Source organism: Mytilus trossulus, chromosome 3 (genome assembly GCF_036588685.1).
Source record: "Mytilus trossulus isolate FHL-02 chromosome 3, PNRI_Mtr1.1.1.hap1, whole genome shotgun sequence".
Taxonomy (NCBI): domain Eukaryota; kingdom Metazoa; phylum Mollusca; class Bivalvia; order Mytilida; family Mytilidae; genus Mytilus; species Mytilus trossulus.
This window is the reverse complement of record NC_086375.1, coordinates 46,005,093-46,077,181: the sequence shown is the minus strand read 5'-3', so window position 1 is coordinate 46,077,181 and position 72,089 is coordinate 46,005,093. Positions and strand designations below refer to the sequence as shown.

Below are 72,089 nucleotides of genomic sequence, written 5' to 3'. Positions count from 1 at the left end.
CAAACTAAATCTGAGAGAAAAGCATCAAATATAAGAGGAGAACAACGACACAATAGAAACACGACATTGAAATGTAACACACAGTGAAACGAACTATAATGTAACAATGGGAATTTTCCTGACTTCTTACAGGATATTTTTAAAACAAAATGGTGGATTGAAACTGGTTTTGTGGCTTGCTAAACCTCCCGCTTTAATGGCAATATTAAATATAATATTAAAATGACAACATAACATGACAGGACTACAATACAAATATATAGGAAAGAGAAGCACACGAATGATAGCTAACAAAAGGCATCAGGTTTAAAATTTAATAAGCCAAACGTGCGTTTCGTCCACACAAGACTAACCAGTGAAGCTCAGATGAAGAAAGTTCGAAAGCCAAAACAAGTTCAAATTAGAACAGCACTGAGGACCATAAGTTCAAAAATGCTGTGCCCAAAACATAATGATGTGTCTGTCTCTTAAGAACCCATGACAAACACATCTACCGACACTAGAGTGTAGGACGGTGTGATTATTTGTTTGTTTTTGTAACGCTCCTTTCATTGCTTTTGTGAAATCGCTATCTTTAATAGGTAGCTAAACCTCTCCTTTGACAACGATGTCCAATCATGATCAACAAAAACAATCTTATTCATTTAGAACCCCAAGTTGAAAATTAAAGTGACAACGTGAAGGCAAGAGACAAATAACAGTGCAAAAAACACAACATAGAACACTTAAGACTAAGCAACACGACTACTGAGTTGTGAAGGATCATTAAGTATAAATAGGATGAAACTTCGTAACAGGGTCAAACTAATTGACATATATAATGACTTACGTCGCTAACACGGTTTTTTAAAAACGAAACGCGCGTCTGGCATATTAAAATATAATCCTGATACCTTTCATAACTATTTACACCACTGGGTCAATGCTACTGCGTTTCGTTCCCCAGGGTATCACCAGCCCAGCTGTCAGCACTTTGGTGTTGACATAGATATCAATTGTATGGTTGAAGTCCAATCAACTTGAAACTTAGTATACATGTTCCCTAGGATATTATCTTTTTAATTTTAATGCCAGATTAGAGTTCTTATTCCAATTTTACAGTCAACTAAACATATAAAGTAGAAGTGCGAGTAAGGCATCCGTGTACTATGGACACATTCTTGTTTTTATTTGTAATTCATAATCCATACGGCTCTGTTGTAATTAATGGATTCCTTGTACCTTTCAACGATAAATGTAACAAAAAATAAATAAATTTGGTATATTTACTGTCTTCTGATTGGTTAAAATTATTAGTTTTATTTTCAATGTTATCAATTTTAATGGCGACACGCCCACTCTGACGTTGTGTATTCATACGCCAACGTGTGTGTATGTTGTTATTGTCAAGATAAATAATATAAAAAGTTTCTTGAGCCTGAATTTTGATAGAAATTTATTTATAATGAATGGTAATAATTTATTTTGATTTTATTGAACCATAAAACTAATTTTTGACTCTTCACATTTTACATAATCCACTTCGCGGATTATTCAATGTGAAGAGTCAAAAATTAGTTTTATGGTTCAATAAAATCAAAATAAATTATTGTCACTCATTAAATAAAAGAATGAGTTACGCAATGCAATGGAGTAAAATAGTCTTCTTGTTTGATTATTTTATGAAAAACTCGAATATAACAACAAAACCAAGGAAATGCTTTATATGCAAAGATAAGATTGAATTTAAAAATATTTTACTGACCCATCTCATTTTCATTGTACTTCGCTCTAGAATTTATGTTTAAATAAATATTCTTTATGTTTAGTGAAAACTGTATGGACATGATTTTCTCAGCACGGTTTGGTTTAATTGTTACCCCTTTGTGCACTCATTAAAATAAAAGCATGTTTTAACGATGTTTGCTATTTGGACAATTTTGTTTGTCATCTGTTTATTTTAATCTTCAGCAGAATTAAAACACAATTAATCGCGTACCTCTTCCGTGTAGTTATTTGATCTTAATTCCTTAATTCTTAGTCTTCTTTTAATTGCTTTATCTCTTATTTAAATTTAATATTGAAGATGAATGTCAGTGATCTTTGTGATCTTTTGACTTTTTCCTACTGTCAAACTTCCTACGTTTGTTTTTGTTACACAAAGACATGCACTGCGGAACAGTCCGGATTATCTATTTTTTTATTATTATTATTTTGGCGGTATGATTTCCTAACGAGCTTACGAGCTTTCCATCAATGTGGAAAACCGGATTGATGTTTTCGTATTGAAGTTATAAAACTCGGAAAGAATACAAAGAAAGCGTCTTTTGATTTTTCATTGAATTTAATTATTTGAGTTAACTTATGTTTTTGACTTTTCTTTGTTCAATATACAGATTTACAAAATGCATGTTGCACAAAAAATGTGCGTAAATTTGCATACGTAATAAAATTAGGATATTTAACTTTGTGAATTAGTCATCTTTTTCATGTTCTGAAATAACCATCATCAAGTAAACTCGTAACCAAACATTTTGAAATAAGTTAGGGGATTCAATATATCTTTTCAATTTACTGGTTAAATGTTACTCTACTGGCAGAGTTACTAAAAAATCGTTAAAAGTATGCCAGGTACGGTAAATCAACACATAGATACCAGGATTAAAATTTGACATATACGCCACACGCGCGTTTCGTCTACAAAGACATCAGTGACGCTCGAATCAAAAAATGTTTAATAGGCCAAATATAGTACGATATTGAAGAGCATTGAAATTACCCCTTTCAACGTAAACATTTTCCTCTCGTTTAAATTTTGCTGTCTCTTGTATCACACAAAGCTATGGCTTTCATATCCAGATTTATCATCTTGATTTTCTTTATTGGAAAGGATAATGACAATAAGATTAAAATTACTTTGATCATTTTTCAATAATCATTGGACACTAGTCATAATAAGAGGGACATAATTGTCTCAATCGTTGATCTAGAAAAATGAATATAAACATTTTACTTATTAATATCAGGATAAATAAATAATAATTGGTAAAAACAGATTTTCATTTAAAGGGTAATAACTCTAGAAATCTTACAGATTTAGTCATATCATGGTATATACATATTTTGACATGATGATCTCTCTTGCTGTTAATATTCTCTAAATATTTTTGCATGTATGTTCATTATAATTCATATAATAATAAGTAGAATGATATATTTTTTTAAATAATAATTTAAGAGCAATAAATCACATAATTGCTGCTTGCTGGCTTGGATCATTTAAATATTATTATGTTAGATATTGTATTAATAATAATTTTTATTATTTAAATTGAAAATTGAAATGGGGATTCAATGTGTCAAAAAGAGGAGTAAAAAGCAGTCAACGGGTGGGTCTTCAATACCGCAAGAAAATTCCGCACCCAGAGGCGGACTTCAGCTGGCCCTAAACAAAATTGTGTTTTTAATTTTCTACACTCTACAGGCGTCAGGTTGATATTTATTGATATTATAAGCATTTTCATTTTTTTTTATTTTAAATATAAAAAGGTTTCTTTTCATTGTTTGCAAAGAAATTCCTCTACAACATCTTTAGCAAATCAGTATCATTAAAGGCGTTCAACTATTTTTAAAAGATTAATATGATATAAAACACATGTAAACAGTGAGTAAAATGAGCCCGTAGATACTAAACACACACACTAAAAGTATGAAAAAAGGGAAACTGTCTCGAATTTTCAGTGATCATAAAACTTAAAGTCTAAAAACTATATCTTAATTATAGATTTTCAGTTATTCTGAATGTTCAAATCGCGCACCAGTTTTAACAGTTGTAAAATAATTTTCCTTGTGGGAGTAGGCGTTATGGTCCTACGAGTACTCGACCTTGATGTGTCAGAATAATTAATTTATATTAGAAGATAAAAAGTAAATGAAATGTTATTATGATTACATCATACATATTTTTGTGTTAGAATACAGATTTTTAAATTCCACGTGTGGGCTATTCAAACGAATGTATGTAAGTGTTATCGGGTGTTTCTAAAAACAGGTCTAATGAGTCAACTTGACAAATAAAATCAGTAACTAAGAAAAAGACTTTCACAAATGTATAACCCTCTTATTTGTCAATTATCACATTTTCCTACAAAAAGACTTATTTTGTATGTGCCAAAAAACTGAAGTATTAAAAAAATTGATAACTTTAACTTTAGTGACTAGATTGACTAGTGTTACATATAAAGAACCTGTAGGGTCGTAAACTAAAACAAGGATTCAGGGAATATGTTAATCTGAACAAATTCTTTAATTTAGAGAAATAAATCTAGTCTCTTTAACACATATTTGTCATGCATTACAGTAATATCATTAAATACTGAAAATAACCGGTGTTATTATTATTCCCATAACGGTTTGAAAGCAAATGTCAGCCATTAATCATGGATTTTGGCGAACTCAGTAGTTTTACTAAAATTTATGGTAATAGAACCTCTAAAACCCCATTCCCTTCGGTGAATTAAATTTATTTGGTCATCAGTAGCTTAGTGTGATGGAATTTATAATCTTTGTGTTACATTATGACCACTCTGTATTTAAAGTTTAGACCCACGGATTATGTTATTAATTTGGGGGAAATTTTTGTTGGCTCTTTTCTTGTGTTTTTTTTAATTAACAAATTGTTTTCTTCCAAATGAAAACCAAGAGCCTTCGCATAAAAGTATAAATAATTAAACACCTGTTTACAAAATAGTGTGCAATCGTCCTCTGTGAAAGATTCTAACATTTCACGGCAAGTTTGTTACCTTCTCGAAGCTTATTCGTGGTGTTAAGAAAATTATAACTACACACAACATAAAACTATGATAGATTCAAAGGATATGTTTGATACACATTAATTAAATAAAGGCAATTGTAGTATTCCGCTGTCCGAGAGTAATAGAATAAGCGAAAATAAATCCGGGTTACAAACAAATCGAGGAAACCACTTTAACAAAAATAAACACCAATATATGAAGAAACGATAAAATTTGGAATGAAAATAGGGAATGTGTCTAAGATACAACAACTCGAGCAAAGAGCAAACAACAGCCAAAGGCCACCCTAGTCAATAAATAAAATGTGCACTGGTTCAATCAAAATGAACATATAAATGAATTAAAAAATACCCTAGACTAACAAAGGTCAGAGGCTACTTGTTGATATTTGCCATTTTCCCTGACTTGGTAAAAAGTAAAATTACAAAAATACTGAACACCGAGGGAAATTCAACACGTAAGGTCCATAATCAAATGGCAAAATCAAATGATAAAACACATCAAACGAACGGACAACAACTGCCATATTACGGACTTGAAACTGGCATTTTCAAATGTAGAAAATAGTGGATAGAACCTGGCTTCATAGCGCTAAAAAGAATAAGTGGGTTGAACAGCGTGTATCAAGTCAGAAATATGACAGTTGTTATCAAATAGTCTTTTTAAAAAGTCTGATTCAGACAAATATAAAAAAGAAGAGGTGGTATGATTGCCAATGAGACAACTATCAACAAAAGACCAAAATGACACAAACATCATTAACAACTATAGGTCACTGTTAGGCCTTCAACAATGAGCAAAGCCCATACTGCATAGTCAGCTATAAAAGGCCCCGATAAGACAATGTAAAACAATTCAAACGAGAAAACTAACGGCCTTATTTATGTAAAAAAATGAACGAAAAACAAATAAATAACACATAAACAAACGACAACCACTGAATTGCAGGCTCCTGACTTGGGACAGGCACATACATAATGTGGCGGGGTTAAACATGTTAGCGGGATCCCAACCCTCCCCCTAACCTGGGACAGTGGTATAACAGTACCACATAAGAAACGAACTATAAAAATCAGTTGAAAAAGGCTTAACTCATCACATAGACAACAAATAAAAGTGGACGTGGCCGGGTACTTATACATCCCAACACAAAAAGACACAGTGAACAGATCTGAGAGTATTCGCAGTTATCTGACAGCTAGTTCAAAGCCACAAACAACTTATAAAAAAAATCATGCCTCTAAGACTAAAAATTCTCTGAAACAGACATTATCAAGATGCATGATTTCTTGCTTGACAACATATTTACTACCTTTGGGGACGTGTTTTCTTTCTACAAACAGCCGGTATTCCATTGCAAACCAACTTTACCACTCTAACTGACAATAACTTTTGATTCTAATGAGACTGTCATCATACTAAAACTTTTTAGTAAGAATTAAAATAAGTTAGCAATATCCTTTACGATTAATTTCCGCTATATAGATGATGTTCTCTTACTAAATAATTCAAAGTTTGATGGCTATGTTGAACTCCTATACCATCGAACTAGAAAAAGATAAGTTAAGTCTGCCTCATATGTTGACTTTCATCTAGAAATTGACAATGAGGGTCGGTTGAATACAAAACTGTAGTTGATATATCATAATAGATATCAAAGGTACCAAGATTATATTTTAGTACGCCAGACGCGCGTTTCGTCTACATAAGACTCATCAGTGACGCTCATATCAAAATAAAGCTTTCCAAATATGGACTTTCCATTTCTATGTTGCAACATTCCAGCAGCACCTGAATACGGGATGTATATCTTCCAATTGATACGATATTCCCGAGCTTGTTATTCCTATCATGCTTTCATTGGTAGAGGATTGCTACTCACAAGGAAGCTTTTAAACCAAGAGTTTCAAATGGTGAAGTTGAAATCATTCTTTCGTAAATTTTTCGGACGTCCTCACGAGTTGATTGACTGTAATGGAATATCCGCTTCACAGACGATACCGGACATGTTCCTAAAGTCGTAACTGCAATCCCGTTCCTTTTCCATGTGTGTAACCTACTGAATTTATATTATTTACCGTATTTCAAATAAACACGATGGTTACTACATGTGGGGCAGGATCTGTTCACTCTTCGTGAGCAATTGAGATCACCACATGTTTTTGGTGGGGCTCGTGTAACTTAGTCTCTATTTTTCTATGTTGTGGCTAGTGTACTATTGTTTTTCTATTTGTCTTTTTCTTTTTAGCCATGGCATTGTCATTTTATTTTTTTATCTATGAGTATCTTTCGCCTCATTTATAGTTAAGCTTATTGCAAAAATTGTTCACAGTTTGTTTTATGTTATGCTGTTACACAATTGGGCAAGGTTAAGGAAGGATTTAGCTCTCTGAAAAATGTTTAACAGCGCCACATTCTTTATCATCCTGAACCAAGGGTGGAGCCAGCTTTCATGGGTGGTGGTTGTTTCATATGTCATATTTTTATCGTAAACTGCTTTGTTATATATTGCCTTTTGTTTTTTAGTTTTGATGAAAAAAAATATTGGGCCCATAATTGGGTGTCTCAAATAATTTGAAAAGTTATCAAAGGTACCATGATTATAATTTAATACGCCAGACGTGCGTTTCGTCTACATAAGACTCGTTAGTTTCGCTCACATCAAAATAGTTATAAAGCCAAACAAGAACAAAGTTGAAAAGTTGAACACTGTTATATCGTTGGCAATGTCTCGTTGGCAATCATACGACATATCCTTATCTAGTATTATATAAATGAATCCAAAACAGCAACCGTAATGTACTAATTCAACTACACTTTGAAAATGTAATACATTAGAATTTAATATGTTAGGTTTGAACAAACATGTCGATAAACAAGATTAAAATCATATAAAACGGGTTTAATTTTAAAGACAATTTATTTAAGAAGTACTATACTACTACATAATAGTATTTGATATTAAATATCAATGGGATCATGATTTTTTTTCTAATAGCAGTTTTTGTGATCTTTTCTGTTCAAGCTACCGGTTTCATAACCATCTACATCTTTTGATGTTGAATTATTTAATCAGATGCGAAATGCAACTTCTAGTCGATATGACATTCACAATTTTGATTATACATGTGTATGTTTGGACAGAGCAGTTTTTATACAAAACAAAATTCTTTTTCATATCTCCTTTCAAAAGAAAGTTGTTGACCTCTTAAAAATATATCAACTCTATCCAACATAGTATAACTCTCTTTTTCGAGTGACAGTCCAATCTACTCACTTTGCAGATAAACTAAACAATTAATAAAGGTCGTGCGTTCGAAGCGATCAGGAGCACTGAAACCTGAACTCAAGGTCTGTAATTTTACTTTTATACATATTGACGATGTCTAGATTGCAGGGAGTGCATGCATCTAATATACCTGTATCCCAATAAACTTCAATTCAAAACTAAGTACTCTTTCATATTTGTATCGTTTTCGCGATACCGATACAGATGGCCGACATCAAACAAAATATTTGGCGACAGTGATAGGATTTCAGATGCGTGGATTGCTAGACTCGGCTTAGCTGGAGTATGACGAGGGTTTGTGAATGTCAACATTTTCAGTACTTTGACCGGTCCACCGTGAATGGTGCTCTTATGCTGAGATTTTAAGAGCAGGTTGCTTGCATAGAAATGGAAGATGAACCCTTTCTGTTTGCCAATTATTATTTGAACAGAATGGCAATACTACCAGGTAGAAAATGAAGATAATAATCAAGACCTAAATGCACATAATGTAATAGCTCAGTATGACAGTATGACAAGTTGATGAGAAATCTAAGAGAAGAAAACCCAGAAGCTTTCATTAACTACACTAGGCTGCCCATAGTACTTAACGATGAAGTCTGCATCACCAAACAAGATACAAGATGGAGACCAACCCTTGATTCAGGACTAGAAATTGCCTGGACCATGAGACATTTGGTATCCGGTGACAGCTAATGAATTTCTCCGCAGATGGAACATCACACATGCGTGCCGTCATTGAACGAAAAGCTCGTTGGGTGTAAGTGTCCTCAAAATACCGGATCTACTAATCATAACTACGAGGGATAATTCTCCAAAGTCATGATGGCCTTAGTAGATGCGGACTATTAACTTACCACGCTAGATGTTGGGCCAGATGCAGCAGCTTCAGACACACAGGTGTACAACGAGTGCGAGCTGAAAAAAGTAGTACGGAACAAGGACATTGGGTTTCCTGATCCTGAACCACTTCCTAAAGATGACAAAAATATGCAATTTATTTTGTTGCTAAAAATGCATTTCAACTGAGAACTGACATGATGAAGCCTTTTCCTTTCCGTAAATGACAGTAGAAAAAAAATTCTTCATCTACAGGCTGTCAAAAGCACGCAGAGTTGTGGAAAATGTGTTCGGCATATTGAGACAGAGATTTCAGATTCCTGACAATGTGAAAATCATCGTACAGGCTTGTGTCAGTCTCCAAACCTGAAAATGAAATCTCCAAAAATACTGAGAATACGCTTCTCAAACATTAACACCAACCAAGTTGACCGTGAAGAAGTCGAATGGTAACTTCGCCGAAACATGCTGGACATTGATTGCCAATGTTCATTGTGCTAACCGTGCACCAACACGGTGTAGAATGGTAACGGACTTATCGGGGTTTTGGCGGCGTTTCGCCACTTTTCGTGTTCGGCAACGGACTTATCTGTGATTATATCAATACAAACGACTTCTTTTCGTCTACTGTGGATTCATTAATATTCGTTGGATACCAATTTTCGTGGGAACAGGAGAACCACGAATTCAAATGTTCAACGAAATACAAATTTTATAAAGGAATGAGTGTAGACTTTACCAAAACCACGAAATTAAATATCCACGAATATGTAAGTTTTCCTCAAACCACGAAAATTGGTACCCACGAAAATAAATGAATCCACAGTATTTGGCTCTGTCTGACAACCAAACGCGATATGTCCGTTTCCGAACAGTATCAGTGCGGAAACGCCGACAAAAACAAGATAAGTCCGTTACCATTCTACACCGTGAAAAATGCATGGAAAGAAACAGATACAATATATCAATCAATAGCTTGACTATGTCAATGAAGCTGTACATAATCAACCTTCACCGCAAATGAAGTCCATATAATAATATGAAAGAAATATATATCTTGCTTCACATCTAGCATCGTGTTTATATCACTATCCTTTTGAATTAATAGACAAAAGTAAAATATAAAAAATACTAAACTCCGAGGTAAAGTCCCTACGCAAATTGAAAAATCAAAATTTCAAACCGATCACACGAATGGATAGCAACTGGAATATACCTGACTTGGTATATTCATTTTCTAATGATTCAAAGAATCTTGATCAGACTTTTGACAAATTTTAATCGAGAATGGTCCTTAAAAGGACTACAGGAATTTAATTTGCATTTCAGCTGCAGCTTGCATTAACAGGAACCAACTCGTTTAAACGCTATACTCAAACATGAAGTTTAAGTCGAGTAGCAGTTTACTGCATGCATTGCAGGAGATGCTTCAACACCCTGTCGAGACACCTGGGGTTGAAGTCATTAAACTTTGCTCGGAGCATAAAAATCGTGCTCGAAACATGATGTCCAGGCTTTTGATTGATTGATTTTTTAGTATGAGTATAAAAAAACTCGAAAGTGTTATGACTTTTTGAGTAAATGCGACGTACAGTATTATTGGTCCTTGATTTGTATCTTCTTCATAGATTTTTGAGAGTAGACTTTTGTTTCGTAGTATACGTATCCTTATATGGGGTTATTGTTAACTCTTAATATGCATGACATATTTGTCACTAGAAGCTAAACAAAGTCTACCTGACTTTTAAAACATATTATCGCCTCACATTGCGGAAGTTGGAATGTAAGAGTCGTTTAAACACATGCCTCGTGTTTTGGATCAAGTTTTATTCGAGTTTTTTTTAAATCTTATAGCGATTTTTAGTTGGTCCGTAGGTAGATATACCCATCATTTACAAGGCTCAATGCTAACTCCTGTCCAATATACAATCTGTTTTCTAGAAACAGTCCTTAGTGCCTTTCATTGATATATGCCTACATTGCGAACAGGTTTGTTTATATTGCTTTAAATTGAATGCAAATACTAACCGTACAAACACTTGTATTGAATAACAAAAAACAAAATTCTGAACTAAAGATGTACAAAATTGCTTGACAATATACCAGTAAATAAAGTATTGATCTATTCAATTTTAGTTTTGTCACTTGAAAAAAAATTACAACATTCTGTGTACATTTGAATTAACCCGTCAGATTATTTTTTTAACCGCAATTCACAAAACCAATACTTTAAAAAAAAGAATCTGGTTATAAAATGTCAATATGGTGAATCATCACTTAAATAGTTATAAATAATAAATTTTGAAGGAATTTATGAAATAAACCCCTTGATATTAATATGGTGTTTATTATCCCACTTCTATAAATTGGTTATACAAATTTTGATTTACTTCAAGTCCTTTCACAGTCATTGTTAAAGATAAATTCTTAAATAATATCTCAAGCGACTTCATTCATTACGTTGGTTACTTTCCTACTCTTTTTTTTCAAAATTTCTAGAATAATCTTTGAACTAGGTAAACATGTTCTTTGTTTAGAAATAAGAAATGGAATGTATTGAACCAGCACCATTTGAAATGATACAATTAAAACCAAAGGACGAGACAGATTTATAAAAAAAATAATACGGAACTAAAAACAAAACTGAGACTAAAATTTGAACACTGAAAAAATTCAAACAACCAAAAACTGCAATACTTTTAAGTAGCCTGAAAGTAAATGATATCATTGTCTTTTTGTATTGGACATCTGTCGTGTTAACTTTGTCATATGAAATAATAAGTCAAATAATGACATTCAAACAGATTCTGTTGGCGACCTTATGTAAATTGAATTACCCCCCTTACGGTATAAACTTCTGCATGAACATTCAAAATACCTGATTTCCTTATGAAATGACAATTGCATAAATAAGTTGGTTTTTTTTTCCAATATTCCATATAGGTAATTACCACAGTGACATTTAGACGGTGTTTTTAATACAAGACCTATATATATACTATGAAATAGTCAGTTGGTTTTATATAATATAGTATATAATAAACAAATAAAGAATTATGTATATAAATCAAACTGACTATTTCAGAGACATGCCATCATCATCAGGTCCTCTATTATATGTTTCCAGAAAGGTATCAATATTTTTCTAACTGGTAATCTATTTCAATTTATTTCTTTTGTATGTATCTTTTTAATAACAAAAAAACAAAACTCATGTTCCGATTCACTCAGGCATACGGCCAAATCGTTTTGGTTTTTAAATTAACTTTTAAATAAGTTAATTGATAAGTGAGAAAAAATAATCAAATAATTCGAAATTATGTCTATTGCATATTATACGTTAACATTGTGTCCTCTGTTTTAAGAATGGTTTTGACTTATTTACAAATGTCCATTTTCGTATAAATCTTGCTCTGATATTTCGTCATACCTTCATGTAGTCAAACCAAGAAAAGGTTAATTAATCGTCAATACTATAAGTGTGTGTGACTAATTTCGTATTATTTGTTTCCCTTCATTTAACTTACTTGCACAATTTGTTAACTACATGATAATACTTATTGCGTAAGCTTTGACCGAATCACCCAAAGGCCTGTGTTTTTAAGCTGTTCTATAATATATAAATAAGTACATTGACGCATGAATTTACAAATATAAGAGTATAAATAATTTGAGAATATTCAAATGTTTTTATTTAAAATATAATTATTATGAATGACTCTATCAGGTAACAAGCTTTTAAAGTAATATTTATGAATTGTGCTTTCCAATTTGATTATGAATGCATAACAGGTTATGTCCCTAGTGGACTTTGTTTGAAAGAACTAATTATTTACTCTGAGACGAGTTAAGACCTTTTGCTGGGGATTTCATGTCGCATTAGTATATGTTACGGTTGGAAAATTGTCCAGCATCAATTTTCAGAAATGATTCTATTTGAAAAAAAGAAATTATATAATTTTTAAACAGCACCTGATGAAAGCTGGACGCATCAATTATAACAAGTGTGTTAAACGATCATAGTTGAGTTCGCTTCATACTTTGACTTAAACGAAGTCACCAGTGTCTGAGTTAAAGTTGAGGAACCAAAGTTAAGTCAAAGAGAGTCGCGTTCTTTTCCTAACAGTTATTGATAGATATCAAGGTAGTCTTGTAGTATAGATTATGAGTACTGAAGTTGTTGATCATCTTAATTACCTGTTACAATTTTCTTTCATTTGTCTTTGTAATTCATTAATCTTGTTTTGGTAATATCCATTTGACGTGGCTCGGTACTTATACATCCAGTTATTGTGGAATGGTAAATATTTGTTTTGTTTTTTTTTTGCTTATGTGCTTTGTCTATGTTTCTTAAAAATATATCGTTGAATGCTATATAAAATTTGTTTATAAAGAGTAACATGAAGGATACCATTAGAAGAGCAGAAACTGCTTACACCTCCGGAGCACTTGTGTTCACGCTCGGTTTCGTTGGTTTTAGTGTTGTACTGTTTTAAGTTGTAATGTGCACCGATTTTACGGCTTTATTACTGTCTCTTCGGGTGGTTTTTTTTTGGGGGGGGGAGAGAGTTTCACTCTTCCGTCTTTCCGTTTTGCATAATAGTAAACACTTTAGCTTGAAGAGAAGTCACTACACGAATGTCCTCGAATTTCAAATCATCTATTCGAGCTAAGTGGATGTATTTATACATCCCGCACAACCAAACGGATACCCTGTTTACTGGTTTCGAGAAGTCAAGGAATTGTCATATATCAAAAAAAAAAAGTAGAGACCCAGCTCTTTCTAACATCATTTGTAATAGACTCGTCGTTATGCTGTACTTTATTTATTGGTCAGTTGATGCTTAGTGTCCAGCTTGAACCATATATCAATACTTTTGAACATTTGAAAGGTCAGTTTGAAGGACATAATATCTTCAAATAAACCTTTGTAGGTTACTATATTTTCAAATATAGATTTTTGTCATATGACGCCTGACTAATAGCTCTTTTTCTATTTTTATAAAACTTGTTTTCTTCTTTTATATATTTCATTGCCTTAAATTGACCAATTAGGTGTGGTGTTTGAAATTCAAAGGATGACATCATGAAATAAAAGTTTCATTTAAGGATTAAGTTACTCTTTTTTTAATAAATTTATATTACTTTTGCAAGGTATACAGCCACTTTTCTAGACTTGTTTTTTGGTGTTCTTACAATATTTGTTCATACTTTAATCCTTTGTACTTAGACCTTGAACAGGGTCAAGTAGTATAATGTCGTATTATAGAACGTCTATAGTAACACTTAAAATTAACAGCAATATTGAGTTTCAATTCGAAAATATTTATTCATTTCATCAAATTTGTGTAGTTTTGGTCCTCAAACTTAAAAATACGTAATGATAATCCATATGTTTGATGTTTTTTATCATTTTTTTAGAGACTTCCCGTTTTGAATGTCACTCGGAGTTCAGTATTTTTGTGATTTTACTTTTTTTCTTGAGAATCTACAACAAAAGTTTTTTTATCTGATAGTTCTTGAAATAAATTTATATATTTTACTCAAGATTTACTACGATATGCCATCATTTGCACCGGTTCGTGTAACGACGTTTACAAAACAGACACTGTTTTGGCTGAGGTTTTAAAGGTTTTGAATTAGTTCCTTTTTGACATCTGCAATATTGTAAATAGCCCGAAAGTCGGGAACTGTGTTAATTTTTTATCATCACAATGGTTTCTTTCTCAACGTATTGTGTGTAATTGCTTTTTTTCTCAATAAATCGGTGGCAGACAGTAGCGTATCGGTACATACACTTGAAATTTCCGTACAAATATCGACCCACTTAAACTTAATGATTGTTAGCTAATTTCCGATGATAAATAGATAGATATTCAGAACGAATCATTCAAAAGTGTGTCAAGTGTAAATGTCAAAGAATTTGCGCTACAAATCTATAAATCCCCCAATTTTACAAGGATGTCCTTAGGGGGATTCATGGCCCATATTTAAGCTACGGGACAATTTTTAAGGCTGTTATGATAACCCAAACAAATTTTCCAAAATGTAGGTCATTTCTGAAATAGATAATTAAAATATTTACACTGTGTAAGTTTTAACTGAAGGGGTAAAAAGAAAGGCAGCAGTCCTTTTGCGCCAATTACTGAATTTCAGGGGAATCATTTGCGCCAAATTTTGTTTTCCAAACGTATCAATTGCGCCAATATTCGAAACCCTGTACACATATTTATTCTTAAGTTATAAGGGATTGACCCTTTCGAGATCCGGGAATTCTTTTTTCGAATTTCATGATGTCGGAATTTTATTCAATTTAGTTAAATTCTGGACCTTAGGATTTCGTGTTTTAAGCCCGAGATTTCGGGATCAGGCCCCCCTCTTCAATTATGTATGTTTTTGTTCACGCATCGTTGTAAAATAACGGAATTTGATGCGACGGTCATAAAAGTGAGAGGTTTAGCGCTATAAAACCAGGTTCAATCCACCATTTTCTACATTTGAAAATGCCTGTACTAAGTCAGGAATATCAAAGTTGTTGTCCATTCGTTTGATGTCTTGTTGATTTTTCCATTGATTAGGGACCCCTCGTTTTGAATTTTCCTCGGAATTTAGTTGGGGTTTTTTGTTGTGATTTTACTTTTTATCTGAACAATTCTTTTTTTTTTACGATGTTTGTGTTTCTAGAGATAACATGAACAATTAATCGGATAACAAAAATTCTCGTAGCGCACCAACTCAAATACATTTTTGTTTTCCAGCAAGATATTTTTTTTTACTTTAATCTCAAGTCAGCTTTAAAAGGCCCCGATAAGACAATGTAAAACAATTCAAACGAGAAAACTAACGGTCATATTTATATTAAAAAATGATGTTTGTTTTCGTAATTCAGTGTTTCTGCTGTTCCGTTGTGTTGCTATTATTATAATTGATGCTTTTCCCTCGGGTTTAGTTTATTTTCCTGATTTTATTTTGCACAATTGTTCTTTGACTATCGAGCAGCGGTATACTTCTAATGCATTTAGTTGTCGACTCTCCCCTATCCCTTGGAGTATTTTTGTTAATACTTTTTGCCTTGAACTTCAAACCACCATATTATTAGCTTAGGAATGGTGATTTTCATGTCCGATCTTGCCGTCTTTGTCGTTCCAGATACATGGTACTACGGAACCCAACAGAGTTGTTTCAAGTGTTCTTAATTCATGTACATCGAGCGTGGCACTCTCTTTACACAACGCAACAGATTTAACGTTATAACCGATATGGCTGCGTACTTTTACATCCCTCACAGCCAAACAGACGCTCCACATTTACAAGGGTTTACTTTCGGTTGAAAAAAAAACAAAAAATGACGATATCTCTATTATCCAGTCACCCTCATGACATATCAATTAGTATCTATACTGCAAACGTCAATTGAAGTCTCCTTTACGGCAGAGAGCTTTACAAACCGAGATTTCGATAATCTTAGGTTGTCATACTTCAAGAACTCTTTGGAATTAAGATATGCATCTTCAATTTATCGAATTAAGCACGAATTTTATAACGACAATCGCCTCATTTTAATTATAATCCTGGTACCTTTAATAACTGTTTAACAATGATCTTACTCTATGGATTGATCATCCCATCGTCCTCTTCACAGTGATTAAACTCTTTGGAATCTGTATAACTTACCGTGTCGTATGTTCAATATTGACTCAATCCGTAGAAGGCGACTAGAAAAGGGCAAGTGTGTATAATCATTTAATGTCAAAATCTCTATTATTGCAGAGAAAACTTTAAACTTGTGTTTACGGAAGCCTACGTTTTTATGCTGGGTTAACATAAAAATAAAAGTCATATTGGTTATTAAAGAAGAGCTTTTGTGCATTTCAGAAGGATATTTATCATTTTGTTTCTGAAAAAGATCGACACATTGAATACCAGTTTGTAAGTTTAAAAAAAATCAATGGTATACTAACACATGATAACAAAACTTGTTTAATTTGAGGGAAAAAAATAGTTATTTCAACATAACACTATTTTAGATAATTTTCTTTTTTAATATTTCTGTTTCTTCACTTCACTAGAAATTTTTTAGCAACTGTTTCCATTTCCCATTGCTATATCAGCTATATATCAATCTTTTTTTTTATCTTGTATAGATGATTCTTGACTTTATGTAATTCTTCCTGGTGATACGAAGGATGCATCCACTTACTGTTTAGTCTATTTTTGGTCATATTCATTAGGAGTGGCTAGCTAATTCTACATCCCGTCATTGTTTTATTGTGCTGGGATAAAATTGTGTATTCTTGTATTTCGTTTATGCAAGATTTATATATAATAATTATGTAGTTTGTCTATATACCTATTTGTTTTTTTCGTTTCCATTTTTTTTTTTGTTTTATAGTGATTAAGATTATAACTCAATGTTGACTGATGTAACTTATTTTACATTTTTACCTATTAGTAGTATGTCTGTTTCTTTTGTTCACACAATGGAATTTTATGCGACTGCCATACAAGTGAGAGGTTTAGATAGCTATAAACCAGTTTCAATCGAACATTTTCTACAAACGAAATGCCTGTACCAAGTCAGAAAAATGATAATTGTTATCCATTCGTTTTATGTGTTGGAGCTTTTGGTTTTGTCATTAGCTAGGGATAAAATAGGTTTTTTTTTCTCTTTTTTTTAATATTAATTTGTAGTTTTAGGGGAATTAAATACTCATATTTGATTAATAACATACTATAAAGTATATCCAAATTATACTATTGAAAGAAAAAGTATGAAATAAACAATTTGCGATGCATGGACTAGAGAGTATGTATCTTCATTTCGTGTGTATTTAGTTTAGACGCTACCTAATTAACCATAAACTGACCTCCGAACCTGATATAATCATAACTTAGAATATTAATATTTAGCAACAAGTGAAGTTGGATTTTATTATGTCTGTTTGATTTTCTATTGTTATAGGTTAAAACAATGTTAATCATCGTGTTTACCCGATCAAATATGAGTTTTTGTGGATCGAATAATTTAAAAGGTTTGTTTTATTTCTGCTGTAAGAAAGCAAACAAGTATTATATCAAGAGTTATTTAAAGAAGATCTTTACAAATTAACATAGTAAACATAAGCTCTGTAGAGGAGTTGTAACCGTAGTGCGTATGAGTTGTACTATACAATCAATTTATTTGAAAACAATACATTTAAGAGAGAATACTCGGGGCCCATGTGTTGTGCAAAGTTTTTCCACTGAGTGTCAAGTTGAGTCCGCATTAGTGTCTGATGTATCAAATACAGTTGTAGCATCCCGTAATGGCAACGTTAAATTGTATACTCTATGTTGAGAGAATGTATCGCTCTTTGCACTCAGAGAGCCATTGTGAGTAATTTAGTATGTCCGTAAATTGCACGTTGCATGTCTAAATGTCTGCAAATTTTTAGCATTCCCTCTTATTCCGTAGGCAGTCTTATTTTCACGACCTCTACAAGTGCGATCCACTTATTTGTTTTATTACATAATTTGTTCTCGTCTTGAAAATATACAAAAAGATATGTCACTTTGCGTTAAGCAAACAACAAGCAATCGTTTAATTACACACATAATATGTCATTTAAATCATGCAATTACTGAAGCACTGTCTACTGAGAGGGTGGTATCATACGGACTGGTAGTGAAACTGCAGAGTTACCGAACTAGTATTAGTAAACAAATATAAGATTCCGATGTCATGCGCATTGAAGTGTTTCTCTAAATCTGTTTCATCAAGTACGCTGGTGACTAAATTCTTGAAAGCCAAAAATAGAAAAATGAACGCGATACCATAAAACAAAAAATGTGTTATTTATTCGGGTTTAGTTTCCTGTAATTAGTTAATACTTCAGTTTCTTTATGTTAACTCTTTCATATTCATTTGATAAAATTTACTGTTTGCAATAACATGAATTGTTCTATATAATAAGAATGTTCTTATCCCGGGCATAAAAACAATGCCGTATTTGGCGAAACCTTTTCAACTTTTGATCTTCAGTGCTGTACAACTTTGTACTTTTTTCACTTTCGATCTTTTATATCTGGGCGTCACTGGTGAGTCTTGTGTGGACAAGGCACGTTTTTGGCGTATTGAATTTTAAACCTGATGCTTTTTGTTATCTACTAATCATGTTTTTCTTTGTCTAATATGTTCTCCTATTTATTTGTATTGTAGTCCTGTAATATTATGTTGTCATTTCAATGTTATATTTAACTTTGCCATTAAAGTGCGAGGTTTGGCATGCCACAAAACCAGGTTCAACCCACCACTTTTATTCCCCTTTAAAAGTGTCCTGTACCAAGTCAGGAAGATGGCCATTGTTATAATATTGTTCGTTTCTGTGTGTGTGTGTTGCATTTTAACGTTGAGTCGTTTCTGTTTTCTCTTATTTTTGAGATAAGACGTGGCACGGTACTTGTCTATCCCATATTCATGTATTTGGTTTTGATGTTATAATTTTTATTCTCGTGGTGTATTGTCTGTTGCTTGGTCCGTTTCTGTGTGCTGTTGCGTTTCGGTGTTGTGTCGTTGTTCTCCTCTTATATTTAATGCGTTTCCCTCGGTTTTGGTTTGTTGCCCCGATTTTGTTTTTTGTCCATGGATTTATGAGTTTTGAACAGCGGTATACTACTGTTGCCTTTATTTATGATTGCCAATGAGACAACTCTCCGCAAGAGATCTAAATGACACAGAAATTAACAATTATAGGTCATCGTACGGCCTTCGTCAATGAACAAAGCCCATATACCGCATAGTCGGCTATAAAAGACAACCACTGAAAGACAAGCTTGTTTTGAAGCTATAATGCTGTCAATCTTTAACTTAATTGTCGGCTCTGGCTCTCCCTTGACACCATCTGCGAGTATGGTCTTGAGGAAACGATGATAGTCCGTCGGAAAGGGACGATAAATGGCTGACCTGTGTTAAGAGAGAGCCACATCTCTTGCACGTTAAAGACACCCTTGTAGATTTCGAAAAAGAGTCTTGGCTAATGCCGCTACAAGGCAGCACTCGCACCCGCAAAGTGGAAAGGGATTAATATAAGTTGCAAAACTTGTTTCCCAATCCACTATAAATAAATATGTTTAAACTAAAATCTTTAACTAATTCTCTGGCATGCAACCTCTGTAAAAGGTGGGTTTTTAAATGAGAACATAGCTTTATAAAGTGCATGCGTACGAAGGACTTCTCTGGATAACCTTCCGCAGGAACGCTGAAAATCGAAAATTTTAGAGAGAGCCAGGAATGTATAAGAACCGAAACAGTTGAAGAGCTATACAACCAAAAGAACCTAAAAATGATAGTAAAAACTATCAAAGGTCAATTTTACCTGAGGGAGTTGAAATTCAGTTTCTTAAAAATTTCTTTAATTCGTAAACAGACATTTTGGGAAGGTTTACTAAATATCATGTTAGTACCGACGTACTAAATATTGAGCTGGTGATACTCTCAGGGACTGACAGCCACCACCATCAGTGGTACCAACCAGGTGCTGCAAAAAACTTAATAAATTTCATGGCTTATTGAATATGCGTGTTGTGATTATTATACTGATGCAGGGTGGAACCGGAATAGAAATAGTGACGTCATAAGTATGAGAAATATGCAAGCTGTCTCGTTGGCGAGGGAACGATTTATTTAAGTGTACAAATTAATAGACATCTGGCATTCTTTTAACGAGGAGAGCTTTTTTATTACTTTTTATATTAGTAAAAGATACTATGTATACAATAACATAATTTGGTTTCCTTCTTTTAGATTATTTGCCTTTGGCAACTTAACATTACCTGAATGTTGTATAAGATAAATTATTCGTAAAATGAATGTCTTTTCATGTATGAGTAATGCAACATTTAATATTTATGGATTTCTCGTGTATAAACACTAAAGGAAATTAACTGTGGATAAATTAACTTGTTCTTAGAGTTGTTTTCCTGTTTCGTGTAGTGTTTATGAAATTTGTGTCATAATCAATACTTTCCGATATCTAAAATTATATTTGTATATTTAAAACTTTTAAATATAACGTCATAATACCATAAGAGGTGTGCACAAGTGCTCGAGTCTGGTTAATAGACCATTCACAAACCGTGATCTTTCAACCGCAATATTTTACTACACAGTGTTAAAACCATAAATATTTAGTATATGAACAGCATGGGAGTTTCACCAAGAGTGTAAGTATCTCTTTTTTCTACTAATTATTTTCATTTTTTGTTTTAAAGGTTTGATTTATTTGTTATCGATTATTAGCATCTGTAGTATCAGGATATTTTTTACTACATTAACCATTAACGGATTTGCGTACGATCTCTTGGTTTAACGAAGATACCACCGCAATTTTTCTATATATAGACTAGAATATACCCTAGATCTCTTTTCATTCATAGAAATATTCAAGTTTTAAAATGACTAACGTTTTGATTTCGCTTTTTTCAAAAATCGTTGAGAACAGTTTTAGTGTAATTTTTTTTTCAATAATAAACTTTTGTTTGACCATCTATCGTGTGTTGGGCTGTTAGTCCAAGATTGCCACTCTCATGGGGTGGGGCTGAATGTCTGTACCATACTGACATCGTTCACGACAGACATAATCAACTGGTAGTTTAAATTATTTTGTCTTGTATAAATTATGTATGCAATTGTTTTCTCTTGGATGTGCATATTAGTTTTGTATAATTCACATGTTTTGCTGTAGATTTTTTACTGAATGGACTTAAAAATTATAGCAATAAAACAATTCTTGATTTTATAAAAAAAACAAAAAAAAACACATCTGTTTTGTCATGATATTCAAGACGCATTAACATTTTGGTTAATAAAACCAGTTTCCATTGAAACAGAAACTGGTGGATTTTTGTTAATTTACCGTCCAGATGCAAATATTTCATGGCAACAATGAAACAATACATTGGGTCGACCAGGATGATAGATTTGATGTCCGGGCTGTCATTTAGAACACAATGGAAATTAATTCTTTTGATAATCAATATAGACAGCCTGCAACTTTTACTAACTTTAAGATGGAAGTTTCTTCAGTAAATGTTTGAAGATAGTATCACCTATTTATTAAGTGTATATAGTGTTTATAATTTAGATATAACGCGACGTCATTTAGGTTTGGTGAGAAATGCTAATTTTTATCTAATAAAGATATAAAACGTTCTACTATCAACAAACATGTGTCTTTGTATATACTTATATCGATATGGGTTGGATTCGTTTGGTTGTCCATAACAGCACACGTATCTTACATAGATTCTAAATATTTACCTTCAAACATTACTTTGAATAAGTTTGCAATATCTTGTAATCTTTTAAATACTTTTTATAACAGAGAATTGAATTACTTACAACTACAACAGCATGTAGGTAAAAAACAAAAGGCAATCGAAAGTTTACATGCACAAAACGTATCTGCATTTTCAAATATAGTTTACACACCGTAGTGAACACCATATGATCCCTCGATACAAATAAAAGATAGATTTTCCCACACGTAGGAGTATAATTAAATATTAAAATTTCATTCATACAAGTTTCCACTTGACTTGTTTGTCTATTTCCTTTCAAAGGAATGCTGAAAAGTCGTTTTTTCAGTCACATGGTTATTTGAAATAAAATGTTAATTCACACTCTTAATATATATTTATTTCATTGTCATTTTATCTGTTTAATGTATGACAATTGATTTTAAATATTCATATTTTAAATTTAATTTAATTATTGTTTTCTAAACTTGGGCGTCTTGGTCGTGTTACGTATAGGGAGGGAATATACGATTTAGTGGTAATAAAAAGCTACATAAGCTTTCCTGTGATGATCATACCCAGAATTTTTAATTATATACTATTTCATTATGAGCGTATGATATTATACTACGGGTTACAATATTTTTGTTCGATTGCAAGTTAGTAAACTCTATTCAGACCAATAAGCAGAAAGATATGCTTTAGATTTTGTCAAGTGCATGGATTTATGTTATGAGTTAATCAACCATCTCCCTCATTTTCTTTTAAATAATTATAGACGTTGTTCTTTGTGCTTTATGGGGCTGTAGACAGAGTCTCTGTGTTTGAGATGTATGTCTCATGTTGAACATTTATGGGTGTATTCATGTACTATAGTACCTATGTTCGAGATAACTAACTTATTCACTTTTTTTTCTTTCGTTCTTGATGGTTATCGAATTTGGTATGTAGTACATCCGAATAAGCTGCCCTGTTCATTCATACATTACAGTTCTTACCAGTAATATTATTTCATTGTTCAAGTTGCTAAATGAATGTCAATAGGACAACAACCTTTATACAGGGGGCGTCTGTTGTCTTTATCACTTTGTTTTGTTTTAGTTTCTGTATTTAATAGATCAGTTGTCAGACAAATCATAACAGTAATTGTAAGATTTCTTCTCCATTTATAATACATCACAATTGTTTACTTCAATGAAGCGTATATATATAAACAAGTCGGAGATGATTCCACACAAACAGGTTCTAGGTCACATGGATTCTTATTTTGCAATAAAGTTTGAGCTTTTGATCCTTGTTAGAGGTTAATATGTGATTTTGACATGAAGAACAGCAATATAAGACTTCTTTGCATTGGATTCTTTCATGTGCATGTAGAAACTTAGTGTTATGAATAAATACACGTTTATACACTTCTATTGCCTCCGGATTTTCCTTTTAGATAATATTTGCAATGTATTACTATAGTACTATTAAAGTTTACCATGTAACACGTCTTAAAAAAGATGCAAGTAGATAGTGTTTTCGATTTAAGTTTCACTATTGCGTTTAAAGTCAGAAGACATTGGAAAAAAGCAAACTGAGAGAAAAATCTGTGCATGAACGTTTGACAAAATAGATACTATACAAGTACGTCAAAGACTTTCCTTGTTTGCTTGTTTCTTTCTATCATTTCTATAGAGATTTTTTTGTTACCGTCCATTTTGATCAAAAACCACTGGATTTATAACCTTTTGTAAAAGAATGAAAATTGTATTTGAAATAGAGAAACACGAAATGTCGACAAAATTACAATCACATGATGTAAAACAGAAGTGTTTTGATCAAATAATATGTAACCATATACAGGAAATGTAAATAGATGTATGTCAGCATGTTTCTGTCTCGTTTATGAATTACGAAATGGGTAAGACACTAAGGTTCCAATTCCATAAGACAAAGTTGACCCTAAATGCAATTAACAACTGGTTTTTGTTGTCCCCTTTTGATCACACATGTAGCTCCTAACGTTTCTACGTATTTTAAAATACATCCCTGGATTTTAAATGTCACCCGTTAGGTTTGATTGTTCCCAGTGATGGTAAACCCAAAGAAGCACTTCGAAGTGCCATCCAAAGGATAAAGTGTTATTTTAATTTATTGTCAAAGCATAAACCAGGCAGTTCGCTTTCTATCTTGAGTCCCTTTATATCTTAATAAACGGTATCGGTTTTGTGCATTGTTGAAAGTCGTACTATGACATATTTGTTAACATACTCATCATTTGGTCACTACTAAGCATATGAAATATGGGTAAGTGCAAATCGACCGTCTATCGCGTCTGAACACAGATACTATTTGAGAGAGTGTCACACTCTAAGGTCGGTAAAGAACCCTTGCGACAACTCGTAAATGGGTCCGATTATGTTATATGTTGCTATGTTTTACCAGTTTTTTTATGAGCTGCCATTTTCAAAGTGATTTTTACAAATAATGCTGTAAACAATTCTTTTACAAATAATGTTGTAAAAATGTCGAGAAACTCAAAAAGATTCCCTCTTTATTGATAGATTTGTCTTGGCTTTCATAGAATCGAAAATCTTTGTACTTTACATGCGTCCCTGTCCCTCTGTCAAATGCGATTATTCATGTTCAAATATAAATCAAAATTACGATATAAGAAAAATATTTATTTGATTGAATGTTTTTCCGGTTTGCATTCTTCAGATATTTGTATCAATATTAATTCTAAGACCATTGTAGTCGAAGGTGATTTCGCAAGTAACAAATATTCCAACGTTGAACTTTCAATTTTAAGCATGGTGCGATATTGCCCGACGTCATGTATTATGTTTGAAAGATTAATCCTATTGACTATTACAAACACATCCCTAATACACTATTAATCTGCATTCATATATAAATATTGTATATGAATTAAAGCTTAAGTACAAATGTATTTGTACAACAGCTGGTATTTTATAATAGTGTATACCTTAAATATTCTCACCCTAAAATACCTTTACTAATGGTTCGAACAATTCTAATCTTAGCTACGGAATATAAAGCTGACCACGAAAAATCCTAATAAAGATCTGAAGTCTGACTGACCACACCTTAAGAAATAGAATAAACTGCTGAAATAAAATTTAAAACTTATCAATATGCTATAAAAAATATTGACGAAGTCCTAAAAAGCATTTAAATAGTTTTATTGTCCTTGATACAGTTACTCTGTCCTTTACCTTAAAGCAAGGGTCGTTGACTTTTGTATTTTATATAAAGAATCACATTTCAATACATAAATTGTCTTTTAAACGTTTTAAAAGTATCATTTTTACTCTGTTGTCATGGCAGCGACCATCCTTTGTATCCTATATTAACTGTATATTGGACGCTATCAACTGTTCAGTTATTGGTTGTTCTGAGAGTGATGTCACAATTAATTGTCCCTAGATGTTTTACAAGTGACTATAAGCTCTTGTACATTTCCTGTTATTAATCCGACTACTTGTACATCTTAATTTAAAGTGCAATACATGAGGTGCATCTGTGTACTTTATCAACGATTCATATGCACGCACTTCTCTTTTTATTCTTCATTTCCGTCATTTAGAGTTTAAAGTTCTTAAATACTAGTAAGTGAATTGTAAGTGTGTTTTGGTTGTTGTATCATCCAAATATACACCCATATCTCCATGCATTCATATATTCAGATTCAAATTCAATAGTTTATGGAAGTCTCGCCACACAAAACGTACACTATATTAATACATGTATACAGTAAACATATATAAGAACAAGTAAAATATATGTATGTGACATTCTTAAAAGAATTATGACATACTTTTTAAAAATATAACAATATTCCAATTCATGTATATATGTATACGACGAAGTTCTCCTTGTTGAAATGGCATTGCAGGTTTTGACAATAATATTACAAATATCGAAGTTTTATTTTTCTTTAGCAGACAAAAAAAAGTATCATTATAATACAATATATCAATAGATATTGCATGTCTTAGATCCTCATATAATGGACATTTTAAAAGTATATGGTTTTCATTCTCTAAAATAATTGTAAATGGTGAACGCGACCAACCAAAAAAGGGTTAAAATCAACACATTAAAGTAAAAACTGACTAAATCGGATGTTCTTTTTAAGTATATTACCACAATTGTCAAAATTTAAGACGAGCAAGTGCTCGGGTGGTCACACGTGGTATGGCAGAGATCTGGGTTTTTTTCAGTTTAGTTTATACACAAACATTATTGGAGCATACCTCACTGTATTGACCCATGTCTACTTCTGTCGACGAGTATATGTTGTTCTTTAAATGTCCTTGTGTTCTTGTGTCGATGGATCGCTGTCTCTATGACGTATACTAATCATCAACTTTGATAAATAAGCATACAAGTATAAGTTGAGGTATATTTAAAGTTTATAAATGCAATGTTTGTACGTCTTGTAAAAGACAAACATGAATCTGTTCGTCATTATTATGCATTAATTCAAGTTGAGAGAAATATGCTCATTAAAGCCTCTAGCTGGGGGAACATTGTCCTTGCTTCAAAACATAGTGACACGACGTAAAGCAATCACCCAGATTGTATTTCAATAGTATTATCAAATTCAGATGTCAAGTTCTACTTCCTTGTGAAACAGTATACAAGACCGTTCTTTACCAAAGTCGTAAAAAAATTGTCCAAATTCAAATTCAGGTGATTTAAAATATAAATAGTACACTATGCTTGCAACATGAGCTATATAAACATCAAAACACATCCAAACGTGCACTTTAAATGACGCAGGATCATGTCATAAAACGTTGAATTGAAACACAATTAAAAGGAAAAAAGCGAATAATTGGTATTTGTTAGTCAAAATAATTGAAGATAGCCTGATTAAGTTTTGAATTATAGATCTTATTTTCTCAAAGTATGAAGTAACATTACACAATTCAGAATTACAGTTTGTGGCAAAAACACTCTTTACTATCAAATGAAATTTCAAAATTGAAATAGAAATTTACTGTTATCAAGATTGTCATGTATATATCACTCAGATCGATGTCAGAACGGTTTAACATATTTTATTCAATAAAAAAACATTAATTATTTATTAGACCTAATTTTAGTAATGACCTTTAGAGTAATTTGGCATGCCTAATGAATTACCGAACTTCTCATGCTTATCAATAAGTGAGGACAGTGATATTTAATTAATTTTAACAATACATATTTAGTATACTATTAGTGCAGTAGATTACGGTTTATGTATAGCAGCATGCAGTTCCTATGCATTATTTATAATCTGAATGTGTCATTCTTATAGTTTAAATTTCTTAAGATTATTGAATGGATTAGCCCCAAGTCTGTATAAGTATTGGATATGTACGAATACAGCCATACATATAATATGGATTACGAGAGTATGTTTGAAAAACCGTAAGTTATTCAGTTTAAGGTGAATTACAATGTAGCCACTAAAAATTAAAACAACATAGACTTTTTTTTCAGTTTTGCATGAAAAGAATAATAATAATCATATGCAGTCCGAATTTACTTTAATCGAAGAATATTAGGTTCTGAACAGCATTATTTAATACAGACTGTAAAGAAAGTTGTAGAGGGATACCAATCTTAGGGGAGAGAAATGACAACCGTATTTTGATCTTTTTAGAGGAACATTTTGATTAATCAGTTGCGTCAAGTAGATAAAAGTGCCGGTTCCTTTTTCTCTCTTTCGTACGCTTTCTTTATGCAAAGGTGATTAATTTGCAGTTATGTCCAATTTGATGTATTTCCTTATTTCCGACAGCTGCATGTGCTTAGGTTCATCGGCAATTCTTCGTCTCATTATTAACTGTATAACTATTTGTATAATGTGTCTAAAGAAACAAGACGAATTGTTGTTAGCAATTGTACTTACAAGAAAATGTAATGATTCATATTGTTCTTATGTTTTCACTCGTAAAAGTTGTATCTTAAAATAGATACCGTGAGAAAGTTGTATCTTAACCATTCAGCAATAAGCATGATAAGGAAAAGGTTTCTTAACATTTGTTATAAAAATGACCAAAGCGCCATTGATCAACAAGCCAAGGCTTATACTACCTTTTATTGGACTAAAACATGTTCCATTTTACAATGTGTCATTATTTTCTAATGTCATTTGTTTGAAATTTTCTTAAGACTTTTGATTATGTAAATCCTTGAACCAGGTTTAGTATACGACCTAAAGGCTATGTCATTCATCCATTTTGTGTTTTCTCAAGTTTTGGACTAAATCTAGTGTGTTTTATTATAAGAAAGGGGGCTTATCTAATAGATATAGGAAGATGTGGTGTGAGTGCCAATGAGACAACTCTCCATCCAAGTAACAATTTAAAAAGTAAACCATTATAGGTTAAAGTACGGCCTTCAACACTAAGTACATATGTCTACATATAAAATCGAAACAAGACGTGTTAGACTCATCGTCTAAGGTCCAAAGAAAATCTCTTTAATCCGTTCACTAAATTAATGCGATTTTCATTTCATGCAACATTTTTGCACTTCGTGACTTACTGTCCAATAAATTCGATGATCGATTTGTGTGTGGTTACAAAAGCGTTGGCGGAAAATATTACAATTGTTCCGAACAATATCATGATAAGTAAACTTGCATAAGTCCTGCTTTGTACAGAACTGTCAGATTTTTAACATTCCATAGTCAGCAATGTCAACCTGAATCGACTTGTTTTTGCTCGTTCTCTAAAGTGCTCTATGCTTAGCAGATACAGCGCTAAATATACTTTTTTTTAAGTATTTGGCATAAAGTTTACGTGATAAATTTCACACTGATGATTCTTCCAACAGAATTGACTTAACCGGAAAAATAATGGTGCCACTGACTTTGGGTTTCTTTAAAAGAGTATTGTGTTTAATTCATTATGTAACAATAAGCTAAAAGATAACTATTCAGTATTATTGCAAATAAGCATACGGGGTTTGTGGTCTTCATATTTGACTTTGGTCGTGTGGTCACTATCTTCAATGGCACTAAAATCTTAAAGACAGTAAAATCTCTGAAACTATGAAAATACTTGTGAAAATGTGTTGTGCTGTTAAGTGATCAACGGTGTAACCCCGTTCCTTCTGTTTCTTTTTAATATTTCTAAAAAGACCTACGGTTCGGAAAGTTTGAACCATTCCCACACTATCACATCTTTTTGAAAGAATTGTTTTCATTCCACTTTTTGAACTTAATTTTGTGTATTGTATTTCTACAGAAGTCACATGAACGTTAATATTCACGAGGGATTGAAGTACTAAATATAGCTCATGCCTTGTTTATTGTTCAGATGAAATAACCTGCCTTGATTTGTTTGGTATTTGCTGATCTAATTTCTGATAGTCTAATTTCAATGATTCCCGATATTTGATATTCTTTCGTTATCTCGCGAACTATACACATAACTGTGTCCTCTAATTTTCAAATAGACCCACTGGTGCGTCTCTAACAGCTTTGTTGTTTTACAAAGGACTAACTTTTCTTTTCATAAGCTTAAATTCGTTCTGTAATTTAATTCGAATGCATCCAACAGTGAAGTTTGTTTTAATTCAATTAGATATATAAACAATGATATTTATAAAGAAATCGTGTCTATTTATAAATGTCATGTATACATGTTAAATAGGCATGTCAACACTATTTGTTTTGTCCATTCGTGGTTATTTCTCTGTTGCAATTGATACATGTTCGGATACAACAATTAAAAAAATAACCACTGATGATTTTAACGACTGTTTGTGAATGTCCCTTTAGTATATTTCGCCCCTCTTTCATTATAAAGTACATACATCCTCTATTAAGTAATCATGCAAAAAAGACGTGGTACTCTTCATACGTACATGTATACAATACGTCAACCAACAGCTAGTATGACCAAATGATTATAAAACCACAAAAATGAAATGATTTTTAATAAGTATGATTGTTTAATGTAGGATAACCTGAAGACATTTTCAAATAATCATTTATTCATTTTTAAGGCTAAATGTTGGATTTTAGCAGAATAATAAAGAAATTAGGATTGGTGAAATGGTTTAATGCAGCATATGTGTTTTAATTTAAATTGTGGTTTACACGATTACAGAAGATGTAGGTGTTGATCTCCAAGGTCTGTTCACACAATAAATCCTCTCTACACGTCATGGCTGTCCAGATGTCTGAGTTATTTTACTGTTATTTAGTCAAGCAAATGAGGCAGAAGTAGTTACAATGTATTTTAATTTCCGAAGGCGTTTTCCTGACACTTTGATGTTATTTATTAATATCTATATATCTAATGCATAGTCTTTTTCAAAATCATTGTGATCATTCCAGACTTCGAAAGAACATATATGGACAGGTACATTTTCAATAGCTTTAGTTGGTCAGGGTGCAAGCTTTGTTTTAAGTTTATACAGTATATTGTGCGATCTTCGTATTGTATGGTCAACTTGAATGTTTTGATTTAGAAAATGTTTGGTAAAAAAATAGTTTCGGATTCGCAATTCAAAGTTGAAGGTCAAATCACGTTGTATAGTTGCAAGTATCACGTCTATGTTGTGGGATGACGTTAACGACATCATTGTACTAGCAATTATAATTTCAAAAACATAAAACAACGAAAAATCAATCAATTTAGGTATTGGTTATTTTTCAAGTTCTTTAAAACCTGCATGTCAGGCTATTTTTCGTGTTGCTTTTTATGTGCTTATATTTACAGCTTTCTTTGTTTAACAATATGTTATATGTCAATATGTAAGTGCTAAAAAAAGTTTTTTAAAAGAGTTAATACGTCAAACATCCTTTCATTAAGTTACTCAGCCCTGCACTAAATCTGTCTTAAAATATTTCAAAAAGCTGAAATAATCATCATAAATCACCATTTCCTACATGATTTTTATTCTTTTGACATACGAGTGAACATTTCATTGTCAAACAAACACCAGTCGACTTTAGTTCATAAAAAGGAGGTTACCTAAGAAGGCCATAATTAATCATGTAATTATCAGATCATACATGTCGGGTTTTTAATATAATTATGTGATTTTATAACATCTTCAGTTAGGTCAGACATTGTTAAAAGTATATTTTATCGTGCTCAAAACTTTTTATAACATGATAACGAGAGATCATTTGGTTTTGGTGCATCATGTGTAATATAAACTAATCGTTTTAACATTCGCCAGAGGCGAGGGATAAACTCAATTTCTATATATTACAATGCACGTTATCAATCTAAATGTAACCTTTAAACGCAAAAATTACGCATGTTATCGATTAAATGGATACAAGTAACTGTGAATCATATGTAGACGGGTAAGACAGTCGCCAGTGTACTATATTTAGTTGGTAACTTTTATAAATGCAATTGTTCATTTTACAATTTGACATGTTCTTTCGTACACAATAGTTCTAAAATTGTTTCTTGTCTAGTAAATACCTACCGCAAGCATCTATGTCGGGATGTTAATGTTTGTTTCAAACTGTCTATGTTAAATTTCAGTTATATTCAAACTTCAATATATGCTTCTGATTGCGGCTTCAGAACTACCAGTAGATAATTTTCTACTAGGATAACGACAAACGAAAGACAACTCTTATTCAACACAGTCAATCATCTGTAATTAAAAACTGAAAACTTAAAATGATGTATAGGGATTTTTGAATCTTTTGAATCTTTTAATTACAGTGCAGTAAAATATCGAAACTTGATATGATAGAAAGGGGCAACTTAATCATTATTCTAGAATAATTTTTTTTATAATTTATACCAGTTGAATTCTAAATAAAACTGCAAAATATCTTGGTAGTGTGAAGAAAGCTGTAGTTAAAGCTTGGCATGTTTCTTGTTGCTATATATATATGCTTTTTAAACATCTGTTCCGTTTTGGTGTAACTGGCGAGTATTGAAGAAACAGCTATGCTCCAAATAAGAATGATTACAGTATGGTTTGTAAATTAGGTTAATGATAACAGAGCCCCAAACAAAAAGGTAGAGTTTGTGTCTTTTGTCTTTCAGTAACTGTGGCTACTCTTATATCGATTCTGTGTGTCTTTGTGTACGAGCTATTGTAATGTCAATCTTATGAGTACTGTCATTTTGACTGATGTTTTCAGTATGTTTTTATGATGTGTTGTTACATTACTGTTCCAGAATATATGGTAGGGTTGAGCGCTTATTCATATGTTTAACCCCGCCATATTATATATGTGCATTTTCCAAGTCAAGAGCCTACAAGTGGTTTGCATTTGTGGCCGACTGTAATATTTGCTTTTCGTTCATAATTTAGTCATAAACCAGGTGTTATATTTTGTTCGATTTGAATATTTTCTCACTTTGCCATGAATGGACCTTTTATAGTTGACTATATACACGATATATAGGCTCTTATTGTTGAAGATCGAACGGTGACCTATATTTGGTCACATCCACGTCATTGTGCACTCTTTTCTTATAATTGTTTCATTGGTAATCATATCACATCTCCATAATTTATATGAACATATGTATGTTCTGTCTTTGATGCATGTATATATTCTTATCTACATATTTGAGTATCTCTTTGTTGGATGTCTTTTTTGCGCTTGTAAGTACTGATTTTTTATTCTTTTTTACGATTCTATATTTGGATTATAAGGCAAAAACAATTTGATTCGATTTTAGTTGTTTATGACAATGTTTGTACGCGAACGAAATGTAAATACGTATCACTATAAATCTTTATAAAAAAGTTGATTTACATATAATAAACGCAGCGTGACTCTAAACGCATATATGTAGTTGACAGGAAACATTTTAACGTATAAATGGTTGTTATCTTGCATTGTTTTCTTTAAAAACAAACAACTAATTGATTGAAAGTGTGATTTATGAGGTTTTCTTGGAACTGGAGCAGATTATAAAAGGAAATATTAAAGAATTTTTAGTAAGCACGACAAGGGCCTTTGAAAAATATTCAGTAGAGATTTAATCTTCTGGTAAAAAGTTCTTGAAATTATTCAGACTAAAATTCACAGTTTACATTCTTTACAAACAACAAATCGACTATCCCAGTTTATTATAGTTTTTCTGTCAGTACCAAATGAATTTGCAACTGTCTGTTCACCATGATCAGTTACCCCTCCCCCTTTCTGGTCAAATTGTCTGATTGTCCGACAAACAGTCTATTTCATTCTCAATTTTATGTTCTATTGCTTATCGTTTATTCGAAATAAAGAAAGCTTACTAGTAACCCTAAAAATTCAGTCGATGTAGAGTCTGCTGCTTAACGAAAGCTATACAGAGCAAGAGATATAGATCTATTACTTGGATGGCTTGGATATTTAGGGTTAGGCTGAAGGTGACATGAAAAGTCAAATAATGAAAAGCTGTTATTTCTTTCATTCTATAAAATTGCTCTTGTAAAATCTTTTAAAATCCTAAAAAGGTCTACAATTTTTTTTATCTAAATAAGAATCTATGGACTGTAGACTATCTTGGTATATTGTATATAAACGTGTATATAGTTGAATATAAAAATAAGGAGATTGTTTGTCCTCGAGATGTTATTTTTGTACCTAATTCGCTGTCTCATTGATATCAACCTCACATCTCATTTTATTCTTATATGAATGATAACACTATGGATGCTGGTGATTGACAGTCTCAGTGCGCTCTTAAGAGCACGTTCGTCGTGAGATCAAGTTCCTACAGAATTTGTAACGGGTCTTTTTATTCCTTTTTAATGGTATTTTTCCATTTGATTTCTTTTCTTACAAATAATTTAAATGTTCCTCTGACATCGTTTTAAGGGTGTGCGAACTAATGTATAATTGTGTATTATGATTCGGTAGTTTGTGTCATTTTATTTAACTTTATTGCATCCGGGTCTTTAAACTTATTTCTATTGTAGGAATCATCAGTTCACATGAATTTGATAATCCTCCTTAATATTAAAATTAAAAAATAGCGGGTAATATGACAAAGGAGACGGATTTGAAATTAATATCCATCAAAATGATAAAACACACGTTACATTTACAGCTATAAACTTCCATGAACCCATTATGTATTACGTTTTTGATTTATCATTGTAAAGATAATTTATATGTTATTCCCCAAAATATTTCCACATATTCTAAGGACACATACCTACAAATAATTCTTACTGCACTATTTTCTTTGTTTACGATAAGATAAGACATTTTATTAGTATAAAGTCCTCAATTGCATGTGCACTTTTAATATTTGCACAGTGTAGTTCAAAATGAATTTGTGAGTATACAAATTAGACCAACTCCATGCGAAAAAGTACAAAAAAATGCGAAAAAGTACAAAAAAATATATCATGTAACCAAAGGAGATCAGTTCTTTTGAGGTCATAAAACAATTTGGCAAAAAATTGTGTACAGTAAAATAAAATTGGCAAACCTGTCACGAATTCGAGTCATACGCCACATGAAAAGGCAATATTTTACTTAAGTTGTCGAGAAGAAAAACGTTAATGTTACTGACCATGCAGACTAAAATGATCTGGCAGACAAAGCGAATTTGATTCGAAACGAGATCATTCGTGACACGGAAAAAGACACTATCTTTACAATCAGCTGTTAGTTTTCTCTACGATGTACTCTGCACCCTAGGAGCCTAGCATATCACAGACTCGGATCTTGATCAGATTGACAAAAATATGAAATTTCACAGTACTTTAGTGAAAAGACATTTCTAAAAACAGTAAAATAAGAGGGGGAACTATATAAAAAAAAAAAAGCATCCTGTGTCTTCAAAATACAGACTAATTTAAAAAGATATCTTAACAGATATTCGCCCAATTAAGTTGCCTTGTTTGCTCCCCTCACTCTCTACAAATACAAGTGGGCATTAAGTTTGAGTCATTATTCAGAATGTTGAGAAAAAAGTCACAAAGGTACTTTGATCTATAATGGTTTACTTTTACAAATTGTGACTTGTATGAGAGAGTTGTCTCATAGGCACTAATACCACATCTTCTTATATATAATGACATCAATAGTTATCTATAAAACATTACTCATAGGGTCAATCTGTTCTTATGTGCCTAATGTGAAGATGGGGTTTTTTTCGGTTCAGCACGTCTGTTTCTGATTTTTGTTTATACAACTGATGAACAGGTACCTTGTACTCAAGCACCAAATGTAACGCCGCCTTCTTTATTAACATAAAATATCAAGGATAAGGGATATCATTACGGTCAGATCTTTTTTTCACAGACGGACAAACGTATGTCATGTTTTTTTTTAAATAATATGAATTACTGAAAAGTATAAATAATATTTTCCCTCATTATTGAAGTGCAATAGTCTTCCTTGTTCGTATCGTATGAAACTCCTCTTATATGTTGTTACTGATAAAAACAATATTGAAAAGTATAATTTTAAAAATACATAAGCTCACAAACTATATCTGTTTTATATCTGTCAAAAATGTTAAAAACTAAATTATCAAATCTTTATTATTCAATCCGAAGGTATAATCTTTATTTACAACGTTCTCAGAAGATTTAGAGTTTGACATATAAATAAATACAGACATTTGCCAATTGGCGATAAATGTACATGGCTCTCTAAATGTGTTCTGGCTTCCGTTGAATAGCTGTCTCAATGATCTATAGTATACAGAAATGCATCGATCAATTGCTGAAGTAACTGTCTCAAAAACGTATATACCCTAACTTTCTTATATTCATTCCATATTATTTCTATTTTTCAGAAAAGACATAACAGATGCTATTCCCTTCCCATTTTATTGGAAAGGATGGAAACCACAGTAAGTGTTAATTAATTAAGATAGTGCTCTTATTATTTTTGGAATCGTGTATTAAAAGTGTCCCCATAAGTTTTCAGACAATGCATTAAATACTCGGCTCTTATGTAATCAATGAACAAACAGGCATATTAACGAGATTGTCCTCCATCTTTATAACAAAATAGCTTCAAACGCTTCTGCACAACCCCTACTGGTGTTCGTCTGCAAAATCGCATATTTTTGCTCAGTATAATAAATGGTGTTACTATTCTAGAATTTCTTTTATTCTATTTTAAAATCAGTTCCTTGAAATATACAATACCTGTAAGGTTTCCATTTGCTGTGAAACCAATTTGAAAGTTAAGATATTCAATCATAAACAATTCTTTACAGAGTCGCCTCTATGCACCCATACAATACTCCAAATATCAAGACCTTCGGAAATTAAAACCTTCAATAAACACGAACAGTATATTAATATATTTTTGATTCAAACTATAGTAATTTTCTTTATTAGTATTTTGGTTTCATTACATACAATAAACATATTTCGACATTTCTTTGAAAGGTATTTTAAGATAAAACAATAACAATGGCACATGTCTTTTGTCTAGTCAAAGAAAATTGATATAAGTAATAGTATATCTAGACTAAATGGCTAACTTTGAGAGGAGTATAGGATTAATTAAAAATGTGCTAATTGGGATATTGTGTTACAGAATTAATTACCCTTGTTTGAATTAAACAACTATTGTCAAGGCAAAGTTTTTTATAAATAGAAGTTCTTCAAAGTAATCCCCTTCACAATTCAATTAAATTAGAAGTTTTGACATCTACCGGAAGAAGTCAAAAGAGACCTTTTGACATACGTACAAAAAACTTAAATGCAAGAAATTCACACAACTTAAGACTGCAATACATTAGAACTGATTTTATTATACGCATTTTCCTATGTGGATGAAATTACATACAGATACACTCAAACTTTTGTAGTAAGTTTTTGTATTTTATTTAAATTTTGTTATCAATCAAAGGGTTTTATAGTTATATTTTAAATGTAGGGTTAATTTAAATAATCCTATGTCTGTATGTTTATCAAATTTTTTAAGTTCATACCTCGAATAATGAATTCAGCATGCGAGACCCTCACGGAAGTCAAAAACGTTAAACATAACCGTAGTAGTACTTAAAATAACTTTTGAAAACATTTTCCAGGAAAACAGAAAACATAAATCCTACTATTTATAGATTCAATGATACTCTGGTCTTTTTTTATTGTCCTATCTCCACGCCCCTTTTATTTCAGAAGCAAATTGTTCGGATAGTTTTCCTAAGCTTCACGGATCAAACTTCTCTTATTTCCTACTTATGGCCTAACAAATCTGACAGGTTTTTTCACACTTATTACTATTATATATATATAGAAATTCCCCAATTTTTTTGTTGATATCTGAGCTTTTCAGGGAAAAGTACTATAAAACTATCACCAAACTGTATATATTTGCAGATGTAAGTTGTGTTTTAACATTATTACATTATCAAACTGTCTGTAGGTTAGTGTCCCCTTTTTAAACATTATATTATTAAGCGGTCAATAATGTCCTGTCCACATTTTTTCATTATCAAACTGTCTTCAGGTTGGTACCCACGTTTTAACATTATTAAAAATATTACATTTCAGTTATCTATGAAGTTATCTGCTCGTTGCATTTTATAGTAACAGGAACAATTTGAATATGCAGATTAAATAATCTTGCCCACTGCAGATTAAAGGATATTTTTACATTCAAAAAAGGACAAAAAATTATGAAAAAAGTATAAAAAAAAATACCGAATTCCAGAATATATATAAAAAGGGGGAAACTCAATCAAAACTGACAAATCAAACGTTAGACTATATCATCCAACGGCACTGTCATATTCCTGACTTGGTACATATATTATCCGAAAAAAAGAGTGTATAATACCCGGTAGTGTTGTAGCTAGTTGCACCTTACACTTAAACCGTTTGCCATTTGTTTAAAGTTCGTTATATTGACAAAAATGGGTGAGTAAACAAACAGACATACATGCTAGGTTGGTGTGACAATAATTGTGATCCAGTAGCCAAAACTGTGTAAAATGTATTCGAAACTTACAGTTAGTGGTAGCCTAGACACCAGTTCGGAGAAACAAGGAATACACCTACAACTGGAGATTATATTATATATAGGGTGGAATACGTTGACAACTTGAGACTATAATAGGGTGGAATAAGGTGACTAATAGGCAGACCATGATAATCAGTTCTGTTTCAATAAATTTAGATAAATCAAATAAATATGTACACGGTAACCGTTATCTATAAATTCGTCTATAAAATCCCAAAATTTGATTCGTAACTTTTACCTGTACTAAAATTTCTATCTATATGCGGTGTACGTAGGATACATAACTTGAAGTGAATAAATTTAACTTCAGTTTTAACTTTAAATAAGGTCATTCTCGCATGTAAATAATTGTTAAACTATTTTGACGGTCCCTGTTCATACACTAGAAAATAGTTGCGGATGAATAACAAGAGTTTAATTCCGGTTGACTTTATAGTTGAACTAGTGTTTGTTGCACACTGATGGATTATAATATGTGACAAATATTTAAGGTTGTATAATGTTGTATATGTGACAGACATTTATTACGGTCCATTTATTTCAGGAGCAGCCCAGTAAGAAAGGTACCATCGTACAGTGTTAACAATAGGAAGGAGGAACCTGTGTTATCACCCAGGTCTAAAGAAAAAAAGATGTCCTTTTCAAGAGTGTAAGTTTTTTTTTCAGTTAAAGTTTTAAAACATATCTAAAACCGGAAATATAGTTTTTACATAATAAATGATATACTTATTCTAAAAATAAATTGTTATGACCTTCGGAGTTAAAGCTTTTTTACATGACATACTTATGTTATATTAAAATTTTGTCTACTTATATTTAATTTTATGGGAACAATACACTTAAATTTAAAACACGTACTTCTGGCGTCTGTAAACAGTATGTTTGGTGACATAGACAGATTTATGTTAAAGTCACCAGTAAACTTTTGGCAAAGAATAACAAGAATGCAAAGTAAAAGCAAAGCATAAATAATTGTGTAACAGAAACCATAAATATTATTTTACTAACTTAAAATAGATTTAGTATTAAATCCCTGTTGTCATATCTCTGACGGTTAATGTAGTCATGCTAAAATTTTCAACATTTCACCAACCGTAATTCTCATTTAAATTATTTAACTTAGTTTCAAAGATACCTCAGAAAAACAAATTGGCAATGAAAATCATAGTATAATCTTTTAAAATAAGAAGAAATAAAGCTTTTGTATTTTACCAGGAGAGATATACCACAGATATATAATTGGTTTGTTTTTATTATAACCATAAATATAATAGAATAATTCTTATCTATGCCATAACGTATAAGTAAACAAAACTTAGTTGTATGACTATCTTATGTCACCGGTGTTTGCTTATGTGCCACACTTAAATGAAGGTCAAGTACAAACTTATTCACGTGTACCGGTTATGTCTCAGTTTCTGGCTTAGTTTAGAAATAAAATCATCTTTGAAACGTTACAGCGGTAACAGAACAATCTATACTCGTGTTTTAAAAAGCAACTTTTTAAAAGTAGACCAAGGGACACCTGTTTGCATGTAAAATACAACGAAAAGCATAAACAACATTTTACCTGGGGGAATGTTTTACAATTGTTGACTTTAACTTAAGATGAACAGATAAAGGCCACGTTTAAAAGTGTGTTTATCTAAAGATCTTTAGAAACTATAATCATTTATCCTTTTGTTAATGCAATTAAACCCCTCTCCTATATTTCAGTCTACCATATTTAATGTGAGTTTACAGTTTTGTGCACATCTTTTTGTATATAACTGGTTTTCATTTTATTTTTGGTGTATTGGTTTTGAATGCTGCAGTTATTCATTGAAGGTATATTTAATTTGATATCCCACTTAGATCTTTATGTAAATTAAGGAGAGTCACAATTAAAATCATATGATACTTAAACAAACTTGTTCGTAGCAATCTGATATGCTATATGAGTGTGTGTATATCCATCTAGGCTATATGCCACTTTAAATAATGTATGCCAATATAATAATTGCCCAACCAAATCGTCTTTAACACTATAACGTCATTTACTGACAAAATGCCTCTAGTCAAAACCATTTAATTTCAATTACAGAACCATAAACTAATGTCTTCGTACAATAAAAGGCAGTAGACGAGCTTCTGTGGCTCTTTTTTTACTAACTAAAAGTCGAAGTACAACTAACGGTTTACCAAACAATAAAGCGGGTATTTCTGACAGCAGGGGCCTGGTTGATATAATGGCATAAGTAGTTTAACTAATGTATCACTAGTCTCACAACACTGATGGTATGAGTTCGAGCCCCTCAAAGTGTGTTCGGCTTCAATTTGAATTGACTATGAAAACAAAATAATAAAACCTGATAGAAACCAAAGACGGACCTGGGACAAAGAGGAGAGAGCCAAAACAAAATGTCCTGTCCCTAAGTACCTTTGTCTTCTTTCATTATAGCTGTGAAAATTCTTCTTATATTCATAAAATTATGTCAGGTTTTTCATTTACCTGTTTGTGTGGCTTTTCATGGTAAAGTAACCTCTTCATTGTTTACAGTCATACCACATCTTCTCACTGTATGTTGATTTTGTTTTTATTCGACGCCCTGTGGGATCTGGGGTTTATTGTAGTTTACACACATAATTTGAAGTTAAGCGAACATTCTGTCTTATTACAATGTAAAGTCATGCAAGATTACATATAAAAAGTTAGTCTATGTCTTTATCTCTTCATTCATGTCTTGAAATGTAGATGGAAAGTAGGGTACCTATTAAGTCAAGTAATAACAGTTTCAAATATCTCCTGTGAACTTAAATCTCATGAATCACTCAATTTACTTATCATCGTTTGTTCATATTCATAGCTTGTATAGTAGTACCCCTAGGTAATGTCCTGGTCTCTTTTGTTTTGAGGGTTTCATCTGTAACTTATTTATGAATGGTTTAACGATGTCCTGGTATGGATGTTAATCTGGAAATCTTACACCTAGGTCGCAATTAGAATATAACTTCGGGTGATAATGAATAGCTCGCCTCATTGTTGTTATTAAATGGTAAAATTTTTAAAACACTATATATTTAGAAACACTATACAGTTACTTACCAAGTTAACGTTATTGGAGGAAAACGAAACAGAAAATTCATTCTCCATTTTTAAAGTGAAAGTTTAAACTATAATATCTTGAAGTTTGGTGGCAAAGGGTCGACGAAGTCTTCAACTTTTTTATGTTTTAGTTTTCTTTCCATTACTCCCATTTTTTACTGCATGGGTTATTGGAATATGGTTATCCCCATAACACCTCCCGTCCGCCATTTTTGTATAACACTTGATAAAGTAGGACACCTTTATGCTGTACATATTGTATAAATGAGGAACTATGTTTGGTTGGATGAAGATCTTCCTTATATTTGATGCCTTAATGAAGGTTGCGTGCAATGCTCCATGCTCGTTATAGAATTTCTGCAACAACTCGCGGTGAATCCTATGTGGCCTATTGGCCAAACCCTCGACAATGAATTAATCTGATTTTAGATTGCATACTTGCTGCAGATCTTTTCGATGCTGGATTGTTAAAAAGTGTGATAAAAGAACCTCCATGGGAGTATATACATTGGATAATTTTACTTCCATGGTACATGTACCCGCACCAATGAAGCAAAAACAAAATAGAACGAAAACGTACATATGATAACATTCAGGTTGCTTTTATGTTCAGAAACTGGTGATGGGAGGTTAAAATACCAAACAGTATTATTATTTTCATCATGCTGTGAAATTCATATATATTCTCTATAAATATATGCATATCCATATATATCTTGTTATAATGAAATTACAGCGAACCGTTTAGATATATTAAAAGTTTTGAATGGAATGCTTTCCTCCTTGACACTTATCTTTAAATACACTTTAATATTAATCTTAATAGATACGCTTCACGAGTAATTTTTCGATGAGGTGATATTTTGGTGAACACAGGGACATTTAATTTGAATATTTCTATACAATCATGTCTCCTATAAATAGTCCTATATGCTCGTTATCTGTCAGAAGTTTTTCTAGATTCCAATATGAACGTATTCGGAACTAATAGCGAGAAAAAGTAAGTTCTTTCATATTTACTTTCCTTAAAAGAGTGGCAAAAGATACCAGAGGGACATTCATATAAGAAATTAATACGTATTACTTCCTGGGATATAAAAGTTGGATAATAATTAATTACCTAATTTTGTTTTTGAATTTCAGGTTTGATCCATATCAAGTTTTTGAGGTAAGTTTCAATAACGGTTTTATTAACTTCTGCTTGTTTATAAACAATTTTTCAATGAGTTTAGATAATACACACTATTTCGCTGTTTTAAGCAAAATTTTTGATTTAAGCATAGCTCAGTATACATTTTTGGGTCTTAACTTGTGTTTTATTAATGATGTTTCCAGCCTCCTGGATAGTCATCTGTTTTTTAAGACACTATAACAAACTGAGACGTTCTTTTTCTTGCTAAACTCATCCATAGTAATCATGTTTCATATGTAAAAAGCTGCAACGAAATGTCACCGGAACATTTCGTCAAGTTCTCAAGGAACTTCAATCGCATATCGTATATAGGATATGCAAGGAAGTTGTTGAGCTTAAAAATATGATGATATGATGTGATATGCAGCCTCATGCTTTATTAATTCACTTTGAAATGTTTTTGTGTAATCTATACCAAGAAATGAAAATTTATTAACAATACATTTCAGTTTAAAACCAAGGTCCCATGTTTTGTAGTGACAAAGTGAAAAACCTTTATCTCTTTGAATATTGATTTTTATCAAATTTTGACACTATTCTGCTTTGCATGCATACAAATTTATACGGTTTTGACTCCTTTTCGTCAAATATATACGTAGGTAATATGCGTATTAGAATACTGACTATGAAGTTTAAAGTTTTCTTATTGTCACTGGGATATTCAAAGCTTATATTGTAATGTAAATACAGATTTAACAACACAAATATGTGTCATCTCAAGACAGTTAAAAGTGTAGTCTTATAAAGAGATCTCAATTTGAATGGCTTTGCTTACGAGTACTTAGTTCCAATTATACCAACTATCTATACAAATTCGTTAGAAGTTCTATAATACTTATGATTTATTTAAATATTGAAACCTATAACAACATTTTGCTTACGTGTAGCTGTATATTAATGATTAAAATATGCACAAATATAGCTGGAGCTGAATAACTAAATGACAATATTTTTAACACGTGTACATACTTACAAGGCAAACAAAAGGTTCACACAATAAATTACTTTATCACCATAATGTACATATGTCTCTTTCATATGTCTTTTTTTAAATTAATTCCCGATAAGGTTTCATATGCAATTTAGTTTCCCCTTTGGGAAAAAATTTGTTTGCTTATATAGGGAATCACTGAAGCGTGACATAAGCGGGCCCCATCTTAGGTCAGTCAATGGGCCCCCACTTATGAACATTTCTGGATCCGCCACTGATTAAACATATTATTTTTCGTAAAACTGAACGATATTTCTGCGTTCTTTTTTGGGCGAAATGTTTCATATTTCTTCTGAAAGTCCTAACTGGACATGCCAACAAGTTACTCAGCAAGTTTATGTAACATGTGTTAGTCCATGGTCGATATGTACTATTTCATTATCGACGAAAGAACGTAAAACTATAAAGCAAGGAGAAAGCAATAGTAAAATTTGTAATTTTACTGAAGAATGTATTGCCTGTTCCCGCTTAACACTTTTTTAAACTACCATAATCATGTTAAAGGAAATAACAATCGTCGAATGTCTTTATTCACTTGCCACAAAGTCTAGGGGGGATATCTTTTAATGTTAGCCTATTTTGGCCCTTTTCAAGGTGTTGTTAACTGGTTATCTGAGATAAATTTAAGCTGTTAACTGTTTTTAACCAACTTTGTTAACTGTTATCAGCATTTTTGCTTTTGTTGTTTACTGTTTTTGCCAAAATCAAGGTGTTGTTAACATGTTAACAGACCCCCTATTGCCCCTCGTCTATGTAATGACAGATCTGTTGGGTAAATTTGCACTCTTGAAAAACAATGAACCCCTTCAAGACGGTGACATAGCTGATAAGTTTGGAAGTGTTCCACCACACATGGATCATGTACAGTTAAATAGGATTTTATTCAGTCATCCCATGTGATGTCATTAAGAAGTCCGGTCCTCCCTTATCAGGAAAACCCATACATACATTTCGTATAATTTGTATCAACATGAGATTTTTTTTACCAGCCCAAACAACTAGGGTTAATTTCTATGTTGATGACCTGTTCTCTTATGGAGTACACGCAGGATGTCTTACAAAATAAACCACTTGAAACAACTTATTATAAACGAATGAGATATGTATCAAGTTGTCTTTAAAGTTTTAAAATAATTTCAAAATATGACGGAAATTATATTTCTATAGACGAACTTAAAAAAAATATGAAGAGCAGAATAAATCTAGTAAATCGATTTTTATTATCTCTAGTGTTTACACAAGTTCATAAGTATTTTTAAACCTCTTGTAAATCATCTACTTCTTACAGTATATATTTTTTTAAATAATCAGGAAGATTAAACCCAATCTTTTCAAGCTAGTTTGGTTTGATATAAAAGAATCAATGTAAAGAATATCAGAGACGAACATCCTGATCCACCGCGTGTGATCCACCTCGTGTAATTAAAAGGACTGGTGTAGCGGACAAAATATTTGAAGAATTTGAAGCTTGCTATACTTTGGTGTTCTGTATCAATAAATTCGACAAATAAAATCTCTTTTTAAATACATTAACACATCAAGCAATTGCATTGGCCTATATGATATCTTAAATGTGCATGAAGTATTTGCCACTTGACATTAAATACCAACACTTAAGCAATAGGTCTGTGTTTATATTCAGAAATTTATGCAGTTGGTCAATTTATACAGGAATTGCTGATCTTTCACGAGAACGCTAGTTTTAATTGAGGTTCTTTGTGTCCAAGGATTGTTGCTTCTGGTCACTGGTCATGTCTTATCTTCTTTTTGGTTTTAGCGTAGTCAATGCCTGTCTAATTAATACCCTTGCTGTTTCTGAGTTTGTTGGGTTAAATATATTCACATAGTGTTGTAGTGAAGATGTTGAACGGTTCCATTCCAGAAATTGCATACAAGTAATCGAAATACATTATAACTTATCATGTATTATGTTTATTACTCAAAGCATGAAACAACAGTTCGATTGTAAACCCATGCAGCGTGAATGAATGAATAATCATACAGTTAACTGATATGCACTTTAATGTGTTACATTTGATAATACGATTAAAATATTTGCAAGCAAAAACTGCAGTAAATTTCTCACCTTTGCAATATATATGTATAGAGATAAATTACATGTAAATAAGGATGAAATTCAGTTATAAATGCACAGATGCAATTCAACGAAATCCAGAGGATCTAGTCCTCTTGCAAAAGTCAAAATTCACCAATCTAGTTGAATAATCCATATATGCCAATCAAAAAGATATGGGAACTTTTGACCTCTTTCACAAAGTACTATGTATGATAATGGTCAGCCTTTCGGTCATAAGGCAGCAACCATTTGATTTTCTGGGGGGGGGGGGGGGGGACTATGTTTTTTTTTGGAAAAAAAAGTTTGTTTCCAGGTTTTGGTGAAAAAAATAATTTGTTTTGGACCCTGAGAAAAAAAATTTGTTTGTTTTACCCTCAGCTGCCACTATATGTAATGCTAAAATTGAAAGAAAAAAATTGTTTTCGGTTTGTCGCTAAAAAAAATTGATTGTTCTTCGCCGAAGGTGAAAAAAAAAGTTTGCACAGAAAAAAAAACCATAGCCCCCCCCCCCCCCCCCCCCCCCAGAAAATCAAATGGTTGCTGCCTAAAAGTTTTCTTTGGTCCTTGAAATCATGAACCATATCGGATATTCGATAACGTTATGTAAAGTGACAAGTGTATTTGCAGGTTTTTACTTTAAAAACTGCAATTCATCTTTTGAATGTCATTTAATATATAATATTAGGTTGAAATTTTATAACACAGTACAACATTTTATTGTAGGTAGAACATCGACCATGTTTAATACTCACCGTCAAGGTTGTCAGAGGCAAAAATATAACACATGGATGGATGGACTACGGTAAACATTTATTTTTTTATCCGATTAAAGCAAATTCAAATACTTGTCATGTCAGCCAAGTAGCTCGATCAATTTTATTCAAATTATAAGCCACACTCTCAGGTAACACTTCCATTATAATTTATACAAAGTACATGAAAATGAGACGATTTATATGATACGTAAAGGCATACATGCATTATAAACGGTTTAACACAAGTTCAAAAATGCTCTCACAATTTGACTGATGGCCTTATATTACTATCATTTTCAAACATTTAGCCATTCTAATAAGGTTTCTTTTTTTTTCAACTATTTTCGCCCAACATCTTAAGTTCCTTTCGAATATATAGGCTAGAAAGCAAGAGAAATATCAGTGTTTCACATTCAACCAAGGTCAACCTGAGAGATTTTATCTTGGGGAAAGTATTAACCTTCATTGCTATTGCTTTAGAACATGTATTTGTTCTTCTGCTACCTGTTTCCCTTTGCATTTGACCTTATAAAGTTTTCTTAAGAATGACGTGTTTGTTGCAGTTTTTTAATTGATGTTCTTTTTGTAAATACAGTTGATACACCCGACCCTTATATTATACTAAATGTGAAGACCTCACCAGAGGGTCGTCGTCGGACTGAAACAAAGGATAATGAAGTAAATCCAGTATGGAACGAAGAATTCACATTTCTCATAGATGATAGAGAAACTAATAAACTACGTAAGTTTTCTAGTCTATAATGATTTTTATCTATTATATGAATTGTAAAATATAACAGATATAGATGCTTATGAAACAAAATATCGTAGCTGTTATTGGTACGGTTCTAAGACAACGGGTGCTTGTTTGACATCAGGATCTTAATTGTTACTCTTGGTCTCTAGATTCGGACATAAGTATTTTCTTCCGAGTCTAAATGTTGACCGAGGACAGAGTCGGTATCTTTGTTTTTAAGAAATGGCAAACGTGACTTAGTAGTCAAAAGAGCATGTTTTTTTATACATTTGTTCTGATTTATTTTACTTTTGGTCCTATTCGGTTTTATCAGCTTTTCAACGTTTGACTTGGGTTTTGAACTTGCATATGTATTGGCTTCGAGTCTCACTGATTAGATACTTCTATTGTCGAACTGGGTATCTGGTGCATTAGCATTGACACCGCTAATATGGTTTCTATTTTAATTAAATGACATCTTTATTAAAGCATGGAAGTAAGATCTAAATATTACTTCCATGATCAAAGTATGACACTCGTTTGTATAACCTCGTTTATAACAAAAACATTCACTCATAGTTTATGTATTAATGAAATTAAAATCTTCCTTTTCAGAAATGATATTAATGGAGGCGAATTACGGAAATCTTGACCAAGTAATTGGAGAGGTATACTTTGATCTCAAGGAACTTCCAATAAAAACCAGAGTCAACAAAATATTTTCATTTAATGAGGTAAAATACATATATATTGTTGCATCAACATGTCAAAATAAGTTAAATTCCGTATTCTGTAAAAGTTAATCGTATGAAACCGGGTATCTTTTTTTTATTTTACATTTTTTTAGTAAATTCTTCCATTCCAATTTAAAATTAACAATTATTTTGAAAATTTCCGGAACTGTAAATCTAGAACAGGGAAGTTATGTCATATAAGATCCAAGGATATATGAAAACTGCATATCAGCTGATATTCTTGGACAAGGATGTCGAGAAAATGAACTATTTTTTTATATTCTGAAATGCAGATAAGAGATAACAATGTACTTGAAGAAACATTTCGACATACATACGAAACCAGATAATACAATACTAATCTAAAGTTTCAAATCAAGGAAAATAACCGTAATCGATTACAGTTACAAAATAAATACCCTCTTTTTATCATTTCAGAAATCTGAAGTAGAATTTGAGTTTGAAACACACTTCGAGTAAGTATTTTTATATGCATTTTGTTATAGTTGATGCAAGTTGGATCAAATAACATCGAGCTAAATATGCATGAAACATTTGTAATCAGACGTTAAACAAACATTTAGCATGCAATATAACCAAAACCCCTTTTAAATACAAGACAACGCACTTCTACATATCATTGATATTTCTTGTCGACTTGATCGCATCATTAACGTGTAATCTGCCAAAATGTAATTAGTTGTAGTATAAAAGTGAAGTGACCAAGTCAACGAATATATAAACGAACTTTAATGGACCCCCTTCCTGCAGGACAACTCATACCGTTTTATTTAAAGAACTATTTAAACTTTTAAACTTAAAACACAACTTTTATTCAAACAATTTACCCTTGCACGTACAAATAAGGGGTTTAATATAAGTTCTGTCTTGAAAAATTTCGACAAAGTTTTAAGGAACCTATCCCAAAAGACAACCACAGCAATGAAGTCATTTTTTAAAGGTAGTTTTACCATAAACTGTCTCAGCATTGGTCTCCATATCATAAGCTTCCTCCTGTATTCGGACTACATTCTTTAAATGTACCAATCCTATTTGATAAATATGACATTTGTTTGATTCTGCTTTTTTTCCAAATTTTCCAAACCAGTGTGATATCTTCGTACTTCCAAGTAGGATACACAAAATGCATTTGAATTTAAATTTTCAATATATTTTCATATTTAAACTCATGGTGTAGTTGTAGTACCAAGTCAAGATGAAATCGGATCAAAAATTTTCCCCTTATGTTTCTGTATACATTCTGCCATCGCCAAGACTTTCACATCTTGCTGGCAGAAAGTTCAGAATCATTACCCTCGCCACCTTAAGTTTAAGCGTCAATATATATCTACAGCAAAAATTATGCAAAAAAGCGAGAAAAGTGTTGTTTGAGATCTGCAAAAAGTATTGAAAATGATATTAGGTAAGTCCCATTTGATATAGCTGAGGATGGCATTTAACTAGGAACTATTGAAGCAGCTGCGTGTAATGTATTGCCTTCATTTAAAGTTATTTTCTGATTTTAAATGGCTGCCTGCTTGAACGGCTTCAGATATGGAGATTGAACTACTGAACTCTTTATTTAATCTTCCCTGCCCTTTCTGTTTTTGAATAACGATTACTTTTCGTTAATGATATTTTAATCTAAACTGTTACAGAAGTTTAAATTAGATATATAGCTCTTATCCTTAAAACTTAAAGAAAACGATCAAAAATAAGGACAATTAGAAAGGACTTTTAACGATATGCACTAGCACTTAAACTTTTCCTAAAATTACAAATCAAAAGTTAGGGCACTATTTAAAAGAAACAAAAGTAACATATTTTGTCAGATTGCATTTTCAATGATAAAATCGTTATATGCCTTTTTCTTTCCGTTTTATGAAAAACTGCTTAGTAAGAAATGGCTACGACCGGGGGGAAATTAACTTAAGATATTATGGCTTCTCAAAAAAACCAACTCCAATTATGCGGTCCATCAAAGTCGTAAAATATGTACTTTTTCTTGATTTGTCATTCCACTTTAAAGAGAATTTTAATCTAATTTCAACCATATATTTACTCCTGTTCAGCTTTGTTTGTTATCGAAAAGCACGATTATACTTTCTTAACTGCCGAATAGCTGTACTTCAGAAATTCAAAAAAATGCTAAAGTTATGCATGCACATTACTTTCTAAAATTTTCTAAATTAGTTGTTCAATGTTTCATCAAAATATTCATTCAATTGATAATGAGCAAAAAATGGAAATAAACTTTGCAATGAATTAATGGAAGAAAGGTGCCAAATGTCAAATTATCAAGGAAACTAAACTTTTAAAAATGTTATAACGCTGGAGAAAAATGAATATCTTGTTCATCATACTAACCCGGTACTCTAATTTTTTAGTGAGAATCCAACTCTGCGATACAGTTTATGTTTGTGTGACGAAGAAAAAGAGTTCATAGAACACAGAACCGAGAAAGTAATGAAAACAATGAAGGATTTGCTGGGAGATAAAGCGCCAGAAACCAGAGAGGAGGTAATTTGTCTAACATATACTGTTTTGCCAGTCATTGCGTCTGCTATTATTCAACATCAATTCCCTTAGTTTGTGTTTTAAAAGATATGAATATAAGAAACTTTAAGAGAGCTTTAATAATCTCGTATATTTATTCTTACAGACGCCGAGAATCGCTGTTATTGGTTCAGGTGGTGGTTTTAGGGCTATGGTTGGTATGAGTGGTGTCCTCAAAGCCCTAGCTGATTCTAAAATATTGGACTGTGTCACATTTTTAGGTGGACTGTCAGGATCTTCTTGGTGAGTTCATAAAAGTAAAATTTACAATATATTAAAGTAACTAGAAGAGAAATGTGTACACAGATCATATATATAGATAAACACAAAGTTATAAAAATGTAGACAGTATTTATAAATATATTCTACCTACAATTATTAGGCTATTGACCTTAAGGGCAATTCTTTGTGTGTTTACCTGAAGTAGGTAAAGTGACCTTTTATAATGATAAGTCATAAAAAGACATTAAAGACACAAACAAAAGTATACTGTTACATTTAGCTTAATTGGTTTGACTGACGTACGTGACAGAAGTACATGTATGGGGTTTTTTTTTCTATGAAGCAGATAATTAATAATATGCTTTTTATTGTTTGGAAATTTATTTCCATATACATAACAAAATAAACAGATTGTAATTAGACAATGACAATGTATTTGCATGATTTTTAGGTACATCTCTACCTTATATTCACACAAAGACTGGCCAACAATGAACCCTGGTGCTATGCAAGAAGAACTAAAAAACAATATAGATTCTAGTCTTCTATGGTTACTTACACCATTTGGTATAAAACGTTACATTGATCGGATACTTGTTAAACGTCAAAATGGGCAACCAGTCAGCTTCACAGATATATTTGGACACTTAGTTGGAGAAACATTGGTAAAAGATGTAAGTGTACAATGTTTAACATCGTTGCTTAATTTATCCCTTATCTATTTATAATTTATGTAAAGTCAATAAAAAGAGAAATTAAATAACGCTTTTTTGACATAACAAAACCATACATACTTTTATAGATAGATATGAGCAGAATGTGGTATGAGTGCTAATGAGACAACTCTTCATTTAAATCACAATTTATAAAAGTGAACCAGTATAGGTCAAAGTATGGTCTTCCACACGGAGCCTTGGCAACAAATGGAGCGGGTTTAAACGTTTTAATAGGAACTAACCTTCACCCTTATCTGCAACAATAGTGTAACATCACAAACTGGAAAGATACACTATAAAATATCAACTGAAATGGCTTAACTCAATCAAAAGACATATAAAAACAATTTAACATGCGATGAACGAATAAATTTGATCTATTATACAATGTAAATATAAAATCAATAAAATAAGAGGTGAAAAAATAAAAGTTTCAATAGTATACCGCTGTGTGATATTAAATAATTTATAAAAAAAATATACAATAACCTTAAATACTTTTGTAGATAACATGGTTAGCATACGCTATTCATCCAGGCAAACGATGACATCCTAAATACTTATAGGTTTAAAACAAATAGCTGATTAAGAAACTTACAAACAAAATTAAGTCAGTTGTTGAGCAAGTCATTTTTCCTCGGTCAACCTTTTACTCTAATGTATATTTTTTGGCACAGACTAACTCATACCTGCTTTCGTAAATAACTACAATTCATTTTTGTAAATCTTTTTCTTGTGTTGTAGAGGTTGCATACAAAACTTACAGACTTACAAGACAAAATAGCAGGCGGAGCAGCACCAATGCCTTTAATGACATGTGTTAACGTAAAAGCAGATAGATCTGCTAGAAGTTTTCACGGTAAGAATTTAAAGCTACTAGTACTTTTTAATCAAGTTTAAATTTTAATTAGATAGCTTGCACTTCGCATTGAAGTACTACAAGGCTTAAACATTAACAAATTTCGTGAGTGTAACACACGATGTGTGTGCAACACATGATTATCGTCTGTTATAACACAGATTATGAGACAGTTTAACTTTAAAATAAAAAAAATCTGTTGTCGTTGAGCTTAATGTTTTTGACGCTTAAATGGAACACCCACAAAAAAAAAAACAGTCAAATTAGTGGTATTTAAAATTGTAACGCGACCTATTGTAATTTCGGAAATCTCTTTCTTCATATAATTATCATGAATTTACGATTTTTAAAAAGTATTTACTAACATCTAGGAAATGGTACTAATTTACAGAGATAGCTCTAGAATATATATTGAATGAGACACTAGAAACGTCGACAGGACTTCTATTCAGACATTCGTTCAAAATATAAATTACTGAATTTCCTGCTTTTTATCGCTACATTGGTAACTTATAATCTTTATGGATGTTCCTTTTTTCGTTTCAGAATGGGTCGAGTTTAATCCTTTTGAAATTGGTATGCCAAAATATGGTACATTTATGAAAACAGAATTGTTTGGAAGTAAATTTTTCATGGGAAAGTTATGTACTGAATACGAAGAACAACCACTGCATTTTTTACAAGGTATTACATTTTATATAGATGATGGATTCAGTTTGATACACAATATACAACGGATATCAGATATTTATCGAATCCCGGCGAGGGAAGAACCAAAAATTTGCGAAAGCAAATTTACAGATCTAACATTGTTGGGTTGATGTTTAGACGAGTTGTATATATATATGTTGTAGGGTTGTCACTGACTCAGACGTACTTATGAATATAATTATTTTCTGTGACTGTATCTTACATTAATTTGTAGGATCCTTTACTATAGATAATTTAGCTGATCTGTAACAATAACATCTTCATGCCTTATATATCATGTACTGTAGTACGCCGCTAGATTAAAACTGACGTGGAAAAGGTAACATATGGCCACCGAAAGCTCTTTTTTTGAGAGCCCAGGTGGTCGTGTGGTCTAGCGGGACGGCTGCAGTGCAGGCGATTTGGTGTCACGATATCACAGTAGCATGGGTTCGAATCCCGGCGAGGGAAGAACCAAAAATTTGCGAAAGCAAATTTACAGATCTAACATTGTTGGGTTGATGTTTAGACGAGTTATATATATATATATATATATATATGTGTGATGTTTTTATATTTCATAATGCTTCTGATAATGTTCCATAATTACTAAGTCAAAGTTAGCTAGGGTTGTCCTGGTTTAAAAGGGACTTAATGCTTTTCAACCAGGATTGATAATTTTTATGATAAACGTATAGAAACTTTTACTGAAACTTTCAAATGATCGACAATAGATTTTATAACTCAGAGAATGGTCAGCTCATGTAAGGCTAGATCAGAAATTAAAGAATAATTTTATCCAAGTGTGTTTGTGTTGTTACTCTGATAAATGATTTCTATATATGATTGTTCTTTCAGGCATTTGGGGCAGTGCCTTCTGCATTTTATTCAAACGTTTATTAGATGACAATAAAAAGCTTGACCCTGTGGAAATGATCAGACAAGAAATGGGTAAATATGTTTGCATTATTACTGAAACAGAGTTTCCTTATTAAGTACGGTTTGATATTTCCTTCAAAAAGATCTGTGAAAAGGGAATGTGGAATGAATATGGAGTATTAATATTGTTGGCGTGCGTGTTGCTCAACTGCTAGTTTTTCGTGTAGTTTTTTTGTTGACTGTTTTTGTCTTCTTGTGTATCCAAACTTATCCACCAATAAGACGCGGCCATAATATTTATATAAAAAAGGTGATGAAAGTGGCGTTTAACCATAACGACCAGTCAACATTTTTGTTTCTTCTGTCATTTTGGCTTTTTAAATGATTTGATTATCCCATGGGTATCTTTTTTCTGGTTTGAAAAATTATTCTAATTATTAAATTGCGTATATTAACCAATCCTTGGAAAACATTTAGACATTTTACAAACGCAATTTCATCACTTCTCATCTGTTTTTATAGTTAAGCAGATCGAGCAAAGCAGGGAGGATGAAAGTAGTGACAGTAGTGATGAAAGCGACGAAACAGAAGTAGAGGAAAAACCTCGGAGTTCTCGACAGTTTACATTTGACGTACCAGAAACTAATGGGACTAAAGAGAATGGTCAAGCACCAAAACGACAATCCACAAAACGAAGAACTAAACAAAAGGGTTATTGGAATAATTTTCTCAGCAATATTTTGGAAAAGTATGTTTTAAAATGATAAACTGGATTCTAATAGACAACCCCATTCAGGAAGAAACTGAACAGAGTGTAGGATTTCAAATGCGCAAAGATTAAAAAGATTGTTGAAGTTTTCGAACGGAATCAAATGTTTTCCAGTTAAAATTTACAAAACAGATGAAAAAATGATTAATACACATTAAGTTTCAAGTAAATGATTAAATCCTTTTCCTGACATTTATTTCATTTTTGAAGATTATATCAGTAGAATAATGTTTAAATAATATCTAACAGTGGTGTTGGTACTTATAGTGACTGTGTGAATACATGTCCGCTTATGTGTTTTATAATTTAAAAATAAATATACCATTCAGTAACCTTGTGTATATTTTTGGCTTATTGTTCCTACAAGACTTGTGTTTTTCAATTCATATATGCACTTTAACACATCCTTTTATACTTAAACTTTTTTATTTTCATTCATTTCCTTCCCTGTACATTCAGAGAAGGTCAATCCTTCTATTAACGTTTTTCGATCAGACACACAACAGTTAATCAAAAATAAAGATCGTGGTGCAAAAACCTTCTTTTCCAATGATTTACAAAAATCTATGTTTTATCTCTGTATCGTCATCAGGGATGGTCGCCTTTTTTCGCGATGTCACAATACTCCAAAGGAAAGCAAGAGAATTTGATGCCATAATTTAATTTACCAATGTAGAACTAAGACCAAATAAAAACATGTGGTGAATTAGTAAAGATAATCTCTTAAGAATGGCTATTATGTTTAGCACTTCTATCATCAAATAGATTATGGTCTAAAATACCATTGATTAATTGTATACATGTAGTTCTCATGGGCATAGACAAAACATTTTCCGAAACACATAAAAGTTTACTTAAATATTAGAAATCCTCCTTCATGCAACGACTGCAGGGTTGATTGACACTACATGCATTTATTTAACTTATATTTAGTTTGATTTGATCTAACTGTGAAATCGGTTCTCATCCAGTAGATTAAACTGTCCCGTTTTATTTCAGCAAACGTTTTGAAGTGTTGAACACCAGAGCAGGACGAGCTGGTGTATTACATAATTTCATAAAAGTATACTTCAATATGAAAAATCCTACTTCATGCAACGACTGCAAGAATGATTGAAACTACATGCATTTATTTTACTTATATTTAGTTTGATTTGTTCTTTCTTTGAAATCGGTTCTCATCCAGTAGATTAAACTGTCACGTTTTATTTCAGCAAACGTTTTGAAGTGTTGAACACCAGAGCAGGACGAGCTGGTGTAGTACATAATTTCATGAGAGGATTGTCACTCACCAAAACCTTCCCATTGTCTCCTTTTACTCCGGATACTGCAAACAAAGATACTGGTAATCTTTTACTTTATTTCAACGTTAAATTCGTAAAACTAACATCAAAAGTGTTGATACGTTTCGTCCCCGAGGGTATCACCAGCCCAGTAGTCAACACTTCGGTGTTGACATGAATATCAATAACGTGGTCATTTTATAAATTTCTTGTATACAAAACTTTGAAATTTTCAAAATACTAATGATTTTCTTATCCCATGCGTAGATTACCTTAGTCGAATTTGGCACAACTTTTTGGAATTTTGGATCCTCAACGCTCTTCAATTTTGTACTTGTTTGGCTTTATAACTATTTTGATATGAGTGTCACTGATGAATCTTATGTAGTCTTATGCGTCTGGCGTACTGAATTATAATCCTGGTACCTTTGATAACTATTGATACTTTGAAACTGATACTATGAAAACTATTAATTTTAAAGCGAATCTTTTTTAAATGGAACATTATGTAAATTTAACTGATACTTTTTTATTTCTTTTCCTTACTTCATGCTTTCATTTTAATACTTTAAAAATATGAGGTTATTCTATTTATGACAGAATATCTTAAGCAATGGATTGATTCATTTACGTATTTTATTATCATTACAGATGATTTTGATGGAATCCATGAACTGCATCCAACCAATGTTAAACATTTGTATATGGTTGATGCAGGATTAACGTTTAACTCACCCTTCCCTCTTGTCCTGAGACCACAGAGAGCTGTAGATATCATTCTATCCTTTGATTTTAGTGCCAGGCCTGGAGATCAGTCACCACCATTTAAGGTATATGTTTGTATATTATTTCTGTAATGCAAGGGAGGTTATCGTGAATATAGATCGTTTGTGTTTTCAATTACAAGGGCAACATAAGGATATTGCAAACACATGTGATATGAATATACCCTGAAATGGGGGGCATCAAAAACATGCACATGCTTTCCAAATACAAATATGAAATACACAGCTGAAACTGGCATATGTTTTTTTGTTGTTAATGTATTTATCATTATTAAATGATTTTAGAACATTAAGATTTATAAAATGACCAGCAAAATAGCCTAAATAAAACATTTGTTGTATATTGATTTTCATTCAATAGTTCATTGGTTTCCGATTTCTTCATGAAAGTGATAATACTGAGTCAAATACTAATAGCTTTTGTTTTATTTAAAGGAAATTCTGCTGGCAGAAAAATGGGCAAGACTTAATAAATTACCTTTCCCGCCAATTGATGTCACCGTGTTTGATAGAGAAGGAATGAAAGAGTTGTACATATTTAAGCACCCAACTGATCCTCATTGTCCCGTAGTGTTACATTTTGTCCTAGTGAATATAGACTTCAGAGAATTCACAAAACCTGGTAAGAGTACTATTTATTCATACTTATTTCTCTTATCCGATATTCTTAATTGTATGATGTTTAAATGTCGTATCATTATTTCAAAATAAGAATACAAATTGACATATATTAAAACAAATGAAAGACAAGGAACATTTGAAATAGATAAACATGTGTGTTGAAATTAATTTAATGAATAATGTTTTATACAAATTGATATGTGTGCTTTTTGTCAGTTAAACGTGCTAGAATGACGAAATCTTGATAATTCATTTAATAAGAAAACGAAAACTATTTATAAAAAGTATAACAAAAATACCGAACTCCGAGGAAAATTCATAACGGAAAGTCCCTAATCATATTACAAAATCAAATGATAAAACACATCAAACGAATGCACAGCAACTGTCGTATTCCTGACTTGGTAAAGACATTCTCAAATTGAGAAAATGGTGGATTGAATTTGGTTTTATAGCGCTAAACATAAGTTTATATAGGATTCTTTTTAAAAATGTGTGTTTATAGATATAGGAAGATGTGGTGTGAGTGCCAATGAGACAACTCTCCATCCAAATAACAATTTAAAAATTAAACCATCATAGGTTAAAGTACGGCCTTCAACATATATATATATATATATATATATATATAATAATACTATTCAATTAGAGTAAGGAATAACATGAATTGATATTTGAGAGGTTTTAAAATGCAATTGATATTTTTTAGGTGTCCGAAGAACAGCGGAGGAAAAAGAATTTGCCGATTTTGACATATTTGACGACCCTGCAACACCATATTCAACATTTAATTTCAAATATACACATGATGCTTTTGAAAAATTGTCAAAATTAACAGAATTCAATACATTGGCCAATATTGACGCAATCAAGACAGCAATGCTGAATACAATTGAAAAAAAGAGAACAACTCCCCCAAAGATTCCAATACAACTAAATGAAGTGAGTAGATTGCGAAGGGTTAGCAAGAAAAATAAGGCGAAATTGAGTAGGTATTTATCAAGGTTGTCGTCATGTCGGGACAGTCGAACAAGTGTCACGATTGAAGAAGAGGAGGAAAACGATGAAAATGGACATAGAAAGATATCAAAAACAGTCAGTGATGCTCCGATAATTTGCAAGAAGCCTGGTCTTGAAAGAAAAATGGCAGTATCGGAAAGAAAAAGGAGAACAAACAAGAGCATAGGAGGACTTGGTGGTTTATCATCACCGAGAGAAGAGGATGAATCCGACGAATTAGACTCTAGTAATGCTTCGGTGAAACTAAGAACACTTGGGGGACGAAAACGAAAAGATGGTACATTTCACGATGCTCATGATCACTGGTCAATGAATAGGTGCAATTCTATTCAATCAGACGAAGAAGATGATCAGTTTTATTCAATGGCAAGTTCGTGATAGTTTGATATAGTGGCGAAAAGTCATTCCAATTGGCTATGTGATTGATCCGGATTTAAGTTCAGTTTGTCACATCCTCAAGAGTTTGCTCACAAGGAGTAATAATCAGTTATTGTCAGTCTACATGAAAAATATATTGTAACATTACTGTGACAAGATATGCAAGAGTTATCCCGCCTTCATCGAACTTTACCATTGATGTCATATTTGTTATCATTTAATTTCTTAACAAATAGGAATTGTCCGAATTGTTGATTATTTGCAATAAATGAAAAATATATATTGTAGTTATTCAATAACATTGCATATAAGATTACAATAAAAAGTTATCGATGTCCATTTTAAGTTCATATTTATTTTACAAATGTCTTCAATTTTACTAGTTTTAATTTTTCCATGGTCAGTGTGTGTTGTGAGACTATTTTTTAATCCTTTAGCCTGTATATCAAGAGAGTCATGTCGCCGTAAAATGTCAATTATGGAACATAAGAAATGTACAAAACTTGAGGAATTCTTACCTTTTTTTCTTAGATCGAAAGCTTTATTTTGGTTTATGCTTGATAAAAGTCGTTTCTGTTCCTACAGTCTTTTGTTCATACCAGGAACAGGTACAGTGGTTATTCGAAATCGGTGAAATGGTATAAACAATAATTTTTGGTAAGGTATTGTAGCTACTACAATGAAAATATCCGTGTTTTAGGCGAAAGATACCAAAGAGACATTGAAATCTTAAAATCGGAAAAAAAAATTATATACCAATAACAACATAAAAATACCAAACTCCCAAGGAAAATTTAAATAGAAAGTCCCTTATCAAATGGCAAAAAATATTGGCTAATACACATTAAACGAATGGAAAACAAATTACACATGTAGAAAATGATGGAATAATGAACTTTGTCAAACTGATAATGCCATGTTAAAAAAAACACGACCAAAATAGAGTACACAGAGAATAACATATAAATCTAAACTGGTTCAGGTATGAGATAAATACCTGTGCAAAAAACGCAATCAGAACTATTAGGAATGAATTGAAGATATTATGAATATACATGTTCATTCAAAGTTCCGAATAGCGAATAGTCGTTGGGCCAATTTTGGCTTTTCAAAGGAGAATAGTATTACGAAGAATGCTAGTGCAGTTGACATCGTATTGAGTGTGTTGTTCATATTTCAACAACTTGCTGCACGTTGCTAATCTCCTACCCTCAAAAGCAGAATCAAAAATATAAGGAGTTTACGTTTAGTGAAAGTTCTTTTTTCATTCTGTTATTTTTAAATACTTAAGGCCGGAGATCATTACATCACTTTTGCAAAACTACAGTACTGGTAATACATACCTTTTTTTTAAATAAAAAAAAACAAAATTGGTTGATTTTGTATTCTAAAGTTTGCTTTGTCTGTCAGTATTTAATTGATGGAGTACGGTTGCTTACATGGAAGCCATTGCATCAAGGTTCATTCGGGTAGAGTTAAAGTCATTTTTATAAAGATTTACGGAAATCATTATGATTTGGTTATATGAAACAATTTCGTCAAAGATGACCACATATATGTGTTACTTGTAAACATTATCCAGTCACCATTTCCTTGTTTGTGACATTATCGAGGGTTATTTATCAGATTTGTAGTTGCCTATATTCACTGTATGTCTTTCATCAACAGTTGTTAAGCGGGGTGAAATGACTGATCTTATGAATGTAATCGCTAACGATTCACGGATTATGATTTTTTTTACGCCAGACGCTATATTCGTATTCCACGACTCGTCAGCGACTGACAATGCCATGACGAAAAACAAAAAAACGATTAAAGGAAATACATCAGTACACAGAACATAACATTTCATTTTAAAAAGTAAAATCACAAAAATACTGAACTCCGAGGAAAATTCAAAACGGAAAGTCCCTTATCAAATGGTAAAATCAAATGATAAAACACAGCAAAATAATGGACTAAAGTATTAAGGGTACGGTATAAATTTGCTGTACAAAATTGCAATTATAACTACTAGTATTTTGGATGATTTCAAGAAATTTTAAATACATCTTGGATTCCAGAGCTTGCGTTGTCTGTCATGATTTCATTGATGGAGTGTGTTTGCTTATATAAAATCCATTGAACCAAGGATTCATGCAGGAAGAGATGAAATCATCGATTTTTAAGATTTCGGACGCAATCATGGTTGGGTTCAACGAAATATTTTCGTCATTAATGACCACGGATGCATGTTTTACTTTTCGTAGCAGCTATCAAGTCCTCATTTCCTCCTTTTTGACATCATCATAGGAGCTTTTATCGATTCTTTACTTGAGATTGTCAATAGAAGATCGTGAAAAGATAACCTTTCCAAAGCATATAAGCTTACCACTAGTTTTTATAAGGATTCAAGTTGTTTTTTCTTTCATTCATGCTTTTTTATGTCTTGCATTTGTGCTATTTGATGCGGGTTTTTTTCAACGACCTCTTGGTTTTATCGATGATAGTCTTTTCTTTCGTTATCCATAAATTATGTTTTCATGCCAAGCTTTCATATTTGGTGCTATATCAGGATCCATAATTTTCAGGTACCAGTGGTAAATCAGTTTGTAAATTGTAACCCATAGTCATGGTAGAGTTCATGTAAGTTCATTCTTGGTTTTCTGAGTTGCATTTCGTGGATCTGTTTCTATTGTTCGTATGTTAGGGGGTTTCATTACGAAGAGGATCACGATGTGGTCTATCTAGTATTTATGATTCGGTATACTCCTTAAAATCTTCTCCCCTTTTCTGTAATTATTTGAGTCATGAAATGCAAATTGCAAAATGCATTGAAATATAGTGGAGGACAACTTCTGATTAGGTTTGTAGCAATGCTAAAGAGAACCTTTAATTCAGCGCCAGTCTGAAATAACATACATAGATTAGTAAACATATATAAAACAAAATAGTTCGTATGCATATAGCTGAAACTTTGTTAATAAGTCAAATATTTAGATAAGTTTTGTATGAAATGAAAGCTTATGGACTTGTGATCACTTTTATACATTTATTAACAGTTTCTCATGAATAATAAAAAAAAATGTATGAAAATAAAATAGAAGGACATATTTGCATTGTATACAAGCTTCTGGGAATCAGTGTGCTTTAAAATACAATTAAAGGTATGCTGAGTTTTTCACCGCAAGTCAGAATAAATTATACTACTTTTAATATGAAACGACTGTCACTTTATTTCAACTTATTTTAAAAGACAAAATAGCCATAATTGCTAGAAATTGTTTAATTTATTATAGAGAGCAACGAGCCATTTTTTTTTGTCATAACCCTCCCCTTTCAAACTTGACAAACAAAAAGAAATCATGGTCTTGTCTTTGGAGTCCTTTTATTTTTTACATTTGTTAGCTATAGTCAAATGAGTTTACGAAGATATTCACCGTCTACCCTTAACCAGTGACTGTCTAATACGACAATAACACTCCGTCTTTTGATGTATAAAAAAAGGAAATATTTAAATGATCCCTGCTGTATCACACGAAAATTAAATGCAAAGTCTTATATTTGATACAAAAAGATAGCTATTGATTTTTCTATATTCTAAAAGTCTGTCTCAATTAGAGACGCAACTCCATCATTCTGTACTAAACTTCATCAAATTACACGTAAAATTACAAGGAACAAAGCATAAATATTGTAATTATTTCATCCATATATCGATTAATTTCTTCCTTCTTTCCGGTAGTTGTCTAATGTAGTACTTAATGAGGCTTATTGAAAAATAAGAAATCTTGCGACATATCGCATTTCTGTCTTTGATTAGGAAAAATGGCAGTATCGAAATTTCTTAGCGATATCTATGTTCAAAGCTGGTTTATAATTTGGAAATTCTTAATGGTAAACTATAAGGAATGTTTCTTTTGCATATCAATTTTGTAAAAGGTCATATATATCTATGTATATTAATGGAGGAAATAATCTTTAGCTAAAACTTTCAAATCAAATTAAACACACACCAATTATGGCCCTTCATTAAATTCAACTAAAGTATTACTAGTAACAAATAATCATACCAAAACAAATAATTAAGAGAAAAAAAAATACAAAAACAGCTGTTAAATAGTGCCACACTATTGGCAATTCAAGTTTGCAAAAACTTTAGCATGTAATGGTAAACATTAATTTAAACCTTCCTACATTTTTAACACAATTAGAAAACTTGCCTGTGTTCTAATTAAAGAACATGGAGGGAGTAAAAGATAGCTTTATTTTTTCCTTTTCTCTGTTATTTATGGTGTCAATTCCTTTACCAGTTATCCGTTCTACATCTTAATAATGATGTTCCACGTAACCACTGTGATCATTAAAAGTCCTAGGAAGTAAAATAAGTGTTCTCTATTGATTTTTATATTAATTTGGTGTCCTGCTTCCATTTTCAAGGATTTATTTTATTGTTTACAGTTATAAATGTTATGACTTCTATAATTTCCCTATGTCAAAAGGAAGCTTTAGGGTCCCATGGTAGTTTCCTAGTTGAGAAAAGCATTAATAGGACTGAGTGATTGGTATACAGATTGCGTGCAGACAAGCGATTAACTGCAGTTCAGTTTTTTTTTCGATAAAAAATATGTTAATGGTCAATTTGTAGATACATAATAATAGTACAATCCTTAAATCTTTTAAAAAATGGTCTTGTGCATTTTATGCAACCTTGATGTTTAATTCTAACGACTTGTTACATTTTTGAAGATGACTGAATGCAATTCCCTAAAAGTGCCTGTGGATAATTTACTCTGTTACAAAATATAAGAAATTATTATAAATTAAGGAATGTATCTCCCTCATGCAAAACTCTGATTCCTTTCACGGATTTGGTTATACTTTTTGGACCTTTTGGATTATAGCTCTTCATCTTTTATATAAGCTTTGTATTTCAAATATTTTGGCCACGAGCATCGCTGAAGAGACATGTATTGTCGAAATACGCATCTGGTGCAAGAAAATTGGTACCGTCAATTTTATAACTGCGAGTTTGACACATTATTTTCTTCCAGAGTCCTTACAATTTACACTCATATTGGTATAAATACAATATTTCAACTCCTTGAAACTTTGTTATCCAACTAGTAATAATCCAGAACAAATATTATTAACTATCAAACCCTTTTGCTCTGCACTGCAACAAAATCACAAAAATTATTCATTGCAAGTGAGAACATATTTTTTATTTCTAAACATGTTTGTACTATAAAAGTTTGCGCTTCAACTACTTACCGATGCAAGTAAAACTAGTTATCAAACTTTACTATTCCTATTCATATTAAGTATCTTTAAAAGTTTAATGACCAGGAAGGCATAACTTTGCCATTAAAATTGCACTTTGTCCTTTTCAATGCATAAATCAATATGTTTTACACTCTGAAATATGCAAAGAGAAATACAAAGAGAAAAAAGAATAAAAAAAACAACAAAATAATGGTAACATGATGAATATTTTTCGCTTTTGGTCACGCAATTCCATCCTAATGTTCCTGAAAGGTGGATATACAATCAAACAACAATAATATGTGTGGCCATTTTTGTTGTACTAGTATAGGAAAATGACAGTTGTTTCCATTCATTTGATGTATTTAAATAATTGATATTGCCATTTCATAATGGACTTTCCGATTTTAATTTTCTTTGGAGTTCGGTATATTTTTTTATTTTACTTTAAGATAGCGTCAAAGCTACAAAAATATGACTGTAAGTTGTAACAGTATTCTGTTTTTAGAAAGGTTAGTTGTTTTAATTTATTACCCTCCCTCCCCTTTCCCGTTTTGGTACCGCAATTCCATCGAAATTATCCAGAAAGGTGAATTTTAATGTGATGCACTCTCCAACAAAGCAGTATGCAAGTATGTGGCTAATTTTGTCATGAGAAAACATCGTTAAAACGTATGCTCAAAAAGTCAAAACAGATTTCCAGTCATCAATGGTCATGATTGTATGGTATATACAAATGTATAATAATTTACAAAAAAAAACTATTTTTGAATTAAATTGTTGAGAAATCGTCACGAACTTGAGAAATGTTCTAGAACAATAATCAATTTATTTCCATGACCCGCTTTTTTTTCTAGATTGAGAGTCACTGGTGTTTTACCTGTCATACCAGTAATATTTTATCATGGTTTGCATTATCAAATTTTTTTGGTTTCTATGAAACAATATTTTAACATTTACCTTAGTTATATAAGGATACATTTATGATAATGTTCGATATATGACCCATATATATTTGATTCGCACTAAATTTTAGACCTTTTATTGAAAGTATTGCACTTGTATAATCTCTTCCTTCATTCAGATGAACATCATTGTTGTTTTTTCCTTCCGATGTTAAGTGACATTTCATTAAAATTTATGTTTGAACATTAGAAATCTCATTCGACGATAAATTATTGAAAATTGAAAAGTTTCAGGAACATTTCACTTTCCTTTAGAAACGGCACCCGTGAGAAATATAACTCAGCTAATGTGAGAAAATCCTCGCGACACCTCATGAAATAATTCTGGTTTATAATCCAATAGTAAAACCCTATAGACCAGACCCGCTGAAAAGTTTTACACGGCAACACTATAATCTTAATCTTTGCATAAATCTCTTGGTTTTTTAATAATGGCCTTTGTGTATTCTAAAAGGCAAAATCCTTATTTTATTGTTACCCTCAAGTTTTAATCCTACACTGAACTGCCATAAATGTAAGAATAAGTATGACCTTTCGTAATGAAAATAAAGTTATCACGAAATTTACAAGTTTATAGGTCGTCATATTGCACGGAAGAACATTTTTTTTTAATAAAACTGTATTTAAATTGGTGATTTTGCCTTGTAAAAGATGAGTTTGGACGTTTGAGGTACAATAAAAGTGTAAATATATAAGCACCAAATTAATCAGAATATTTATGCAAATATACTCAAAATCAAAATTTATTTCTCTAAAACCTTTTAAAATTATATGTTATATCAACAAACTACATTGCAACAAAAATTGGTAGAGACAACGACTTTCCTTTTGTTGTCATTTAAGGGTGTAGTTCTGCCATTAGACGTCTATCTACTTTTGGCATTATTCCCTCTTCACAAATTAGCAACGTCCATACTGTTATCATTTTGCAAATGTGAAAAGAATCAAACCGAACGTCAGATTTTGTACGATCCCCTTTTATATGAATATGAACTTTTGATTTTACCACTTCATTATGGATTTTCCTTTTAGAATTATCTTTGAATTTCGGTATCTTTTTATCAAAGTTTTAAGATAGCGTCACCAAAATCGCAATTATGGTCGAAAAATAGCTCATAGACTTTCTCATTTTTGGTGGGGTTCGTGTTGCATAGTTTTCTATTTTGTGTATTGTGTTCTATTATTTGTCTGTTTGTCTTTTTCTTTTTTTAGCCATAACGTTGTCAGTCCATTTTCGATCTATGAGTTTGACTGTTCCTCTGGTATCTTTGACCCCTCTTCTTTGACGACTGTCTGTTGACCTCAAGATTGTTTGGTTTTCATTGGTATATCCTACGTCTTCTTACATTCATGTTCACGAATAAGTGATGGCATTTCGTGTTAACTAAAACTATTGTCTGTATTTGGATCACGCCTTTACTGTGCTCTTTCCAATAAAATATTGAAATGAGTTGAATTGAAAACTTATTAGGAGACACATCAAATGTACGGAGAACATATCAGCACACGCGTACCATTTTTAAGTGCATAGTATATTATGGAATATAGTTTGTAGAAATGATAATTCTTAGTGAAATACTAGTAATTGCATTTTGGGTGGTATTTACATGTTTTCTTTTTCTTTGTAACCATCTTTCATTTATTTTGATCCACCTCAGGTGTGTGCTCTATGGTGACTTGTTTCGTTCGATAAACATAAGAAATATCTACTCACTTGCTTCTTATCGTAAGCCCATACAGTGAAGTGATGAAGACGTAACATTCATACAAATAAGCCTCTAAAATTTATGTTTCTTCAAGTGCATAAAGTTCTCATATATGGCGTAATCTATTATTTACCATTTAAACTTTTGAACTTTTGGGTCCTCATTGCTCTTCAACTTTATGCTTGTTTGGCTTTATAACTATTTTGATCTGAGCATTACTGATGAGTCTTGTGAAGACTAACGCGCGTCTGGTGTATTGAATTATAATCTTGGTACCTTTGATAACTATTATCAAATACACTCACCAATCATGTCAACAAAAATAAAAATAATTCAAATACTCATGAGTTGCTGGGATAGTAGATCGAAATATTGAATTGTCGATATTTATTCAATTTGCTCCTATTTAAAAGCTCTATAAAATTTAGAACACTCAATTGTTTAATACGAAAAATAAACAAAGACTGCGCAAACTTTTAACGCAGCATTTATACACATTACAGCAATGTCTTTACGATATTTTTACAGTTATCAACTTTCGAAGCAAGGTTGTCGGGTCTCCGGACATTCCCGAAGTCATGCGTTTAACACAAATAAAATGATTGCCGAGTTTATGAGCTTCGGTCCTTGCTTGGAAGTTGTACAGTTGTATTACAATTTCACTCACCATGTAGAAACAAAAATATAGTTTTTGTATGCAAGGAGCATGTGAAGATTCTAAAACTCATTAAAGTATTTCTCTAACTAACTGATTGGTACTCCCAACAGAATTGAATAAAATTACACTGATACAGTGACTTGTCAATAAACTGGTTATTCTGTAACTTCACGCATCCGCTTTTGTATCATTTGATTTACCAACAATCCCTGAAATTAGAAACAATTAAGGTAAACACTGTATACAAGATTTTTTTTTAAATCAACAGAAAAAAATAAACTTTCTGATACAAGCTAAAAAGTCTTTAAAGGGCAGTTATTCCATCAGCGTCTCTCTTTCCAAAAAAATGTAGGCGACATGAATGTTTTTCTCTTTAAAAAAAATAATAAACCTATAAAACAGTACTGATAGACAGGGGAAAATTGCAAAACCTATTTGACATATGTAAAACGAACGTTTGAAACGCATTTAGTATACACAAGTAAGAGTTTGTAAAACGTTTAAAAAATAGACTTTGCATTGGGGTGTAAAGGTTTGTGATACACATATAAAATGTATGTTTTTGTGATAAAATTTTGTCCGTTAAATGTTTATCGTGTGCATCACATTTACATAATAAACACAGACAATACAGCAGGTTTTTTTTAAATGGTTAAAAGACACTAATATTCTCGTATTTTCATCAACATTAACTTGAACTGTGCTTATATTGAAAGCTGTTGTCAAGAAATTGTGTGAACTAAAACAAAATATAACAAAAATACCGAATTTCAAAACAAATTTAACGCTATCAATCAACATAACAAGTGAAACACAACAAATGCAAGTATTAGATTGATTGATTGATTGTTGGTTGCTTAACGTCCAGTGGCAAATATTTCATGCATATTCAGGACGAGCAAGTATTAGAACATTGTATTTTATTTTAAATATACAGGTTCGTACTTGATATCAGTACTGGACAATTTATGGCCCTATATAAGTCTAGGTTTCGTGATCGGTACAAAGTGTCCCAGATTTAAGGTTTTCAATATAAAATAGATAATTGCCTCATTATTCTATTGGAGGGTTCAGTTTTGGCAGGTCTGTATATTTTGTAAAGTAATATGTATCACAATGATGTCATAAAAATGACCATAAAACATTTCAGTTTAATATTTCCATGACACTTGTATAAAGGCATCTTTTGTTCGGCAGTGTAAGTAGGATTGTTGCGACAGCTCTTTGTACTTAGTCTATCGATAGTGTCATATATTTTTCAAATATAGTGTTCTTAAATTTATAACCCCCTGCACTGTAGCCTAATTTTGATATACAGAAGACCAGATTACCTGGTATATATGTTATTGCTTGATACTTATATTATGAGATTTCTGTTTTTTTTAAAATGATTAAGATTTTATTAATGTATCGTTAGAACATATAATTTTAAATCATATAGTATTGGATAGGTAGTGATCTGATACCTTAAGGAATTGTGGACTGTAGGTTAGAATTTTCTGTTTAAGAATATCATTTTTGTAAAAAGAAATGGTGGGCGAAAACAAGATTTGGACATCGGGGAGATTGAATAATTTTTTAAGATGAATATTTTCATCTTCTTTTTATTCATAATAGTACGTTTTTATGAAGGTGCGAGATTTCTAATAGTATATAATATTTGTGGGTGCGAAATGTAATCACATTGCATCCAAAATATTCTATATTTGACGGAAAAGTTGTCCAGACAAATATGGTTTTCACGATTATCGGTGGCATAATCTGATGGTATAGGAAATGTTCACTTTTTTATCCTAACTAGAATCGTTTTTCTGTAAATAAGGTGATTTGTATGCGTAGCAAAAATATCATTATTTACAGAACTCATTATTCCAACTTTCACTTGTAATTGATGTATTAATCTCTAGAGGACTTACCATTTACAGTGTGTGTATAAGTTTGTGTTTTCTACTTCAGTTGATTTTTTTATTAATATGTGATATTAAAACTTACTTGTTCCTTTTGTCAAATTTGAAATTAACTTTTTGCTTGTTTTGTTAACACCACTTACGTATTTGATGTAAATTGAGCATAAAATGAAAATGAATTATAAAAAGGGTCGCGATGAAATCACTGAATGATATATTAACGTCAAAAAGACAACACATTTGACTGCCAAAAGAAATATATGTAGAATCAGGTAAAATCGGAAAAATAGAACAAAACACCCATATCGAAACTACTTCAAATAATGAGAATAAAAAAAAGGTAAACTTTCTTATTTAAAAAAAACCACTTCAAAATAACATTTGGCATCGTTTTAATTGGGATCAATTGACAACAACATATATATCTTTAACATGATTAATAGATATACTTGACAATGGTTTTCCAACAAAAATCATAATCAAAGATCACATGCGAAAGGCATCTATCATAATAAACGTAGACATCATCATTCTTTCAACAATCTCAACGATCTTTAAAATGACTTTAGGAACAACAGACGACATGATTAACATTGTATATTTCTACTCATCTTTTGTAAAAAAGATAACGTCTTTTTTTATCAGATTGTAGTAATGTATCTTTTGTGACCCCATACAGTACGCAGATATCAGAACACATTTATTATGAACCCTCCCTCTTCCTTCACACAGACAGGACAGGATTCCTTTGAATTACAAATGTTTCTCGAGGATTTTTTTTTTACTTAGTATATTTATAATTGATTTCTTTTTATATAGGTGCTCCTAGATGAATAGCTATTTCTATCTTAAAATAAAAGAATTCCTAAACGATTGAGAATATTATAAAAATAAAATACTTGATTATTTTTTAAATAACATTTTTTGGTTCTCATTCGATATTTGTATGAGTCTTGTGTCCATGATCGGTAGGTTAGAAGTTTTTTTTCAAAGTAACCGAATTATTGTTTTTACATCTTATGGAATGAATACCATTCGGAGCACATGAATAAAGGTAAAAGTAGTATACCGCTGTTCAAAAGTCAAAAATCGATTTAGAGAAAAACAAGTCCAAGTCACAAACTAAAACTGAAGTAAACACAACAACTATAAGAAGAAAACAACGAAACAACAGAAACAGTGTCATGCGCGCAACATAAAAAAAACGACAATATAACAAACATAGAATCTAACTATTAGATAACAACTGTCATCAGCTCTATCTAGAATTAGAAAAAGGTTTATGTAAGGAAGTCTTTGGAAAGTTTTTTTTTTTTGAATACTAGTTACTAGTATATGATTTTTTTAGTAATATTTGGTTATCCTCATTGTTCCTTCTTGAAACCTCAAACTTTATTTGACTTGACACACCTCGTGATTTTTAACCAACAACTACAGAAACATGCTGAAGATATTTGGTATCGTTTGGACAATCTTTATTAGGTATTTACATCATCCGTTAATATCAAATGAAGCCAATATATTAGTTTTAATCCTATTATAATCCTCCTCTACTGATAATTTCTCATGCATATATTTCATCAGAGTTGCATGCTTCAAAGACCAAAACGGTTTTGTAATCTAGATTACAAGTTAATTATAAAATTAGCTTCAATGGATCTTCTTCTTCTTCTAATTGACAAATTTGAAACCAGATAATTTTGTAGTCACAAGATCGTTCTGTCGGAAAAATTAAAATAAATACTTTTTTGTAAGGGTTAAGATTTGTTTACAAAGAGTTAGAGCAATCTTTATTAAGAAGACTATTCAAATTTCCAATTTCAAAATCTTACTGTTTGCCATTGTTCCCTGGAAAATGTTGTGACAGCAAAATGAACTGAGTAGAATAATTGGCAGAGAATAATTTTTTCACATTTGTATGATACTCTTAAAGGTTATACTAGATGAAGTTAGAGAGTTTGATACAAGATTCATACAAAAGAATCCGTCAAATTATATATCAGAATATTTTGAAAAATATATGTACTGCTTCTAATATACATACTGGAACTCAAAAAACCAAAAACTAATAAAATTTTGGAAACTTTTATGATATATCAACTAAAGTATAATATGCACTGATGTAGCAAGCTTTATTAACTTTAAACATTGAACGTCAAATAATAGAGTATTGCACTGCTTTGTGCTTTGTATGTTATTCATAAATTTTCATGTTTTATTGCTTGCCATTTAGAATATGTTGTCTGTCCGTTGCTGTCCATCGTCCGTTTTAAGGTCAAAATGTATTTTTCTAAACCAGGAATCAAGCGAAAAGGCTCAAAAGGTTGTTTTGTTGATAAAAAAAAAGGTTATATCCTTGAAAAATAGACAAAATTACAATTTGCTCACTTTTAAATTTCAATGATGATTACCATGAGTAGTGCCAAACCAAATATAACGAAGCCAACTTTTAATAATTTCGAAGTGTCCTGAGTGCCAGTACGCGATTCAATGAGGCTTTCTGGTGTAAATTTAGTTTTCTGGTGAACAGTTTGGACAAGCAAAGGAATCTCATATTTTAAAATATAGATGTGTTAACTTAAACCATCTATTATAATCCCACTCGTAAGATATACTCAGCAAGTCATATTTGTGTAATGGTGATCGGTGGCAATTATGGTTTTCATTATGTAAGAAGAGAGCATTCAGTTTACATTACACGGAATAGGACACGAAATAAACTAGAATATATGTCCAAACCATTAGCTTGAGAACCTTGAAAAAAAACTAACCGTCTTACTCATTGTGATTGCCTTATGTTTTCACTGCAACCAAAAGGAAATATTTAGAGGATTAACCTTCAAGATGGTAATGATGATTTTATTGTGACGAAATACAAGACATGTTCTTTGTGGTGTTGTTATTACTATTTTAAGCTGTCGCACTGATCAAATATGTTGACCAGTTTGAAAATTGGTTTATTTTCTGAACTTATTGATATTGTATAGAAATTAGATTTTCTGTTGAGTCCCTGTGAATCAACATAAATGAAATACATTGCAAAATTTTGTTTTGTTTAATAGTGTTGTAGACAGGGGTTCCATTTCGTATCAAATCATATAAAAATGAAATATGTATTTAGTTTCTATCCCAA

The 72,089-nt window shown here is 31.7% G+C and overlaps 1 protein-coding gene across 6 annotated transcripts; it reads left to right on the top strand.

The window, feature by feature from the left end:
• Nucleotides 1–20,925: 20,925 nt before the first annotated feature.
• Nucleotides 20,926–58,758, top strand: LOC134711627 (cytosolic phospholipase A2-like). Of its 6 annotated transcripts, none has more exons than XM_063572346.1 (19): nt 20,926–21,123; nt 35,943–35,999; nt 38,673–38,777; nt 42,357–42,381; nt 46,197–46,275; nt 46,824–46,970; nt 47,580–47,698; nt 48,137–48,174; nt 50,086–50,218; nt 50,361–50,497; nt 50,928–51,150; nt 51,937–52,051; nt 52,598–52,735; nt 53,600–53,692; nt 54,143–54,368; nt 55,604–55,734; nt 56,324–56,502; nt 56,893–57,079; nt 57,788–58,758. In XM_063572346.1, exons 1-19 carry the CDS (start codon nt 21,095–21,097, stop codon nt 58,474–58,476), a joined length of 2,850 nt encoding a protein of 949 aa, XP_063428416.1. In that variant the 5' UTR covers nt 20,926–21,094; the 3' UTR covers nt 58,477–58,758. The 6 variants fall into 6 exon arrangements, with proteins under 6 accessions (XP_063428416.1, XP_063428415.1, XP_063428418.1 ...); XM_063572345.1 differs by lacking the exon at nt 20,926–21,123 and adding an exon at nt 27,584–27,627; XM_063572348.1 differs by lacking the exon at nt 20,926–21,123 and adding an exon at nt 30,553–30,575.
• Nucleotides 58,759–72,089: the final 13,331 nt, after the last annotated feature.

Bases quoted from the DNA above. Each gene is read 5' to 3' on its own strand.
- LOC134711627 (XM_063572346.1), top strand. From the start codon at position 21,095: ATGAACAGCATGGGAGTTTCACCAAGAGT. The intron at 38,778-42,356 runs GTAAGTTTTTTT...TTTGAATTTCAG, and splicing joins AAGATGTCCTTTTCAAGAGT to GTTTGATCCATATCAAGTTT. The intron at 54,369-55,603 runs GTATGTTTTAAA...GTTTTATTTCAG, and splicing joins CTCAGCAATATTTTGGAAAA to CAAACGTTTTGAAGTGTTGA.